Source organism: Sciurus carolinensis, chromosome 9 (genome assembly GCF_902686445.1).
Source record: "Sciurus carolinensis chromosome 9, mSciCar1.2, whole genome shotgun sequence".
Lineage (NCBI taxonomy): Eukaryota > Metazoa > Chordata > Mammalia > Rodentia > Sciuridae > Sciurus > Sciurus carolinensis.
The window spans coordinates 126891325-126963413 of record NC_062221.1 but is presented as its reverse complement, the minus strand read 5'-3'; the positions used below and the strand labels follow the sequence as shown (position 1 = coordinate 126963413).

The window sequence follows — 72089 nt, the reverse complement described above, 5'->3', positions numbered from 1 at the left end:
GAGAGAGCACAAATCCTAATTAACTAGATCTAACTACATACAAAGGTATGCATAATCCAAGCATCATGTTGTATACCATAAATATATACAATTCTTATTTCTCCATTCAAAAAAATGCAAAGCAATACAGAAGTCAATGAGGAAGCACGCATAACTTTTTTCTCATTTTTAACTCAATAACCCATTTCTTGGGCTAAGGATATGAACAGACACTTCACAGAAGAAGATCTACAAGCAATCAACAACAATATGAAAAAATGTTCACCATCTTTGGTAATAAGAGAAATGCAAATCAAAACTACCCTAAGATTCCATCTCACCCCAATTAGAATGGCGATTATCAAGAATACAAGCAACGGGTGTTGGAGAAGATGTGGGGAAAAAGGTACACTCATACATTGCTGGTGGGGATGCAAATTAGTGCAGCCACTCTGGAAAGCAGTGTGGAGATTCCTTAGAAAACTTGGAATGGAACCACCATTTGACCCAGCTATCCTACTAATCGGCCTATACCCAAAGGACTTAAAATCAGCATACTTCAGAGATACAGCCACATCAATGTTCATAGCTGCTCAATTCACAATAGCCAGACTGTGGAACCAACCTAGATGTCCTTCAATTGATGAATGGATAAAGAAACTGTGGTATATATATACAATGGAATATTACTCAGCTATAAAGAATAATAAAATTATGGCATTTGCAGGCAAATGGATGAAATTGGAGAATATCATGCTAAGTGAGATAATCCAAAAGATGAATGATCTCACTGATAAGCGGATGATGACACATAATGGAGGGTGGGAGGGGGGCAAGAATGGAGGAAGGAGGGACTGTATAGAGGGAAAAGAGAGGTGGGAGGGGTGGGGGCAAGGAAAAAATAATGGAATGAATCAAACATCATTACCCTATGTAAATGTATGATTACGCAAATGGTATGCTGTTACTCCATGTGCAAACAGAGAAACAACATGCATCCCATTTGTTTACAATAAAATAAATTTTAAAAAATAATTATAACCCATTTCTTACCTTCAATAATTTTACTCTGCAGGCCCTCCTAAAGACTTATTGATTAGTATTTTACTTGTAATTTGCTAAGAAAGACATACTATAGATTTGCTTACTCTGTATACTTATGATAGTCAACACAGTATTCCATAATCTTAAAAGTAATTAATACAGTAGCCATAATTATTTAAAAACCCTAGTGAAATATAAGGATGGATAAATAAATTACAGTACATCCACATAATGGAATATTATTAGTTTTAAAAATGAATAAGCTGTGATACATGTTATGATATAAATGAACCTGGAAAACATGCTAAATGATCTAAGCTGAGCACAAAGGGTCAAGTATTATATGATCACCTTTATGTGAGATACTTCAAGTAGTCAAATGGACAGAAACAGAAAGTACAATAGAAGTTACCAGGGCTTTGCAGGAGGAGATAATAAGAAGTTATTATTAAGTGAACAGTTTCATTTGGATGATGAAAGAGGTTTGGAAATGGATAGTAGCAATTCTTGCAAAACATTGTAATATTCTTAATAAAACTGAATTGTGCCTAATTATTTTAGTACCATAAAATATAATTAATTTAAAAAATATCTCCATTCCAATATAGGGAATTTGCAACCCTAAACCCTTTGACATCCTAAAGCCATCATGAAATACAGTTCTCTAACCATGAATATAGTCCTCTAACCAGAGCATAGATCTTGAGCAACTTTGTACATAATAATCTTTAGATTATTATTCATCACACCACTACCAGGAAGTTTGTGCCCATTTACCAGTCAGCTGACAACGTTCGTATCTTCACACACATGTTGACATTAAGTTGTGGCAATCTTGTAGACCTGTGCCTGTGAAATTTGGTTTCATTCCAGTATGCTGGTTATGGGTTGAACTCGAAGGTCTTTCCATGGGTGTCGGCAGCAGAGTGTGTTCTCCACACATTGTTTCTGCCACCCACCTCTTACTCCCAGCTCCTTGAGTCCGTGCTCAACACAAGCTCACCATGACCACCTCATCACATATGGAGGGCAGAGGGCTTGCTCCTTCCTTTATACACTCTTTCCTGACCCGGTCCATCCACATTATTATTCCTGTCTCCTCTGGTGCTCCTTCTTATCTCCTTTGTGGATTCTTCTTTCTTAGACATCAGTATTCCTTTGGAGTCTGTCCTGGGCTTTCTCTGCACATGGTCACTTTCTTAGAAAAGCTGTTCTACGTACACAGCTTCAACAGTGAAACGTCTATTAACAGCATTTTTAGAAAGCTTTGACCAAATCTTCCTCCTGAGCACATCTTGGCTATCAGTGACCACACAGACCACATGGACATCTCCACCTAGAAGATGCAGGTCCTGCTTCAACTGCTGTACAATCATCACTGATTCAGCAACTGACTCTTCAAACCTGCTTTGACCTTGTGGTTCACTCTCTCATTGAATAGCAACATCTTCCCCTCTGTTGTTCAAGAAATTTGAGAATTGTCCATGATTATTCTTCTTTTCTTTTCTTCTTTTATTTATTTATTTTTTTACCAACTCTTCTCCCCACCTCAAATCAGTCCCGTCCTACATATTTCATGAATCTGGCCACTTTTGCTTTCCCACAAGTACATCTATAGTCCAGCCCACCATGACCTTGCCTGACTACAGTCATAGCCTCTGACTGGTCTTTCCAATTCCATTCTTATCTTCACAATCCAATCTATGACCAACGCAAACTCTCTGAAACACGGTTGGTCATATAATACTTCTCAAGTTTCCCATTGTCTCTAAGATAGATTCCAGATTCTGGTATATATCTAAGAAGAGTCAGGCCCTTCTCACCCCCCTCTGAGGTCACCATATGCTATTCCTCCAACCTGAAGCTATTGTGGACCCACCCCACATACACAGCATCCAACCACGCTAAACATCTTTCATCTCAACACATAAGTCGGACCCTGTCACTCCTCAACATCTGCATATGCAATTGTCTAGGCTCAGAAAACTCTTCCTCAACCCTGCTCCACCCAACTTCCTGTGCATCTTTCAGCTTTCCATTCATTGGTTACTTGCCCTTCTCCATTTCTGAACCTCAGGGTAAATCTCAGCTTCTTTCTTTCAAAGCTGCTTAACTTCCTGCAGAAATCCTCTTGGACAAGATAGCTTCAGAAATGACCCCAAAGAGTCTGCACTTGGGTTGAGACAGAATCCTACAACTCTGACCTCCACCAGTGCCCATCTCACTTATCCTCCATTCTGTCGTGGCTGTTATTTTATCCAGTTTCCACCCAAGTGTTTTGGTAACCCCCCACTCACCCATGAGTAAGGTACCAGTCTTTGGCATCCCTCAAACTCTAGCAGACTCATTCCAAAACTTTTTTTATTGGGGTTATCATAGCCCCTCTCACTAAGATTAGTAGCACTACTACAGATTTTTCTGAAGAAATTCTCTTTAGAACAAACTCCTCTTAGTCTCTTCAGCCACCTTTGTGGGCTGGAGGTGGGTGCTCAGCTAAGGATTCTGTTTTAGTCAGCTTTTTCACTGCTGTGACCAAAAGACTTGACAAGAACAATTTTGCGAAAAAGTATTCTGGGGCTCATGCTTTCAGGGGTCTCAGTTCATAGACAGTTGGTTCCATTCCTTGGGGCCAAAAATGAGTCAGAACATCATGGTGTAAATGTGTAGCAGAGGAAGGCAGCTGGAAATATGGCACCAGGAAACAGAAAAACAGACTCCACCCACAAGGGACAAAATATATACCCCAAAGACATGTCCCCAGTGACCCACCTCATCCAGCCATACCCTACCTGCTTTCAGTTAATCCCTATCAGGGGATTAATACACCGTGTTAAGGCTGTCATAACCCAATCATTTCACCTCTAAACCTTTCTGCATTGTCTCACACATGAGTCTTTTATACCATAAAAGATGCCAAAGCCAGTTCTTTTTTTTTTATTTTTTTTATCGTAAACAAATGGGATACATGTTGTTTCTCTGTACATGGCGTAAAGGCATACCATTTGTGTAATCATAAATTTACATAGAGTAATGCTGTTTGATTCATTTTGTTATTTTTCCCTTCCCCCCCACCCCTCCCACCCCTCTTTTCCCTCTATACAGTCCTTCCTTCCTCCATTCTTGCCCCCCTCCCTAACCCTAACTCTAACCCTAACACTAACCCCTCCCACCCCCCATTATGTGTCATCATCCACTTATTAGCGATATCATTCTTCCTTCGGTTTTTTGAGATTGGCTTATCTCACTTAGCAGGATATTCTCCAGTTTCATCCATTTGCCTGCAAATGCCATAATTTTATCATTCTTTATGACTGAGTAATATTCCATTGTATATTTATATACCACAGTTTCTTTATCCATTCATCAATTGAAGGACATCTAGGTTGGTTCCAAAATCTGGCTATTGTGAATTGAGCAGCTATGAACATTGATGTGGCTGTATCTCTGTAATATGCTGATTTTAAGTCCTTTGGGTATAGGCCAAGGAGTGGGATAGCTGGGTCAAAGGGTGGTTCCATTCCAAGTTTTCTAAGGAGTCTCCATACTGCTTTCCAGAGTGGCTGCACTAATTTGCATCCCCACCAGCAATGTATGAGTGTACCTTTCTCCCCACATCCTCGCCAACACCTGTTGTTGCTTGTATTCTTGATAATCGCCATTCTAATTGGGGTGAGATGGAATCTTAGGGTGGTTTTGATTTGCATTTCTCTTATTACTAGAGATGTTGAAGATTTTTCCATATGTTTGTTGATTGCTTGTAGATCTTCTTCTGTGAAGTGTCTATTCATTTCCTTAGCCCATTTGTCGATTGGATTATTTGCATTCTTGGTGTAGAGTTTTTTGAGTTCTTTATAGATTCTGGAGATTAGTGCTCTATCTGAAGTATGATTGGCAACGATTTTCTCCCACTCTGTAGGCTCTTTCTTCGCATTTCCAAAGCCAGTTCTTGACCAGTTCCTTTTCCAATGCTGCATAGGAGATACAGGTGAATGTTGAGAAGATGAATAACAGACAGGGGATCTCTGACTAGGAGGTAATAAGAAAATGAGGCAATGATGTGAAATGTAGTTGATGGTACAGTGTCAGTTAACTCAGCCTGCTATAACAAAATACCAGAGACTGGGTGACTTAAACAACATTTATCTCTCACAGTTCTAGAGGCTAGAAAGTTCAAGATTAAGGTGCCTGGAAATGCAGTTCCTGGCAAGGTTTTCTTTCCTTACCTGTAGACAGCTTTCTCTTCTTCTCTTCTTACAAGGACAGTAATCCTACCATGAGGGCAACAGTCTCAAGACTTCATCTAAATCAAATTACCTTCCTGTATTAGTCATGGTTCTCTACAGGAATAGAATCAACAGGAAGTATGAGTATAAAAAGGGGATTTATTAGATTGACTTACATGATCAGAAGCTGGATAGTTCACAATGGCCGTCTGTAGGCTAGAGAGCTGGAAGAACCAGTAGCTGCACAGTCCAAGAGGCGGAAGCCCCAGAACAAGAAGGATCAACAGTGCTATCCTAGTCTGAGACCAAGGCCTCTGGAAATTCCCTGGGGAATCACTGACAGAGTCCACTTTGGAAGAGTGAAGAAGCAAGAGTCCAATATCCTCAGATGATCAAAGCAGCAATCAAGAACCCTTTCAAGAAAAGCTGAGCTTACATCTGCATCTGCTTCCTTGTTCTTTCAACTTTTATTCCATCCAAGCCACCATCCTGTTGGACGGTGCTGCCCATGCTTAGGGAGGGTTTCCACTTCAGTTCACTGTCTCACATTCTAATCATTCCTAGACACACCCTCATGATCACACCCAGAAGCCTCTTAATCCAATCAAGTTGACAATTCAAATTAACCATTACACTCCCCAAAGCCTCACTTCCCAAAACATATTACACTCGAGCTTAGGGATTCAACAGATGAAATTTCAGTGATAGGAACACAATGGTCAGTCCATGAAAGAGGCAAAGGTATGGTAAAAAGTTTATTTTATTTTAAAACCCAAGGGATCTGAGGCAGTACAGTTTCTACCCTGTAGATGTATAGTGTCTCTGAAGGTTTCCAGTACCTCACATTTAAGGGGGAGACAAATAATTACAATGACAATGCAAACAATATACAGCATTAAGCCAAATAGCTCCTGCTAAAATGTCTAAACTATAGGACCAGCCTAAATGCCATTCAACAGACGAATGGATAAAGAAAATGTGGTATATATCCACAATGGAATATTACTCAGCCATAAAGAGAAATGAAATTATGGTATTTGCCAGTAAATGGATGGAACTGGAATGGATGATAATGCTAAGTAAAATAAGTCAATCCCAAAAAATCAAAGGCTGAATGTTCTCTCTGATATATGGATGCTAACTCACAATAAGGGGGCAGAGGGAGAATAGAAGTACTTTGGATTAGAGGAATGAAGGGAAGTGAGGTGAAATAAGAATAGGAAAGACAGTAGAGTGAATTAAGCTTACTTTCCTATGTTCATGTATGAAAACACAACCAGTGTAGCTCCACATCATGCACAACCAGGACAGGAAGTTGTACTCCATGTAATAATATGACAAAATACATTCTACTGTCACGTGTAACTAAAAAGAACAAATAAAAAAAAAAAAAAAACACCAAGGGAAACCACTGACATGTGTTGGACAGAGAAGACATGACCTGTTCACAGGTCATAAAAAAGTCATTCTTTCCTTGCGGGGAATGGATGTAAGGGGACAGAAGGAGAGCAGGGAGACCAGTTGGAGGGCATCTTAGTGGCTCAGAAGGGAGTGCTGGCATAGGATAAGGAGACCACTCAGTCAGTTGAAAGCTATATTTGGTGGTAGAACCAAAAGGCATTGCTGACATACTGGGCATGAGAAATGAAGTAAAGCTAGAAACAAAGGATAACTCTAAGGATTTTCACCCCACAATGGCTTAAATAATGGTGAAATTTGCTGAGATGGAAATGACTAGAAGGTTAGTAAGATTCAGGTCTGGGAATTACTCAAAAATCTGTTTTGGTTATATTAAGAGTGAGATGATTATTAAAAAACAAAAAGATGAGATTAAGAAGGCAACGGTGTCTAAAGTTCAGGCGTTCTAGTGTCCTGGCTAGCTACTGCTCTGTAACAAATCGCCCCTAAAACTTAGTGACAAAAACACAAGAGGTTTTTTGTTGTTGTTCTAATTAGATATACACATGACAGTAGAATGCATTTTGACACATCATACATAAATGGAGTTTAACTTCTCATTCATCTGGTTGTACATGATGTAGAGTTACACAGGTGAAGTAATCACATATGCATATAGGGTGATAATGTGCAATTCATTCTACTTTCCTTCCTACTCCATGCCCCCTGCCTTCCCTTTACTCTCCTCTGTTTAGTACAAAATACCTCTGTTCTCCCACCCTCCCCACTCCCTGCTTATTGTGAATTAGCATCCATATATCAGAGAAAACATTTGGCCTTTTGTTCTTTGGGACTGGTTTATTACACTTAGCATAATATTCTCCAGTTCCATCCATTTACTGGCAAATGCCATCATTTCATTCTTCTTTAAGGCTGAGTGATATTCCATTGGGTATATATACCACATATTCTTTATCCATTCATTTGTTGAAGAACAACTAGGTTGGTTCCATAGTTCAGCTATTGTGAATTGAACTGCTGTAAACTCTGATGTTTTCACTATAGTATCCTTTGGGTATAAACCAAGGAGTGGGGTGACTGGGTCAAATGGTGGTTCCATTCCAAATTTTCTAAGGAATCTCCATACAGCTTTCCATAGTGGTTGCACCAATTTGCAGTCCCATCAGCAATGTAAGAGTGTACCTTTTCTCCCACATCCTGACTAACACTTATTGTTGATTGTATTCTTAATACCATTCTGACTGGAGTTAGAGGGAATCTCAGTGTAGTTTTGATTAGCATTTCTCTAATTGCTAGAGATGTTGAACTTTTTTTTCTTATATTTGTCAATCAATTGTATTTCTTCTTCTGCAAAGTATCTGTTCAGTTTCTTTGCCCATTTATTGACTGGGTTATTTGCTTTTCTGGTGTTAAATTTTTTGAGTTCTTTATACATCCTGGAGATTAATGTTCTGAGGTGCATGTGGTAAAGATTTTTTCCCATTCTGTAGGCTCTCTCTTCATGTTTTTGATTATTTCCTTTGCTGTGAAGAAGCTTTTTAGTTTGATTTCGTCCCATTTGTTGATTCTTGATTTTACTTCTTGCACTTTAGGAGTCTTGTTAAGGAAGTCAGTTCCTAAACCAACATGGTAGAGATTTGGGCCTATTTTTTCTTCTATTAGGTACAGGGTCTCTGTCCTACTGCCTAAGTCTTTGATCCACTTTGAGTTGATTTTTGTACAGGGTGAGAGAGAGGGATTATTTCATTTTGCTGCATATGGATTTCCAGTTTTCCCAGCACCATTTGTTGAAGAGGCTATCTTTTCTCCAATGTATGTTTTTGGTGCCTTTGTCTTGTATGAGATAACTGTATTTATGTAGGTTTGTCTCTGTGTCTTCTATTCTGTACCATTGGTCTACATGTCTGTTTTGGTGCTGATACCATGCTATTTTTCTTACAATGGCTCTCTAGTATTGTTTAAGGTCTGGTAGTGTGATGCCTCCTGCTTCATTTTTCTTACCAAGGATTGCTTTGGCTATTCTGGGTCTTTCTCTTTTTTTTTCCCAAAAGAATTTCATGACTGCCTTTCTTATTCCTATGAAGAATATCATTGAAACCTTAATAGGAATTGCATTAACTCTGTATAATGCTTTTGGTAGTATGGCCATTTTGACAATGTTAATTCTGCCTAAAAGCGTGGGAGATCTTTCTATCTTCTAATGCCTTTTTTTTTTTAAATTTTGTATTGTTTTTTACAGATTGCATTTTGATTCATTGTACACAAATGAGTTACATCATTTCATTTCTATGGTTGTGCACAATGTAGATTTACACCATTCATGTAATCATGCATGTACATAGGGTAATGATGTCTGTCTCATTCCACCATTTTTCATACCCCACCTCCTTCTCATTTCCCTCTATGTAATCTAAAATTCCTCCATTCTTCTCTCACCCCACAGCCCTCTACCCCCATTATATATCATCATCCACTTATCAGGGAAAACATTCGACCTTTGGTTGTTTGGGATTGGCTTATTTCACTTAGCATGATATTCTCCAATTCCATCCATTTATCTGCAAATGCCATATTATACTTCTTTAACGTCTTCTTAAATTTCTTTCTTTAGTTTTCTGTGGTTTTCATTGTAGACGTCTTTTACCTCTTTTTTTGGATTGATTCCCAAATATTTTGTTTGTTTTTTAATGTTCACAGATTCAGTGGCATAGGCCCTTGGTTCTACTTCACAAAACTGAGGCCCCACTTGGGAAGATAACAACTGCTGGGCCTGGCTTGAGTGACAGGGGTTTGGAGCTATCTGGAGGGTTCTTTATTCACATATGACACTGAGGCAGGTTGACCTGAAGGCTGGAATCAGTGGTGCCCACACACAGCCTGTGCACGTGAGCTGACTTTCTCAGAATGTGATGAAGTCAGTGCAGCCAGACTTGTTCACGATGACTCAGGATTCCAAGAGCAAGTACTCTGAAGGTGGAAGAAGGCAGAGGCAGCACCACCTTTGTGTCCAACCTCAGAAGTCGCATGGCATCACTTCCACAGTGTTGAACACCTTACTGTCAAAGCAGTCACAAACCCACCTAGACTCAAGGAGGAGTCAGTGATACCACCTCTCAGTGGGACTAAGTGTCCAAGAAACTAAATAGCCCCCATATACCCTGCCAGATGGCAGAGATCTTAAAGAATGGAAGGGTGGGTCATTGCAAAGTGAATATAAGAAACCAGTTTCATGAGAGAGAGAGATGGAGAAAAAAGTCAGACAGAGACAGAAATAGCCAGATATAGTGGTACACATCTGTAATCCCAGCTACTCAGGAGGTCAAGGCAGGAGGATTGCAAATTTGAGACCAGTCTCAAAAATTTAGCAAGACAGTGTCTCAAAGTAAAAAATAAAAAGGGATGGAGATGGGATAAAAATTAAAAGGGTACCCATGGGTTCAATCCCCAGTACCACCAAAAAATAAAATAAAATAAGAAGAGAAAGAAAGAAAGAAAGAAAAGGAAGGAAGGAAGGAAGGAAGGAAGGAAGGAAGGAAGGAAGGAAGGAAGGAAGGAAGGAAGGAAGGGAAAAGACTGTACAGGTGTACTATCAACTTCCTCAGTGTATTCTAGAGCTTGAAATAAAACTAAACTTCTAATCACACGTGTACCATATTTATTAGATGAGCCAAACCCAGAAGATACAATGCAGTCACGGCCTGGATTTTCTTCCACCCTTCTGACACTCTGGATGTCCCTTCCCTACCCTTTGGTGGTGGTAACTTGGGGAAATCTCTAAACATTACCAGTGTTGACTGTAAGAATGGTTTTATTTTCAGATATTTAACAACTTAGAACAGAATCTGTTAAAAATACACACTTTTTTTGAAGATTGGATAGTTTCAGAGGAAAATCCAGCATCCTGGATTCTTTTGAATTCTTGAAGGTCTGATAAAGCTGGACTTGTTTTGCAGCACCTGCCCCCTCTTGGATGAAGCCAGTGCACTCTGGCTCACAGCCCTGTTTTCTGAAGTGCATTAAATTCTTCTACTTGGTCTCCTGACTCTGGGCCCAGCCCCAGCCAATGGGCACATGCTCTCTTCTTCAACTGTCCTGACCCTGCCTTCTTCCTTCCTGTGAGCCCTATTTATAGTTTTCTCTTTGCTGTTAATGTCATCTTTCACTTGGAGACCTATTTGTGAGCCCCTGAAGGTCCTCCTAGGGTCATGGGTGAAGCATCTTCCCACTGACACCTGACAGATACTGTTCCACCCAGGCTGTTGCTCTTCACTGTAAAAACACCGACTTTTCTGTTCTTCATCATGAATTCAGGAACTTATATGGCTTAGGGGCTTATATGTCTTTAGCCTACCTAACCCCTGTGCATACCTTTGGCAGCAACGCTGGCTCCTGTAGGGTGGCTACAAGTACAGGGCAGACTCTATCCCCTGCCACTCTCTCCCCTCACTATGTTTCCCTGGGCAGCTCTGCCAGCCTTTCCACCATTCGATTTCTCCCTGGAGAAGTATGATCTCTCATTTTGCACACATTCACCTCCCAAAATCTTAGGAACCCACAACAACTTCACCCAGGAACCCTTTTCTGCTTGCCTCTAAGAGCAGCAGAGGGGAGCACACACGTTTCTGCAGCTCAGACACACCCAGCCAGGAGTGAGATTCCGGCCTCTTCTTCCTCCAGACAACTCATCTCTGTGGGAGGGTCTCCTGGGGGCTCCCATCACTGACTTGCAGGTATAGAAGCTTCCATTCCACAGTGCTCTCTACTCATGAATTCACTAAAACAAATCTAGCCTCTCAAGGAATCACGAGCTTTACGTAGACTGGAAACCAGAGACAGTATGGTCAAAAGAGTAATCTGGCCACTTGTAAATCCTACAGGACAGTGTGTGGTTTCTCCTGGGCTGTGATAGAGTTTTGTGGATGGGTGAATGAGCTGCCTTCCAGACAAGGTAGATCTTGCCCTATGGAATGAGTTTCTGTTTTTTCCAGTCCCTTGTGAGTGAAGACCATCAAAAGCCAACCTCAGAGGCTGAGATGGGAGAACTGAACGGCTCTGCATATTCCAGAGAGAAGAAAGCAGGTATTCTGGGGTCAATCCAGGTAGGAAGAGAGAGGAGTCTGCGGGATGGAACGCAGCTGAAACAGCAGGAGGCCAGGCAGTCTGTGAAATTTTCAAAATGAGGGGAAGCACTTCAGACAGGCCTATAGAATGGATCTGAATCCATGTGTGTTGGGGCAATGTAAATAAAATCTTCCCCAATTTTTCACTCAAGTCCAGCCTACTCACAAAATTTAATACCAGTTTATATGAGTTATTCACTTAATTTGGTAGAACTAAAGAAAGTCATTGAGTCAAATGCTTCCAACAATATGTCAAACACAGAACATGGCTACTAATAAGCTGGACAGGTCTGACCAAAGGAAGCGCCTCAGTCAGTCACCACAGACACCCACACTTGGACTCTGGAAATCCCCCACCCTGCCACTATCACAAAGCACTTTCAATGAGTATGTGTTGCTCTGATTTAGATTTCCAGAGGGTGGGAATGGAAGTTGGAGTCAGTTTTACTTTGACTTCGATGGCCAGAAGAACCAAGATGGAAGACGTGTGTACGAAAACTGTATCCAAGGGAAATGAAGCAATTTCCTTTAGCTGTACAGCCATTAGGCATCCCAGCAGGGCACCCGTCTACCCTGTCTGAACTCCAGGTCCATTCACTTTTAGTCCTCCCCACCTTCCCCTTACTGGAGGGCTTGGATTTGTGCCTGAGTCATTGCCTAAGTTTGTGCACTTCCTTTCTTCCTTAAGTGCATATTTCGTACTTATTTTAAGTGTGCTGGCAGCAGTCTGCTCACCAGACCCTAGTGAACACAAGATGACTCTAATAAAGTGCTTGGACCTGCCAACTTCCCCCACTTTATCTTAGCAGCTGTGTGCTCCACTCCTCACTCCTGTACATTTCAAACTCCATCCTTCACTCCACAGTGAGTTGCCCTCCCACATTCTTCCCATCAGTTTAGCTGAATCAGAACAGTCTGAGAAGATTCCCAACATTCGAAGAGTGGTGTAGAAGGATCCTCAGTAGATGACATTTCCCAGACCCCCAAACAGAACACTTAAATGTTGAGGTCTTCCAAAAACCAGAACAAAAGCTCAGATGAGGTCAAAACATGGTGCTTTTTTCTTTTTTTTTTTTTTTTAACTTCATTCTTCAGAAAAATTTATGATAAAATTTCTAAAAATTTATGACAAATTTTTTAAGGTCATTATTTAAATCAAAGCAAACGAAACATAAGCATGCTTATTTCACAAAGGAAGATTCTTTGAGGTCAAATCAGTCTAAAGAAAAATTCTGCAAGTTTCTTAAGTGGACCAAAGGGGCATTTCTTTAGAAAAATTAAACTGTACTAGATATTTTAATATTTAATATTACTCTGGGTATTATTAACAGGATTTCTGTACATGAGATGAATATCATATCAGGAAACAGCATATCAAAAAGGTATTAAGAGAATTATTTAGGTCTAGTCTCCTGAAAGAGGGAAATTAACGGTTTAGAAAATAGTTTTGGGGAGGATGATAAAATGTAAAAATAAGAACTAAGAAGGAAAACAATGTAACTGCAGAAAACATGGCTATCTTTAAATTAAAGAGGAATTTCAGTTTCTAAAATCTTGTCCATGATTTTTCATTTACACTTGAAGGACAATATAGGTAAGAGAGATAAGGAATGGGAAGCAAAATGTTGGCAAGAGGCAACACTTTGCTTTTAGACCTGAACCTATAATCCTTCTAGGGATGGAGTGAGAAGATAGAAGGGCAGGTTTGTGGCTTTCATTGGGGGTATCCTGCTGCTTCTCTTCTTGCAAACTTCTCAAAGCCTCAGACCCACTGCCTCCACAAGATTCCTCGTCACATTCCCCCTTATGCCCTGAAAGGACAGCACCCCTTCTTTGTCACTCCTTCCCTGAAGAGGTGCAGTGCCCTGGCTAACTGGTAAATCTGGGAAGAATAACTGATGGTTTTCTGCCCAGCACATTCTTCCTCCTAGTGTACGATTGTCTCCAAATAGCACCAGCTGCTCTCTGCTCCTCCACATCCCCCGCATTGCTGAGGGTAGGTGCAGTCAGAATAAGCAGAGCTGTGCAGCTTAGAGGAAAATCTCTCTTCCTTGAAAGCAGGGGTGGGAAAAAGTTACTTCCCTCCAAAAGCAGAAAGCAAGCTGATAAGGTCAACTTACCTAATGAGTTTGCCCCTAGGCTGTTACTCTAAACTATTCCTCATTAGCATCTGAGGTTTTTATTTTGGTTTTCCATCGATTTCCTTTCTCTAGTTGTTCATCTATGGAATATTGAATATTCATCTAGAAATATGAATGAAATTTTCAGAAACCCAGTATTTGGGGGCATTGTGTAGAGACTTAAATCAGAATAGAGCTTGAGAGGTAGCACATCCAAGGGAGTGGGAATCTTATCAGTCATGGTGTATCATGGACACTTGTAAGGGGCCAGTGGGTCTTTACGGTAAGTGAAGCTGGTCTGGATCCAAGAGCCCATAAAGTGACTCAGTATTAATGATGGACACACAAGATTACTTTGTGCAGTATTTGTACCACCCGCTTTCAACACGAGTCAATCCCCAGCCATCAGAGCAGTTATTCCAGGTAAAGTTACATTTCCAGAACAGAGTTATAGAAGACCCTCTGTGGCTGAGGGAAGGAAAATAGGTGGAGAATATCCTTGTATGGGCTTCCCTGAGGCCTGTCAATTTTTGGAATCTACTACCTACAATCTTTAAGGCCAATTGACAGATATTCCCCCTCCCCCACCCTGACAGAGCAAGAGGCCTTTAAAAGTGGGTACAATGTGGCATAAATTATGGACAGCAGTCAATGGGTGTCCTAACATCAGCAGCTCCTTGGCTCTCCAAGAGATAGTCAACCCAGAGGCAGTGGACCTAGACAGGGGAAGAACTCAGGTACCACTACTGCAGTTTTAGGGGATAGTGGGGGGAGGGGTGTATTAAATAAAATGTGTTGCTTTTCGACTATTTCAGGGCAGCTGGGTTCCCGTGTACTACAGAGTGCTCAGAGGGGTCAAGCTTTCAACCAGTCCTGCCAGTGAGCCCCAAGTTCCACTGAGCATTCAGACTTTAAGAGGGAAGGGTGGAGGCCCCAGCATTGGATCTATGGGGCTCATCCATAGTGGACTTTGGATCACTTAAATCCACACAGGGAAGCCATCCCCAAGAGGCAACTCTCTCAGGCCTACAAAACCCATCAGGTCTGACAGTGCCTACGGATGGGAAGGTGGGCTGGAAGCCCCTGAGGGAATCAGTCCTCAGTCAGGCTGCCAGAAGTGTCTTATTGGTAGAAGAAATGTCAATTAAGGCATCATGCAATAATAGTGTCTTTCCCCCTAGAAACGACCAATGCCTAAGACCAAAATTGAGTTCTGTGAGTTGTCCCAATGCAGACTAAGCACAGGTTGTGAGTTCCGGGACAAGAGAATCTCTCGGAAATGAGATTTTCAGTTGTTTTCTTCCAGATACCACTGAGTTTCTGTCCTTTGATTTAGGAATGGAAAATAAAAGAGGGAGCTAAATTTCAGTTTTTGATAATCTATTAAATTGAATCCATTTCAGAGCTTCCTGGCAGATGTAAAACCTGAAAATTGACTTATTTCAAAACAAGTGTGTTGTGAGGCTCAGGCTGTGATAACTTTCTGATAACTCTTCCTACTTTGAAAGGTGAGCACATCAGACTCCACCTTGAACCTCATCCTCCAAGAACCCTGTAGGAGCCACGAGTCAAAGACAACTGCACTGCCAGCCTCCAGAACAGCCTCAACCTCACCCAGAACCTCCTGGCTGAGACTGACCAAATGAGAAATTTGGTACATTTTTACATATATGGTTTATGAAGTATTCAAACTTTGAACTCATGTGGGCAAGATAATTTGATTTAGTTATTTAATTCCTATAAACTCTAGTATCTTTGGATCCCAACTTTCAAAGGGATCTAATTTTTTAGCTTTTCTCTCCCCTGCCCCTAAAATTGAACAAAAGGGAACGTGACATTGTAGGGCACTCCTATAATCCCAGTGGCTCAGGAGGCTGAGGCAGGATTGCAGGTTCAAAGTCAGCCTCAGCAACTTAGCAAGGCTATAAGCAACCTAGTGAGATTCTGTCTCATATAAAAACTAAAAGGGCGGGGATGTAGCTCAAGTGGTTAAGCACCCCTGGGTTCAATCCCTGGTACCCCTCCCCCAAAAAAGTTGAATAAAAGGAGGGGATTCCCATTCAAATTTGGTATATCACTATTATCAGACAACCTTTCGTGCATTTTCTTATGGGAATCTTCCTGGTTGGGACTTAACCTCAATGAATAACCTCTGATTTGAGACAAATGGAGAGTAAGGCAGGAGGGAATTATGGATGGCAAATATAAGGAAGGAGTTAATTCTCAGTCATTGGTACAAAGTAGTCTTTGAAATAACTAACTAGTATTTTGTTGAATTTATTTCAGAGCCTTCTGAGACACTAAGTATCTACCATCCACTAACAGCCCCAGGAAGTGGTAGCCAAGGCTGGTCTTGGGAAGCATCCTCGAAGGGTGAATGAAGGTCCACCTCCTGAACTGTGACTTCCCTCCTGCAGGTCATCAGCCACGGCCCTAGTGAGCAGTGAGACAATGGTTAAGTCCCATGCTTCTAGAAAACTGGAGAATGTGAGGAGCAGCACACTTCCTCATGCCAGGTCTTCAGAAAAAGCACTGAAAACTCTGGGCCTCGTTAGAGAGTGAATCTAACATGATTGACTCAGCGGGTTGTATTTAAAAATCAATTGGCAGGGGCTGGGGTTGTGGCTTAGGGTAGAGCACTCACCTAGCATGTGTGAGACACTGGGTTCAATCCTCAGCACCACATATAAATAAATAAAATACAGACATTGTGTCCACCTACAACCTAAAAAAATTGAAAAAAAAAATTAAAAATTAAAAAAAAAATCAATGGGGGCAGGGGGTAAGGGAAGAATGGACGAACAATGGATTGTGTAGAGGGAAATGGGGCAGAGGGGAAGGAAAGATGGAGGAACGAGATAAACGTCATTACCCTATGTACATGTATGATTACACAAATGGTGTGACTCTACATCTACAACCAAAGAAATGAAAAGTTGTACCCCATCTGTGTACAATGAATAAAAAATAAAATAAAATAAAAATAAAAATCAATGACTGGTACAGATAAAACCCTTTTTTAAAACCCTTTATTCAAAGACTGAAACTCAGTTAATCAGATGCAAGACTCAAATCTGGACTTTCTAAAACACCTGAGTGCTGGGATAATCTTTTTCAGGTGTGATAGTCAACTAATAAAAATTTCTCTCCTATCAATGCCATAGTCTTACTGACTTCTGATTGCTGATCAAAAGACTCAAATTAGTAAATAACATGAAAGGTAAGAAAATGGAATGGAATGTACAACTCTTTTCAATTAAGTGATTTTAGAGAATTTTATTTTACTGTTAATTTTTCATTAACATAGTTTTACTACATTTAGATAAGCACATTAAGAAGAAAATGTAAATTAAATACTATGAAAGTGTACTTTTAATGACACATGGTTTTAATAGGACATGGATATGTAAGTTTAGTGGTTTTATTGCATTGTTAGAAAATTATAATATGAAAGATACAAAAAAATCAACAATGTTATTATTTCTGTTTATTTTACAATCAGTATGCCATCTTTTACCATATGGCTTTAAATTTTCATTCTACCCAACAGGTTTCAAAGAATAGTTTTATTACATGCCTTAATAAAACATTTAAAATATTTACAAGTTCAAAATAGATGTTTCATAACTGATAAAAGTTCACCTGAGAATTCATTATAACATTGCCATTTGTTTTTCCAAGTTGTTAACGTGGCTGAATGTCCACATGCAATCTATATTGTCTACTGCATCAAATACTTTTAATTCCTTATTTAAAATTGATTAAGCATTAAGCTAAACTGCTATAAAACATACAGATGGAGAACCAAAGTTATATCCACAATTGTTTTGAATATAATAATTTAACCAATTATTTGCTATAGCTATTCAAATAAGAAAAATTTTAAGGTAATATGATTTTACTGAGCTTTTAAAAGATCATCAAGCACTGAGAAGGCCAGTTCATAAAATAAGGAACAATGATCATGTAAATATGCAATATACAAAATGAAAACGACATTTTCAAAATTTTGCATGAAGGAAAAGGCATACACTGTATACACATAATCCTATCATTTGTCTTCGGCAGCCTCAAAAAAAAATTTCCTTGAAACAAATTTTCTTAGAAAAAACTTCTTTAGAAGTTAACATCAGAGTAGGCATAAATGTATAATGCTATGCAATATATAGAAAACTTCCCCACCTTACGGCCAAAAGACAAAGATAAAATCTTTTCTGTCCATCTATAATACAACTTGAAAATCATGGAGGTATGAGGTAGTGTAGTTACTTGTATTACATGCTGGCTATTAAAAGTTAGGCTAAATTTAAGAAACACTACACTTGGCCAATTATCAGATACCATTAAAACAAATCCTTAATGCTAAACTTCATAGCTGTAGAGAAATTTAAACCAAGTGCCTTAAAATCTATATATTTAAACTGTGACGACAACTAGATTTTATCATAAAACAGTAACTTTTCAAAGCAAATATCTACAGTTGCAATTAAAGCAAATGGTTATTCGACATTTGCACAAACCGAAGGACAGACCGCTGAGTGTACAATGAGGTAGGAAATCAAGGATTCCATTGGCTTGGATAAGATTTTACACTTTGTAAACCAGAAAAGTTTTTATATTATTTTATATGCTAAGTTGAAATTTAAAATTACAAATACCGAAGAAATATCTACATGCAGAGGTATACACACAGGTACGCGCGCACACACACACACACACACACGCACACACAATTCTTTCATAGGACGGGATGCATTATCATAGAAAGATCATTCTCCCTAACAAGTCGCGTGTACTTTTGAAAGCTTCCAGAACACAATCCCAACTAGTTTTCTCTTCCAAGTCAATATCAATAACAGAGATAACATAAAAACACTGAATATACACTAAAGATACCCTATCCCCCATGAACACGAATAATGTTGAACAAATTGCTCTGAAATACTGAGACTGGTCCCCCTATTCTTTCAAGGTCTAACACCCTACTTGCTTCTGCTTCATGCACACACAGTGGGTGGTCATCTCCCCTTTAAAGCTACCCAAGCCCTTCACTGGACTGAGGGTGCAGGCTCGAGAAGTGTCATTTTCAAGTCAACTGACAGGATGAAATAAAGTACTTTCCATTTCAAATAAACTACTTTTCACCCTTGGAAACTGGCTTCTGCAAAATATTTGTACAAATGTGGATACAGGTTGCGTATTCATTATCTGAAATGACTGGGACTAGAGTGTGACAGATTTCAGACACTGTTTTTTAAACTTTTAGAATATTTGAAGAGATGTATATATATATACACATATATATATGTATGTATGTATATGTACATATATATAGATATAATGAGATATCTTGGGGACAGGATTTAAGTCTAAAGACAAAATTTTATTTGTTTCATATACATCATGGCCTATTGTTATTTTTTAAAATAATATTCTTTGTGTGCTCATGTTTTGAGTGCTACCAATTACATGAGATCAGGTGTGGAATTTTTCTACAGCATCAAGTCAACACTCAAACAGTTTTAGATTTTGGAGCATTTTGGATTCTCAATTAAGGATGCTAAACCTGTATATTTTCTTTTTTAATTATTGAGGTCTATACCTTGCATCTGACTCTCAAATCTGCAATTCCAGAATGGTTAAGCAGCACTGTAATATGTTATGGGATAGGTACTTAGATTACAAACACATCTTATAATAGGATCAGACAGACACAAAGATCGATTTTTAAAATGCCTGAGAATAATGATCTGTGTGCCTTTATAACACATCAAAATAGGGAAAGAAAGTAGAAATAAACCTGGTTCCCAAATGCAAACCCATAAACAAACAAGATCAAGTTTCATCCTTTTTCACAAACCTGCGGAGTTGTAGACACACTGTTAACTACAATAATGCTTTTTAGAAGTACACCATAGGACTTTAAAAATAGGATGAAAAATGAATTGCACTCCGGGTAAATGCAGGCAATCCCCAACCGACTGCAATGCCTGCTTTCCCGGCATCTGTGACTTAGGGCAGAAGAGTGAACGGTCTTGTATTTTGGCACGCTCCCCTGGATCCTGGGGGTCCGAGTTCTGGCTGCCAGTGCACTCACTCAGGCCATGACACCCTGAGTCCTGGCTCTCCTGCCAAGGGGTAACAACATCAGGAAACAGAAATTTCACAATGGGCTCAGATGGTGAAGATACTTTAGAGGGGAAAAGAGGGAAAATGACACTTATCTACTACTGCAGTGCAGCCAGAAATTCTATAGTCAATAACATGGAGGAGCAGAAGCCCCCACCTGATGTCAACTCCTGCCTGCTTCTCGATCCTCCTTAGAAGTCCCTTGGTTCTGGCAGGGGGCGTGGAGGAAAGTTCTGGGATTCGGCAAGAGGACTTACTTTTCACACCTGCAGCTCTACACAAACATTCCCCACACCGACACCCTCCTGCTACGTGGACTGGAACTCTGATTAGCATTGCTTGGGGAGGTATTTTCTTTAAACCAGTACATTGCAAAAAGGTCAGTTATTAAAGCTCTGCAGGCTGCTTCTTCAGCAGGAGCTGTCTGGAGATGTTTTAAGCTGTTAGACTGTTGGACATGCTGTAGTTTTCGTTCTCATAGTCGTTTTGAATACTGGGAAGTTATTTTATTCTTTAAAATGCAAGCTTTAAAGGCTTACTGCATTTTCACATGTGGTTTTTTTCAGTATCTGGAAAACAAATCACTTCTGTGTCTTATGGAAATCAAGGAGAAATCAGGGTTGACTGGAGAGAAATTTCCTGAACAGAAAGCTAGCAGGGGAGAACACAGTAAGTAAGGGATGGCCTTATTAGGCTTTCAAGACAATGCCAAACGTCAGTAGAAAATCTGCTGGGCTGGAAGAAGGGAATCCAAGTTTACTCATCAGTAGTGCATTTATCAGTCATCTGCTGACAGAAGTCAGAGATCCCGCCACTCTGCCTCTGCTCCACCAGCCCGGCTGGCTCAGAGGCTGTGGTGGAAGTGGACTCCTGTCCCCGGACATAGCTGGCCTCGCTGCTTCCTCTCCCATCGGGAGGCAGCGCAGTTAGAGGCCCACCAGATAGACTGAAAACTGATGGTAACGAGAGTTCCCCATCAGGAGTACTTTTTCCTTTTTCAGAAATTAAAAACGAAAGTGGGCAATCAGATGCTGAGTACTTGGCGAGGATCTGTATTTGCTCTTGACTCAGAGCTGCTTCTTTACAGACTTTCTGGCAAAGCCCAGTCAGGTTCTGCTTTGTCTCACCCAGAGTGGACAAAATGTGATCTCTCTCCTTCAGCAAGCTCTCCTTCTCATTTTGCTGTGAAGGGAAAAGAGAAAACCATGAATGAGGTTTATTAGCTCAAGCAAAAACTCTACCACAATGAACATGCGAGTTATTAAATAAGATGACAGGGAATTTTCCTTTTCAAAACATGTTAAACGCCAACAGTACTGAATCTCTTGAGTCAGACCTATCTTAGAATTCAGAATTTTTCAAATTTTAGAAAGACAGTGTGGGCATACACATAATTCCTTCAGCTGATTTGGGGCAGTGCTCCACTATCAAACCGCTTTATATTTTTAAACAAAACAGTGAAATACCAAACAATGCACAAAGTAGGGGAAAAACTCCATGTTATCAATGTAGGTGAATTTTGGGTCAAGAGTTTGTAACACACTTGCAGTTTTCAAAGCTGTTTGCATTTGAACATTGCACATCTGCAGATAAACAGACTACAATAAAGAACAAAACAGCCCAAGTACAGCCTACAGTGCTTAACTAAGGAGACACCAAGATTGAAGTGATGACTGCCTTTTTGAGCAGCTGATTTATGTCAGATATTATAAAAGATGTTTTTAAACATGCAATCTCAGTAAATAATCCATATAATGACTTTTGATTTAAAACCCATTTAATAAATAGGACTAACAGTTTTGCATGTCCACAGCATGAAAAGAAAAGTAGGGGGTAAATTCTAAAGTGTTAAGAACTTGGAAAGAGTAATTCTGTGCTTATTAATTGTTATTATAATTTTTAAACAATCTTACCCCTATAAAAATCTACTGTAGGACTTTTCCAAAAGTTCTGTTTCCCGCCCTTCTGTCCATGTCACTTACCACTGCTGATAGCATGTCTTTTTCTATCCTCATCCCACCTGGTCCTTACTATTCTACCATTTTATTGCTGCTAATCTGTTGTAAGCTAGGAGACCTAATAATCAAGCTGTTTATAAGGTTAGAGTAAATAAATGTTGATAGAAGGTGAAAGGTTTCCCTTGTGATAAATTTACGACAACTTTCTTGAAAAAACCAGGACATGTTCAGCTTCTTTTTGCTTGCTGACAAGTTCTGGAGAGTTGGCACTGCCAATTAACATGAAAGATGGGTTATTTCATAGTGCTAATCTATAACTGTCATCCTTAGAGACTCTTCTGGCTCAAAAAATAACCAAAATAGTATTAAGAACTTTTGCTTTATACAAAAGTACTGCTAAGATTTTTAGGGGCTGGGGATGTAGCTCAGTGGTAGAACGCTTGCCTAGCGTGTGCACTGGCCCTGGGGGTTCAATCTCCAATACCACAAAAAAAGATGATAATGATAATGAGAGTTTTATATCTAAAAAATCCTACAAAATTATTTGAGAATCCAATTTTTGGTAGTTTTAAAAAAATATTTTAAGGCCATCTAATAATTTTAAGATAGGCAATGAATACAAACAACTAAATTTTTATATTGCAAAGTATTTCAGATTCATATAAAATAGCTTTAATTCAAAAACAAAAATAGAGGTCAAGAAAGAGTCGGGTGTGTCTCTGTGTATATATGTAATCAAGATCAGGGTTCAGCTAGTTAACTTTTTCTTATGCAGCATTTGTCAGTTATAAAATCAATCTGTCAGATAATCTGCAGGTGCTGAGAAGGCAAGAACAGTCCCTACTACCACATGTCCTGAGAAGGAAACATTTGATGCAATTTGTACCCTTGTTTTTTATGGCCTCTCAGAAGCTAATTCAAATGAGGATAGAAGCAAAGTTCATACAAGAAAGTGAGAAATACCTTTCTCTAGTCATAGCCAAGGATGAACCTATTTTAAACGGCAATAGACAAAATTTCAACTGCTAAACATAGTTGAGCAAAATGAGTATCTGAGCTCTTCCCTGTAACTAAGAATTACTTATTAACCTGCACATGCTATGAGGATTATGAATACCTTATAATTTCTGCATTTTCTTATAAATATCCATATGATCTTTAAATATTTTTACCCCTCCTACACCACTAAATAAGGGATGACATCATTTGTTAAGTACACGCCATACAGGACAGCTTGCTTCTTCACACCAACCTAACAAACAGGTACAATACTGGAACTCTACCACGGTTACTCCCATAAATTAAATGTTCCCCTCTGTTCCACTGTACTTCAAAATTCAAGCTAACTCTGACACAGTTCTTTCTAGGCAATTAGCTGATGTCTCCATTTCACTTTAACTTTAAAACAAATTTACTATGATAGTCGTATTAATAACTGAGTTAAATGAATAAACATAATCCAGTTTAATCACATAATGACATCATTACAAAAGACACCTCCCCAACGTACTATCAGCGTCTAGTATTTATTTCTACAATATATTTAAATTTTCTTATAAAGCAATTACAGAAATCCTAAGTTTGTGATACTGTACTTTTAATCACAGATCTACCAAAAACAATGAATAAAACTAGTATTTTGGCACCAATACTACTTTATGCCAAAAAAACGTAACTTTTGGCACCAATACTACTTTATGCCAAAAAAACAACATTATTATCTAGGTCCCTCTTTTAACAGCTATGTATGATTTCATTCAACTATAGGAAGGGTTTTTTTTTTTTTTAATTCTAAATATAACTCACCCAATAAAGAAATGAAGCATAAGAATTTGGCACCAGAAGAGCCAGACAACAATGACAATTCTGACAGCTAGAAAACAGTCACTTATGGTTCCTTATGATATAAAACTCCTGAAAAAATAATTCAGAGAAACGGTCCTTGAAAACATGAACAGAAATGCTCAATTCTACTCATAAGAGAGAGAAAATAAAACTACCATGAGATACCAATTCTTTCCATATGTTGGGGTGGGGGAGGGGGACAACCAAAAGCTAACAAACTCTTGGCCAAGGCCGTGAGCTGGCAGATGCACACTGCTGGAGCAAAGCAAAATGGGACCACTGAAGAGGGGAATTTGCTAATGTCCAACAGTGTTACATGTGCATCTGCCCTCAGTCCAACAGTCCACTTCTAGAAATCTGTCCTAAATGTACCATTTCTCTAAACATGAAAAAAGGGCCCATGAAGTAATTCACTCAGCACCCCAAATGTCTGCCATGAGGAGACTAGTCTGAACACGTGTCCTGCAGCCGTGAGGGAGTGTAACAAAGCTGTACAAGACAGACAACCTCTCTGAACTAAAAACATGTTCCCTAGAAACACGTTTGAAGTGCAAAGATACAATAGTGTGTCATAAAATGTGCAGAAAGGATAATAAGAATACACATGAAATATTAACATGCTTCTAGAAAAAGAAATATGGAGGGATATCCAGAAACAGATGAAAATATTCACTTGTAGGAAGGAGGTATACAGGAAAACAGAGAATAGGTAGAGGAGGAGATCAGGACTCTGCAGTATGCCTTTTTTAAAAGTTTTAACTTTGAACCATATAAATATACATATTCAAAATTAAGTTTAACAGTATAGAGATTCCTAAGAAAACTTTGAATGGAATCACCATTTGATCCAGCTATCCCACGCCTTGGTTTATACCCAAAGGTACTTAAAATCAGCATACTACAATGATGCAGCCACATCAATGTTTATAGCAGCTCAATTCACAATACCTAAACTAAGGAACCAACCTAGATGCCCTTCAACAGATGAATGGATAAAGAAAATGTGGTACATATACACAATAGAATACTGCTCAGCCATAAAGAGAAATTAAATTATGGCATTTGCCAGTAAGTGGATGGAATTGGAGAATATCATGCTAAGTGAAATAAGCCAATCCCAAAAAAACAAAGGCTGACTCTTTCCCTGATAAGTAGATGCTGATCCATAGTGGGGGGTGGTGTAAGGAAAAATGAAGGAACTTTGGATTATGCAGTGGGAAGTGAGGGGATGGGGTGGGGCGGCAGGGATGGGAAGAATGGTAGAATGAGACAGACATTATCACCCTATATACATGTATAAAAAATTATTTTTAAATATTTTTTTAAAAATATAAAAAACTATCGCTACTGTTCTCATAAAAAGCAAAAAAAAAAACCCAAATTGAGCTTAAATAAAAATACAAAAAGTCCTACTAATATAAACAAATTAATGATATATCAAATTGATAACAGACAAAATTCAGATAACTTTAAACCTTCATGTTTTATAATATATTTAAGAAAAAGGGAAATAAATCTCATATTTTACTCAAATCATTGTTAACAACAATATTGACTAAGATTTTGTGACTTTTATATGTATCTTTATATTAATATAATTGGAACCAAGATTTTCTCTGCAAACAATGAGACAAACAAAATACAAATACACGAAAGAAGTAGACGAAAGTTTTATACTCTAAATCTGGATTGTACCTAGCTATATGAACTCACAACTTTAATGCATGTTCTACTTTCTTTTTTCTTTTTTTGAGGAGTGGGTACCTGGGATTGAACTCAGGGGCACTCAACCACTGAGCCACATCCTTACCCCTTTTTTGTATTTCACTGAGACAGGGTGTCACTTAGTAGCTTAGCACTCTGCTTTAGCTGAGGTGGCTTTGAACTCAAGATCCTCCTATCTCAGCCTCCTTCAGCCGCTGGGATTACAGGCGTGCATCCCAGTGCCTGGCTGTTTGTTTCACTTTCTGACTGAAGCTTGTATACAGACATATGTCAAACGATATACACTCGTAATTTTACACACTCACAGGTACACATATTTCCCAGCCTTGTCCACTTAAAAAGGGCCATAAGGAGCAACACTCACGTCAGCAGCCAGTATGCTTTCCAAAGTCCAATACCTAACTCAAAAATAAAAGCTAGGGTGTTTTGGAGAAATGAATGATTCCAAATCTTGGGACAGGAGAGAGAAAAGGTAAGCCTATAACAATGTGCTAGACAGCATAGAAGCTCTAATGGGGTCATGTCAGAAGGACAACAGATGGCCTGAAGGGACCCTCCGCAGCAAGAAAGAACATAAAAATGCAACACCAGAAAGACTTATGATTACTATTAATGCTAACGGTTAGAAAAAATTAATCCACGAGTTCATGATGGAAGTACAGAGCATCAGGAAAGGGAAGAGGTCAAGAAACTTTAATTTAAAAAGGAATGTCAACCAATAAATGTAAATGAAGTTAAAGAATCAGAAAAAATCACTACTTCATAATCCCCACTGTAAAGACCATCAACGCACACTGAAAACCAAATGAGGCAGGAGCACCAGGGAAGGTGATACTCACCAAGTGCCCATGTGTCATTTCATCCACCACTGGGAAATTACAAGGGCAAAAATGGAACTTAGATATGAAGAAACTAGGAATTCCCACCTGCCTGGGTTGGACACCCAGACGAAGTGCCTCCCAGGCGACACACGTGTTCCATCTCCATAACTCAAAGCACTTCCAGTATGCATAAAATAAAAGAATGGAAGAATGAGCTAAAGCTATGGATATGAGAAATCCTACCTAGGTCTTCAAAAAAGTACCTATGAAAGACATCTTGGAGCTGGGCACCGTGGCACACGCCTATAATCCCAGTGACTCAGGAGGCTGAGGCCATAAGCAACTTAGCGAGACCTTATCTCAAAACAAAAAATAAGAGGGGATGGGGATGTAGCTCAATGGTAAAGGGTCCCTGGGTTCAACCCCCAGTACCAAAGAGAAAGAGAGACAGAGGGGCAAATAGTCCAGGACTGAGCAGCCAAATGGATAGTATGGGTTGTTTACTGTACCATTCATTAACTTCTCTGTAAGCTTAAAATTTTTAGATGGGGTGCCAGGGATGAGGAATAGAGATGAAGCTTAAGAAAGAATGAACACATAAATCTGGCTCCTATGAGACTGTAAGTGAGGGCTGCACAGTGTTCCACTACTCACCCTCGAGTTCTTGGTACTCAGCAGAACATTTAACATGTAGATAACGTACAAAAATACAGGATCACTAGAATTTAAAATACCACTAATATTTATTGAGCCCTGAACATGTGCTGAGCAGTACAAAAAGCTTTCCATCCTCAATCTCATTTGATCCTTGTATGAACCCTGGGATAGACAGATATTCTTATCATCTTATTACCACTGGGGGAATGTGGGTCCTAGATATGAAACCATTTCCCAGGCAGGGCAAGTTTTCTACCTGTTTGGAATCGAAAGCCTCAGTGCTCTAGTACAAAGGTCAATGCACATTACCTACACCTTGGAGACTGCTATGAAACACGTGTACCTGGGCCCTGGCACAGGTGTGGGATGGGGCAAAGGAATGTGTGTCTTTAAGGGGAGCCCCCAACGGACTCTGATGCCCTGGTACACAGATGGCATTCAAGAAGTGCCACACATAAATACTATAGCACGTACACCCAGAAAAATGAGAAGTTATACTGTTTATGTATCATGTCAAAATGCATTCTACTGTTGTATATAATAACTATTTAGAATTAAAAAAAAAAAAAAAAGAAGTGCCACTCAGAGGCCCCAGAGAGTGACAGGGCATGTTCCAGAAGGGCCTTCAGAGGTGTGTTTTAGTAGAACAGCCAATAAAATACGACTGGTATAAACAGAACAGGTTTATTTTTGGTTGAATGCCATCTCCAACACGTGTGAACCACACTAAAGACAGATGAGGGTGCTTCAGTCCCAGTCCATCACAACAAAGGTGAAGAAACAAAATGGTATCTGGACACCACAACCCTGAGCATTTGTGATTATTCTGATTTATGATCATTTATAAGTTGGCACCAATCAACAATATCTGATGCTAAGAGAAATACATTTTGGTAATTAATATTTCCTTTTCTTTAAAAAGGCAAGAAGATTCTCTTCACCTCAGGATTACCCTTGATTGATACCAAAACGGTTATAGAAACATATATATTCTAACTTCTGAATTAATCTTCCAGAAAAGAATAAACTTAAATCTTGTGAAGAATCCTACATAGACAAGGGCTTCATAAGTCAAACACATTAACAGAAGTCAAATGATTCAATTCTGTTCAAAGACCTTATGTTTATCAGTTAAAAAAGTTGTGCTATTGGTTTGTATATTATGCATATTCAACCCTTACAGTGAAACAACGCTGAATTAATGTCGAACCCCCAACAGCCTATAAAATTAAAAGTAAATATTCAAGTCAACATTAATTTACCTACCAAGTAAGTATATGTCTTTTCTTCAAAGATTCATTAGAAAGTGACAGAACATCCTGTTGAGAAACAAACTTACTTTTTGAATGGAAACCGACATCTCCCTTTGACTTTCCCAGCAAAATTTTTCAGACTAGGAAAGTGTCCTTTATGCCTGATGCACTTCGCATACATCTCTCAATGATTATTCTCTTATAACCAAAATACTTTTTTTCATGTGCTAATCTATCTAGTCTATTATCCTATTACTCTCAGGACCAACTAAAAACTTGTAAGGGTTCTTCCTAAGAAAAAAAATCACCAATAGCTAAAGACCATACCTACCATGTGGGGCTGCCTGAATATTATCATGACAAAGTAATAAATATTGTGAATTAATTTATGTTTAATCCAATCAATCACTGGATATATGCAAATGAATGTTTAATTTTGAAACAAGCAATTGCCCTTAAATAAATTTGCTAAAAATCTATCCAGACTATGAATACTGGGAACACTGATTAGTCCACATGCCATACTACCAAAAAAAAAAAAGTAGTATCTCAATGCTCAAGAACATTAAATATATACATATATATAAATAAATATACCTGTTCACATTCCTCCATCTTCCAAACTCTCCAGGCTACTAAGGACAAAACTGTGGCTCTAATTCCTCCTGGTTCTCCTCTCTTTACAAACGACAATATCCATAACGTAACCCTTAACAGGGTCCAAGTGAACTTCTTATGGTAGGAAGAGCCACGTGCTGCCTAATGGGGATGTGTGCTAAGAAACAAGCGGCTGGCCAGCATGTCATTGCACAGACGCATCATGGAGCATCATGGAGCACACCTAACAAACCCAGGAGGCACAGGCCATGCCACACCCAAGCTCTAAGGCACTGCCTGTTGCTCAGGAGGCAAGGAACCCACGCGGCATGTCACTGTACTACTGTTGACAACTGTAACATACTGTAGGTATGTGTGTATCTACATGTACCCAAACATAGAAAAGGTACAGTAAAAATATGGTATAAAAGTTTTTAAAATGGTACACCCATACAGGGCCATTACCATGACTGCAGCTTGCAGGACTAGACGCTGCTGTGGGTGGGCAGGTAAGCGGTGGTGAGTGTGAAGGCCCAGGAGAAGGTGGTCACTACAGAATTAGGGCATGCTAAGTTGACAAAATATTGCTTTCTTTCTTTCAAAGCAAATTAACCTTGGCTCACTATAAGTTTTTTACTTTATACACTATATATATATTATATATATGTTTTTTACTTTTTGATTCTTTTGTAATAACATTTAGCTTAAGAAAGAAACACACTGGGCAGCTATATGAAAGTATCTTCTTTCTTAATGCCCTTTTTCTAGAAACTCTTTTCTATTAATTTTTTTAAACAACTTTTAAATGTTTTTGTTCAAAACTAAGACACACATGAGCCCAGGGCTGCATGTGGTTCAGAACTGTCCGTATTACAGTCTTCTGCCTCCACATTCTATCCCACTGGTAGGTCTACAGGGGCAACAGCCCGTAGAGAGGTGTGTCCTCCATGACAGCTACGCCTTCCTCTGGACACCTCCTGAAGGACCCGTCTGAGGCGCCTATGGAGCGGGTCCCGCTCTTCACAAACATGTTCATGGTGCTTAGCTTCATTTCTGTTTTTCTTCATGGATTTATTTGCTTGTAGGCAGATAACGCACCATGAGCATTTCCCACTACTAACGAAAACCTTCCTGTGGCCATGTTTTCAAGCTTTTAAAGGAGCTTGTTGAGGTCTGCAAAGCTTCTGCTAAACTCTTCATTGTGGTTTCCCTGGGGGGGTCTCTTCTCCTGTTGTGTTATTTTCCCTCTCATCCTCTTCAACTATGCATTCGCTACACAATAGGAACTTGTTTTTGTCTGAGAAAGACATCTAGCAGGACAGAAATGCAATGGAGTTTGCTGGTAAGAATCACTAGAACCGAGTAGTGTGAAGGACTGAGTAAGAGAGTTCAGGAAAGCTGAAACACACAGCAAGTCACTCCATACACAAATGCCAGCATGACTCCGGGGTCCTCTGGAAACAGCCAGAGAGCGCACCACGCTGCAGGTGCCGTGCATTTGTCGGGCTGCCTGCTCTGCAGTCCAGAGAGGAGGGCTCTTCGCTATTCCGCTGCTTTGTCCCTGCTCGCCAGTCACAGAGGAGGACACCTGTACCTAATTAAGCCAATTAGCTGCTCCAATTCCTCCTTGAGAATTCAGAACTGATTAAAGTGTAGCCTCTGTCTGAACTGGTCCCCGGAGGTGAGCAAAGTCATTCAGGAGGGGTGCAGCAGCCCCTCTTCCCACACACTGAGGTGCACAGACCACTCTGAGGGAGGACGGAGAAGCAGTTGCCAAGATTTTGAATTTTATCAAAACTGAGGAGAGAACCATTACTTTTGAGAATAACCCGTCCTTATTTTATTGACCAAATGCAGGAACTCTTGTTAGGATGAGAACTAGTGTATGGGTAAGGTCCAAACCAGTTTAACATTTAGGTAAAGACATTAGGAAGGAAGCGAATTATTGAAAACTGAATACTGATGAATAAGGAATGTGTAAAAAGTTCTTCACGTATATAACTCATCTAACCTTCATAAATGAGCACCTTCTTTATCAAGTAGGAAGTAACATCGTCCCATTTACAGATAAGAAACTAAGTGCCTAACCAAAGGCACTACGTGAGAGCTCCATGCTGTTAACCACTGTACCTCCTGTCGATCTCTGCAGCAGCAGGCAGAGTGGGTAGAAAGCCCAAAGGAAGCAAGACCTCTTTACCTTAGATAGCTGGGGTCTATTTAAAAAAAGAAATCAACCCAAAGTCTCCCTTCCAAAGTCTGCCTCCAATCAAAAAATAAAAATGAGATCTTTGAGAGGAAACAGAGTAGTTCTAAAGACTAACTGCTATCCTTGCACATACCTGCTTAATATCTAAGTATAAAATAAAGTTACTGAAGAAACAAAACTCAGTCTGTCTTGTTTTGTCTTTACTTTTGTTTATTTTTAAGAGAGTAAGAAAACTGGAAAAGTTCTGACATCTACAAATTAAAACTAGTTGAAGGGAAAGAGAACTACAAGAAGCAGAACTAAGAACTCTAGCAGTAAAATCTTATGTCAATTTCAAATAGCTCCCCATAAGCCAACAATATAAAAAGCATCTCTATAATTCAGTACAGAACAACAACTATAAAATTGCTATGCTTCATCTAAAGACAGGTGTTTAATTCAAAGTTAGACAAAAGGAAAAAATACTCATGTTTAAGGGTATGACTGACACTCCCAATGTACTAAGTTTTACGGAATGTGTAACACTTCTTTGGTCCTAGCGTTAATTATTCAGCAATATCACATTGGGTTTGTTAAAATATCTTTCACGCCCACGTTGGTAAAACAGCTGGTCTCCCCTGTGTCTCTGTACACACTGCATCACTTTGCCTAATTAAATTAAATGCATAATACATACATAATAAAATTCTATTTTTCAACTCTTCTTGAAGGCATATAAAGGTATTTTTCCTAAACTGTACCATTTAATTGCCATTCATAGCTTCATGCTTGAAGACTTGTTACAATCACAACATTAAATGTTCACCAATAATTAACAAAGAACACAAAACTGAGTATTCGAGGAATGTTCCCACTGCGTTTGGGCTGTTTCCCTGCAGCTCTGCCCACACTTTCTTCCTCTGCTGGCCTGCACTGTCACAGCTGTCCACTCACATGTTGCTCCCTTCTACCAACCACTAGGGAAAACAGAACCAGGAGCAAAATTAATGTTTCCCAGTTGATCTGTGTCTTAATGCTGGAATAGAAAATCAGATTAAACAAACAAGCACTCTTCTCACTTAGAATCTCATCAGATTTAATATTTTCTATTCATATTACCATAACATATCAGAATTTTACCCCTGAATGAGAGAGACTGGTTGGTCTGCTTGTGATTGGTATCAACCAAAACAAGTAATTCAGGTCTACTGTTCATTTAAACCACCCAACTGGAACAAGAGCTTTAACAGATGCTAAATATATCACAGAGAGATAAAAGTACTATAAAATTACTTTAATCTTTACTTAACCATTAAGAATTAGGAAGATAATAAAATTGTTCTTACCTTAAAAATCTTTGTTTTAAAGAAGTACTCAGAAGTAGTTTCCAACTTACAGAGCATATGATAGCAAGCTAAAAATGTGGAATACTTATATAACTAAAACAGTCAATGAAAACCCTCCTGCATATTTTCATTTCCTAATCTTTCTGAAATGCCATATAATCTTTCTTAAAATGGTAACTGGTACATTTTAAATTTCATATAAATTGAGCATTAAGTCTTACCTAGGAATTTAAACAGCAATTTCCTCTATAAAAAAGAGTTGGAATTTAAATAATAATGACAAACTCATATACTTACCAGTTTCTCAATTTCTGATTCAAGATTCTGTATACAGTCAAGTTTTCTCTTGCGACAGCGCTGTGCAGCAATTCTGTTTTTACTTCTTCTCCGAATGTCATGGATACAATCCAGCTGCTCTGGGGTCAGTTTGTGCATTTTCAACAAGGATTGAAAATCATTTCGAGAGAGTGAAATTATTCGTTGTGCATTAAAGGGCAGTTTTACCTAGAATGTGAAATAAATATTAGTGACTTGCTGTATTTTGTAATTAAATTGTATCTGAGAAGGTGAAAATATATATATTTTTTTCTAGAGAGCTTAAGATATAAAAAAAAAAGTCTCTGTTCCCAATTCTATACAATCCATTATAATAAAAACTAAAGTTTTAATTGGTATTTTTAGCCTATTTGAGAGAGGGTTCAGAAGACAAAAGTTAATATTTTTTCAGCAAATCAGACATATTAACACAAATACTACCATATTTAAAATGGAAAAATAGAATTTATTTACTACAGATTTCTTAAAACCCTTTTCTAACATTTTCAATAAGTTTCTCAACTCAAAAATAAAGTCTATTCTCTGAATACTTATGCACTTATTTAATATTGGTGTAATTATGCTAACAATCTTGATAAAGTACTTCGAAAATGTTTGTCTATCAAGAAAATGGTACCTTTGTACAACACATTTTAAGAGCTACACATTTTACTTGCCAACGAGGAAAAGGTTAGGAAAAAAACCTTATGAATATTTTAAAGTCATTTTCAACCTACTTACATTTGTAGACAGAAAATAACTTTTTCTTTTAAATAACAAAATTGTGGGAATCTAGTTAGATCATCAAAAATACAAATGGAACATTAGTAAGCTAGGCTGGCAACCTACTTAGGTTGTCTCTCAAACCTACAGATATTAGTTATACAAAAAGTTAAAATTCTTAAGACCCAGGCCCAGAGGTGCATGCCTGTAACCCTACCTACTCAAGAACCTGAGGCAGGAGGATCACCAAGTTCAAAGTCAGCCTGAGTCACTTAGCAAGCCCCTATATCAAAATAAAAAAAAAAGGGCTGGGGATGTTGCTCAGAGATAGAGAACTCCTAGTAGAACAATGCGCGCGCACACACACACACACACACACACAGTTTTGAAAGATACAATTTGTAACATTCTAAAATTCTAAATGCTGTATTTATAAATGTCCAAATCTACAGATATAACCCATGCACACATAATACTTCTTAAACCACCAAATCCACTTCCTTCGAACATCAATGAAGTAACTGTCTCTTTCAAACTTATATAATATATACTACAAAACCAAAGAAAATGCTAAATGAAGGGATGTAGAGAAATCCAAACACTTCCACACTGCTGGTAGGAAAATGGTTTCTCAAAATTTGAAATGCAACTACCCCACGATCTAACAAGCTTACTCCCAAATATCTATTCAAAGGAACTAAAATCAGAGTCTTAAAGGGATATTTGCAATTCCATATTCACTGCAGCATTATTCATGAAAATTAAGATGTTAGAAACAATTTGAGACCATTCATGCACAGATGAATGTATAAAGATAATGTGGTATGAATACACACACATATAGGAATACTATTCAGTCATACATAAAGGAAATTCTGCCATTTGCTATAGTATGGATGAACCTGGAGGACATATGCTAGATAAAATAAGCCAAACGAAGAAAGCAGGTCCCACGTGATCCCATTTATAAGAGGTGTCAAAGTAGTCAAACTCATAGAAATAGCAGCATGGTGGATGTTATGGCTGAGAGGGGAAATGGGTAAATTGCGGTTCCATAGATAAAGTCTCAGTTACACAATGTGTAAGTTCTAGAACTGCCACACAACACTGAGCACATCACAAACTCAATAAAACAAAAGGCAAGAGAAAAAAACGTAGTAAGACTAAATATAATTTGTAAAGTAAGTCCAGATTACAACTTTACGGAGAAAATTCAACTTTTGAAACTAAACAAAATCCAATTTTTAAATATTTTTAAAAGAAAAGGTCCTTATTATATTAATACTTTATAAAAAGCAACTATTAAGTACAACTCTCTATACACAGAATACACATATCAGGCCAGCTACATGTAACTCATGCTAAATAATTACAACTTTCATTAAACCAATAGCTGAAAGGACTAAAGGGAAAATAAGAAAGAAACAAAAAGTGATGGCCATGAAAAAATAGATCTAAGAAAACTTCACATAAGAAGCTACATTCTTATAACTTAATCACTGCCAAACCATTGTTCAGTGACCAGTCCCATCTAGAAGTCCTCGTGGCAATATACAATGCATTTTCTAGGAGTTATCATGTCATGATCACAAAATCATTTTTCTCTTTCCTCTTGAGACCTAACATTATACAGCCAGTGTGAGAAATCACTTCATGATAAGTAAACCTGCTAGAAATACATGCACACAGAAGTCCTTCAAACTTTATCTTGTTCCTCTGGTGTTTACTGTGGTCTCATCATTATCTGTATATATCTCCCCCTCCCTCCCTGAGCCCACACCAGCCCAGAGTAAATCAAAGGTCGCTAAACAGTGAATGAAGAACATATTCCTACTTACCTCACATTCCTGTTCTCTGGCTGAACAGGATTCACTGTCGCCTTCTGTGTCAGTCTCGGAATCGTCACCCAAGCTGATCACGCAAGCATAAGGACACGGTTCCTGCTGGGGTTCTGAAACATAATCATCGTTTCCAATTTCCAAACTGCTTGAACAGCCTTCAGTACTCAGAGTACTTATAAAAGGGCAGTTGACAGAACTCAGTGTTGTAAAAGTCCTCTGACCTGGTTCTGGGCTCTCACTGATTCTGATACCTAACCAGGGACACTCAGACCGCTTCTGGGAGTAGATCTGCTCTGAGCCATCTTTGGCCACAGCAGGTACCTGCATCTGGCAAGGAGAGTCGGTGCTGCAGATGTCACTCCAAAAGCCTTTTGCTAGGTGCTCTGCCACCTCTCGCTCCACACTACTCCGATCACTAGATGCAATGCTACCATCCTCCCTGGGGCCCGAGTCAGATTTCAAATGTACATCTTGACTTTCACCAAGTGTTTTCTCTTCTTGAACACCTGTACCTGACAAAGGTTTCTCTGTTTTCACTGCTGTGGTTTGCATGCCAGCAAAATTCAAGTCACTGTATTGGTCATATGTGTGTAAAAGAGACAGAGAATACAGCCCATGAGGATCTGCAGAAGAACTGTGGAGGAAAGGAGTCGTTTCTGTTTTTTCTGCTGGGCACTGAGGAGCAGGATCCTTTTTCTTGGTTTCTTCGTGTTCCATTGCTAACTTCCTCTCTTCACATTTTAAAATCACCTGCAAATCCGCAGAGTCCTGGACTCCCCCTAGATATTCATTTTCACATGTCTCATTTGGCTGAACAGAAGCAGCATGAATGTCTTTGACACTGGATTCCACAGTGCGGACTCTGTCCGTTCCAAACGCTTTCTGGAATTTTCTGTATTTGGGGCATAAAGATGGCAGAGCCAGAGCAGAACCCTTCTCCAAGCACATGGATTCATACGTCTGACTGGCACTGTCTTGCAGGGGAGGTGAAGTTTTTACATTTCCTTGATACCTCTGGAGTTTACACTGAGGAGTCTCAACATTTTTATTTTCCAGAAACTCCTCTACTTCATCAATTTCTAGATCCTTCTGGTCCAAAAGTGAACATTTAAGGTCTGTTTTCTGACACTGGGATGAAAAGCATTTTTTCCTTGGGCATTCTTGCTGGTCTGCAGTGGGGTCCAAAAACTTAAATTTGAGAAACTGAAAACAGGACTCCTCAATATTGTGTACACTTAAAAATTCCACACACTTGCACACTTCATCCACATTGTCTTTGCTTAAAATTAGCTTAGCAGTGTAGGCAAACTGAATTAAAGGTTCAAATCCTTTAACTGTCACCTGTTAATATACAAAATAAAAACAAACATCATTTGAAAGCTACCTAGTAGATAAAAACAAGAAGTAGAAGGGGAAGAGAGAGACATATAACTCATTTGTGAGAATTTTAAAACAGAAATTTTCATTTGGGAAAAAAAAAACAAAACAAAACAAAACAAAAAAAACACTCTTCTAGAAAATGTAGAACTAAGGGACTAAGGGAGGGTGAAAAGCAGGAAAAGCAAGCTTCCCACCCTCTACTCACTGGGACCATGACCTGCACTTACAGATTCCACTCTTAACGGCACATCTATTAGGATTTATTCACATGAGGAAAAGACATAAGACCACAATTCTCTCATGTCAGCAGAATTAAAACAAATCATCTATGAAATACAGCAAGACAGACACCATCTGCAGCTCACATGGGGAACTGCCATGTGTCTGTCACCAGCCCAGTTCCACAAAGTCAACCAATTCCAACCACTGTAAACTACAAAAGTGGATGTTTTCAGGATGAAAACACAATATATGTAAAGCACTTATGAAGAAGTCTTGACCCACAGCAATTAATGGTAACTACTCTCTTTATCTCGTGCCCCAAATTCCTACTATTAAAATTTTAAAAGATTCTGATATTAACAAGTGATTCAAGTGAAGTTCCAAAAATCACACATCAATACTGTTTCAACAGAGATTCATGGACTCTAGGTAACAGAGTCTTTAAGCAGACACTTGTACAATTACACTGAACCTGCAAGGTAAGGGGCACGGGGGCCCTACTTACACAGAGGAAGCTTTGTCCTGGGTTAAAAACAAAATTAATTTACAAACACTGAATTTCCACAATAGGGATCAAAATATTATTAAAATTTGTGACCTTTTTAAGAACATGCTCATCTCTGAATATTTAACTTTAAAAAGGCTAAAATAAAGAGACACTACCAAATCTTAGTGAGAATGCAGAGAAACTGGATCACTCACACATTGCTGGTGAGAATGTAAAATGGTACTGACGCTCTGAAAAACAATTTGGTAGTTTCTTATATACCTAAACATGCAACAGTCATATGACAAGTAGTTGCACTTCTGGTCTTTTATCATTAAGAAATGAAAACTTATGTTCTCAAAAAACCTGTACAAAAATGTTCAAAGCAACTGTATTTGTAATAGCCAAAAACTGGAATCAGCCTGATCTCCTTCAATAGCAGAAAAACTAAAAGAAAAAAAGTTTCATACTGTATGATTCCACTTATGTAACTTTTTTTAGATGACAAAACTTTAAAAGAGGAGGAGAGATTACTGGTTGTCAGGGACGAGGGATGGAAGCATGTTCAGAAGTGAGAGCAAGGGTAGGAAGGAAATGGGTGTGGTTCCAGAAAAGCAGCTCAGACGCTCAGGGTTGGGACTTATTGTCTTCACTGAGCTGGTGCATACACAAACATTCTCAGGGGAAAAATTGGATAGAATTTAATACACACATAGCGAAATTAGCGCAAGTGATCTGCAGCAATCTGAATACCATGAGAGAGTGTAACAATATCAATGCCCTAGTTGTACCATTATACTATAATTTCTCAAAATGTCACCACTGGGGACATCGAGGAAAAGTGTAAAAAGGAACTCCACATTCTTTCTTTCACCTCTGCCTGAATTTACAACTATCCCTCCCCAAAATTTTCTGTTAACATTTTTAAAATAAGTTAAAATAATTTGAAGTCTCTAGGAGAAAAATTTATAATGATATTTTCAATCTGTCACTATGATGAAACATTGGAAATGTTTGAAAACTCATAATTTACCTTTAAACTAGAATAACATACACATATGCATGAATATATCTTTTCTCACAAACCCATGAATTAAACTTTGCTCTACTTGGTAAGTCGCATTAAATAACTGGAAAATACAAACCCTAACATGTCTCCATTCTGATTTGTATTGTTCCCTCTTAAAAATCAACTTGTCTACAGTTGACTTCTGTCTTCTCAGTATTGCACCCTTCACTCAAACCTCTACCACTCTAGTGATCAATAACCTACCAGTTGACAAACTAGCCACAGCCCATGGACGTATGCACAGTCAGCAGTAAATTATGCTGCAGACTCAGTTTACAGTTTATCCCACACATTCAACAGGAAACTTGCCACCCAGATCTGTCATATGCAGGAAATTCTACGCACTTTCTCCATACTCCTTACCCAACCCAGTGGCAGTTACCAACTAAACAGCAGCCCATATGAGTAAGAGGCAGCGTAATCAGCACTTGCTGCCCCAGAGAAAGGTCTCTTGGAGCCAGGACACTGACAAAGACTCCAGTATCTCTGACCTAAGCTCCACCACAGGCCAGGGAAAACGTATGTAAAAACAGGGCTGCCCACCAGACAAAACACAGCCAATCCCCGGAAAGAGGAGAGAGCAGAGGAAGAACACTTCTGGAGTGCCTGCTCTCTGTGGCAGATGTTTTGGGAAAAGGGACGTTTTACAGAACCCTAAACCCATCATGGAAAAGGTCCATAAGGAGAGGAAGTCGCACAGCCTGGCACTTCTGAGCCACAACCTGTTCAATGTCAGTAACGTTGGAAGTGCCCTGAGTTAGTCACTTTGCCAAAATAACAGCAGGTCAATTTCTCCACTGCTCAATACATATTAACATCCAAAATGAAACATTTTATAATGTACGTGTAATAATAACGTCTATGAAAAAAGGCAAAGAAACCTGGGACTGCTCCTCAGCCACCTGACCAGGAGCTTACACTCTATCAGTAGTTTTACAAACCACAATGTATTTAGGAAAACTACATTAAAATCACTAGAAACACGGCCCCTCACCTCTTCTGGTAGAGTAATGTTAAGCTCTGCGTCAGCCTGGCCTACGATTCTGGCGTGGAAGTAACTGCTGCATGCCGCCAGCACTGACCGGTGGGCACGGAACCGCTGGCCCTCCACGAGGACAGTGACGTCGCACAGCACGTCCTTCTTCCGCTGGTCGTTGAGGCTGAGCAAGACGTTGGTGCTGTGCACCGAAGACTCGTAGGCAAACACCGGGTTCTCACGCAGAGACATCCTGCACAGCCAGTGGAGTCGGGTATGCAGAGGAGAGCATGCTTCTTACCGTCCTGCACCTGCAAGCACACGCCAGAGTTTACCTGAGTGGGATCCTGTTTAAAGCTTTCCAAGGAATGACCAAGGGTCTTGACAAGGAGAATACATATTCTTCTCTCAAACAAAAATGCAACAGAAGCCTCCAGAGGAACTAACTGGAAGGTTCACTGAATATACCTCCAATTAGGTTCTTGGTAATTTTTCTAATTTAAGGGAAAAGGTTCTTGGAGAAGGTGGCGGAGAACATTTTCAACCAAGGATTCCTTGGCTCCCCAAAAGTGAGGCAGTTCACACAGGGAAAACTTTTACTGTGGGCAATGAGATGGGGTTAGGAAATTTCGGGGTGGCATCCCAGCCCTGTTGCTTTAAGGCAGTTGGTGGGTGTGGCAGGGGGAGGGTCACACTTTAGGAACACTTAGGTAGAACAGGTACCGGTTGTTCCCATTCTCATGTCCCACCCCCTACTCCTGACAGAAGGCAGGAGAGCTTAGTGCTTTATATCAAGGGACACCTTGGTACACAACGTGGAAATGCCCCCAACACCAGAAGAAAATGGCTCAGGCTGCATCTTGGTAAACAGTCTTTATACAGCAAGTCTTACTTTATATTATAAAAGGCAACAAGCAAAACTACTTCATCACTAAGGAGATGCTGCATCACAGGTGGAAAATCAGTTTTCTCAAAATGTTAAAATATTAACAGGAAATTATCAAAAAAAATTTTTTTAAAAACAAATCCTGACACATAATAGCCTCCAAATAGTTTCTGATCACATACATGAAACTGGCAAAAAAAAAAAAAAAAAAAGGGTACTCCAACACACATATTTTTATCCACGTATTTCAGACATGTATGACTATTCTGACATCTATACTCTAAGACATACAAACGTGAAAGTAAGAGATCAAAAGGGATATCTAGTCTGTTCTGGTCCCCATGCCTGCGGCGAGCACCCCAGGTGCGTGGACCCCACCGAACAATCACACAGATGAAGGCCCACAAGCTTCCTGTGGTATCCTATCTGCACCACTCCTTTCTCGTCTAATGCTTTACTCACTGAAAACACAAGCCCCTCTAATGAGAAGTGAGTTAGGAAATGTGATTGTTTTCAGATTTGCTAGACCGAAAACAAAAATGAAAGGAGATCCAGGGACTGCTGAAGTTCAGACAGACCTGATCATGAGTGGATTCCATCTCAAAAACTGCTTGTTTTAGTTACAAATGCATGAAATACATCCATAAATTCTCTTCTACTTAGTGTTTATTTAAAGTCCTCAATACAGCTGAAATGTTAGGCTCCTGTAGTAGTACTCCATGAAAATAAAAGCTCTCCTTTTGTGATTAGAATTCTCCCAAGGTTAAGGACCACAGCCTATCATTTACTGATTCGGCAACAACACATGAAATCACTGGTAACGTCATAATTAAACAGAACCGACTTTTGGGTTCTGCCCTTGGTAAAAAAAAAAAGTTCCTTTTACTAATTGTTCTTCATATTTCAGTAATCAACACAAGAAATAGTGTCAGGAATAGTAAGAAATGATGTTTCCTCTCATGGGTGGTACAAGGACCACTGCCCTCCTCCTTCCCCTCTCCAGCCCAGTTGGACTCAGCTGACCACTACGCTACGGTCCCTGCACCCAAGTTCCCAGCTTTTTTATTCTCTTCTGCCATCTGGTTTGTAAATTTTAAAGGTATCCTAATCTTATGTTTATAGGTGTCACACACGGCACAGCAAGGGAAAACTTTAAAATCATACAGACCGAGGTCACTATAAATGAAGGGTGTTCAACCTCAGCACTGTTCACTTATTTTGCATGTCCCAGTCTCCTTTCCCCACAACAGCTTTCCAACTTGCCATCCTGTTCCTCCATCAGTCTCTTTCAGTACACCACTGGAACTGGAATCCAAACTCAGAATAAATACCTCTCCCACCACCTCCACCTAGCTCCTCCTCCTGTTGGGAGACAATCCGTGAATGTCTTCTCCTAACCCCTGACCACATTTGCTTCCCTGATATCTAACACCACACACCCTTTCCCAGACATACCCAACTTCTTCCTCTATACAGGCTGGCTTCTTCCCAGTTCCTTGTTTTTGTTTTCATAGAAATGTTTGTCTCTCCAGTTAGTCCTACCAACGACTACTAGCAGATATTTATTATGCTCTAATTCTGTACCAAGTCCTGAGCTAAATCACTAATGTTGATCTCGCTGACTCCTCGTAACTACCCCACATAACACTCTTTTACCACAATTTTACAGATGAAGAGGAGTATCTTGGTCAATATCAGGAGACCAGTAAGAAAGAGAAAGGGAATTGATACCAAGAATTTTTAACTACTTCACTCTTCTATTTTCCGATAGTATTTGCTAAATGCACAGTATGCAGACACCGCAGTGGTCCAAAGAGAAGAGTCCAAACCTTGAAAACCAGAACCTAAAGGTTCTCTGGATCCCAAGGTGACTCCAGCAAAAACAATTCCCATGCCTTCACTCTTGAGGAGCTGCTGGCAGCCCCTGTGCACCTGTGACCCCTAATTTCTCATCCTGCCACCAGCTTGTTCAACGGCTTACTTCAAATTCCAGCAGAATCATGCCTAGCTCCACACCCATGCTCAGATTCTGGTAACAGACCACCCCATGGGTTCACAGCCCACTTACAGATTGGCTGCCCTTGGGCAGGATGCCAACCCCAAGTCCTAGGCCCCCTCTAAGAAGGGGACATCTTCCTTTAAGTGAACCAAGTGCAGAACACACCATGACAGATGCTGCTCACACCAGAAACCTGGGGCTCACTCCTGACACCTCCCTCGGCCAGACTCGCAATCTAAATGCTCACCAAGTCCTGCTGCCTCTGCCTTTTGACACTGAGGTCCACTTCTCCCCCTCTAATCTAAGCCATGGTCACCTCCTGCTGGACAGTGCTGTTTAACTTCTGGCAATGGTCCATAAGCTCATGCGCATACAGTTATGTAAAACATAAGACGAAATTTCACATGTCTAAATTTTATCCTTGCCATACACAAAGTACTCTGTTATTTTCTCCTCTATGAAAAAAAAAAAAAAAAATCCCAGTATGATCTACTCAATTTGAAGACCTACTAATGGACAATCACCCCACACACTGAAACACAGGCCCAGTGGCTAATAGCTTAGGGCTTGGAATTTTATGAGGTCAAATCTCAATTCTGCCACTTACTAGCTAAACGTCCTTGGCTAAGTTGCTCAACCTTGCCGTGTCCTCGCTGGGATGTGGTGAAGCTTCCACGCGGTGATGAGGAAATGGTTCAGCACAATGCCTGGCCCACAGCACGCAAATACTAAGTACGAGCTGCCATTTATGATGATGATATTAACAAAAACTTCACATCCTCTGAATCGCTCCCATTCATTTTCTCCATATCATAGTGATTTTGCCCCTCCCACAAACCCCTATAACATCTTCCTAATTAATTAAAAGCACCTCAAATCCTTAATAAGTGCTTAAGACCTCTGAGGTCAGTATTTCATCTATTAACCTAGCCTCCCCTCAAGCTGTTGTCACCTTCTCTGTTCTCACTCTTCCTGCCCCACTGTCTCCAAGCTCCCACCCATCTCGGGGCCCTCACAAATGCTCTGTCTGCCTGTGAGGTGAACCTCACCTGACTGACTCCTGACCTTTTAAGTCTCAGCCTACATGTCAAAACCTTGTTTGATTTGGTCTCTGACAGAATCCAAGTATATAACAGAGTACCTGGTCCAATACCACTACTCGCTTCTGAATGAGTTACTTGGCATCTTTAATACAAATCCCAAACTCATATCGTCTAGATCACCTTCCAAACACAGTCCAGTAAGCTATTCCAATACAAATGGAAATGTCACTGAGCCAAGCACACAGAAAGTTCTTAGATGGCTTTTCCAGAACCACAAAAGGCGAAGAGAGCCTGGCTCATTCCTCGGGGAGCTACAAACATACTTGCAAGACAACTAGCCAAAGAGCAAAGGTTGCAACTATACACACAGCCAATACAAATGACCCGCCTGAGTGAAGACAGTACAGAAAGACGTTCTAAAAACTAAATCTTCCTAATTTTGAAAGATAAGTGGTGAGTAATCCATTTTTACACAATAATTTATGTACTACCACTTCTCGCACCTGAAAAGTAAAATATAACACTCCAAGTCTTTTCACATCTAAAATTCTACTGATTATTATTAATAACAAATTTAGAGTCCTAAAGTTACTCCTGAATTTTTGTATACTCTTGGAAATATATACCACTATTATTAAGTCAAAATGAAGTTGACTGACCTTAGCAAAATGCTGATTCACTGGCTAATGCTGACAAAGGGTGAAGAGGCAATTTAAAGCTTCCTGAACCTCAACTTGCAACAACTTCTGCTCTCCACTCACATGGCCAAGTTAAATTTTAATACAGTTATCATTTGGTGTTTCTGCTTTCAAAATGGTACAGAAATAAAAGAAGATGCTGAGACTTTATCATATCTTAATAATGTCACAGAAAATAAAATCCTATGGTAATCATGTGATCATGGATCCAGGTCAACAACACTTATACACCAGGAGTTTAGAAGATAACTTTGTAATGAGAATGAAGTTCCAGGATTATAAAGGAGCTAGGATTTTATTCACCTCAAGAATCAAAGGATCATGCTGCATTTCAATTCTCAACAGGGAAGGGAATGATAAAAAACCTAACACCAAGCAGAAGGATGCCTCTGGGTGGAAGAGGAGAGATCTGCACGAACCACCTACACAGGCATGGGGCTTCAGAGAGGTGTCTGTGTAAGTCTTCACACAGAAACACCTTTCTCATCCACTTAAATCTAACCAGAATATTCAATTAACGAGGAAAAATATTTCTATAATAGTTGTGCTATTCAAGTGTCTAGGTGTGTGTGTCTGGTCACAAGTGTGACCAGCTGACACTGAAAAAAAGCACACAAGGGCATTTGTTGGGCTTTTCTATACCAGCCATGCGCTGGATCTCTGCAGCCCAGTCGACTTCTCAAACCTGCCTTCCCTTGGCTGCTTCTGCCTCCTGTCACCTTCGTCATCTGTCAAATACTTCTGCCTCACTCAATTTCAGGGCCGTCTTGGATGGCTCAGAACTCAGGCATTTCCTCTGACCACGACATCTTTGCACAACATCTCTCCTGGCTCTCACCTAAGCTTCAAAATTCTCCAAGTCACTTTCAGTTACAATATGTCCACTATTCCCCATACTTGAGTGTTCTTCTGAAAAGAGGTGAATCTTACCTCCGGTTTTTCTAGGGGATGGCAAAAACCCATGTACACACTACGATTCCCACACAGGCAAAGTTGGGGCATTTTCCCATTTACTTTCCTAATATTAAAAATTGCACAGTTAGGTCATGGACCTTTTATTTACTAGATCTAACTCCATATCTAAATTTTGAAATGAAGGTTAAATTTAGGGGTAGGAATCTGTACTGTTAGAGAAGTCTGATGAAATCATTTTTACAACGTCAGGAAAAAAAAACAAACAGGTTTTTTACTTCCCAAATTAACAAATCCAACTTAAATAATTCTGGCTTATAAGTTTAGAGAAACTTGAAAGAGAATTCAGAAAAAAGAAGTGAAAAACAGAAAACCCAAGCTGCAAAAACAAAACAAGACTAAAGGATCCAATGTACCTTCTTACTACAAAGAACTTAGGAAATAATGAAGTCTTGTATTTGCTTACACACTTGGCAACCACTTAATTTTTTAAAGGACAGGTATATCTCTATGTATGAAAACAAGAACTAGCAATCAGAACCGGTCCACATCAATGAAGCATATTTACTGAACTAGGTATTTTCTATCATGCATTTGCAGCCACTCTTGTTATCAACTTTGAGGTATAATTTATATAGAATTCAATAAGTTTTGACAATTGTACATGCACACAAACCACTACCATCACTATTAAAATACAGAGATTTCCAACCCTCCTCAAAATTCCATATGTCCCTTTAAGATCTCTCCTTCCCTATGTCCCTGACTCCAGGTAACCACTACAGACCAATGTGTGTTTCTTATTTTTATATAAATGGAATCACATTATATACTCTTGTTTGGGATGTCTTTCACTCAACTGAGTGATTTCAATATTCATTCATGTTGTTTGTATCAGATGTCTGTTCCTTTTTATTGCTGAATAATACTCCATTATATCGTATGCTACAATCTGTTCACTTAACAGCTAAAGAACTGCTGTAATAAAATTGGACAACTGCCCTGTTCTCAGTATGGGTTTATTTCAATAAAGCTTCAATGAACATCTAGTATGGAAACACACTTCATTTTCCTTGGGTAAATAAATACCTAGGAGTAGAAGAGCTGAGTCATATATGGTAGGTGTATATTTAACTTCGGAGAAATTGCTGACTAGTTTTCCAAAGTGATTATGTCACTTTACATTGCTACCAGCCATGCATGACAATTCTAGTTGCTCTACATTCTCATTAACCCTAAGCAATGTCATCTTTTTAATCTTAGCTTTCCTAATAAATGTACAGTGGTATTTCACTGAGGTTCTGATTTGCACTTTCTGATGACTCATGGTATTGAGCACCTTTATATGGGCTTATTGGATATTTTTATATCTTCTTTTGGGAAATGTCTACTTAATTCTTCTAGGCTTTTTAATTCTCGAGTTAGAAAAACTAGTAGAATTTTGATTAAGGTTGCAACTGCAACTATGTATCTGGGCAGATTCAACAGTTAAACTGAGTCCTCTGGTATATGAATATAGTATCTCTCTCCATTTACTTAGGTCTTCATTTCTCTCAGCATTATTATGATATTTTAGCAAATATTCATGCATCTTATATTAAATTTATTCCTGGATATTTAATGGAGATTTTGGTAGCAATGTAAATAGATTTGCATTTATAAACTTCACTTTATAGGTTTTGCTGCTACTATATAAACAAAAACATTAATTTTAAAATATTAACACGTACTCTGCGATCTTAATTCACTCAGTTCTGACAGCTGCATTGTAGACTCCTTAGAACTGTCTACTTACATAATAATCATGTCATCAGCAAATAGAGAGTTTTACTTCTTTCCCATCTATATGCCTCATTTTGTTTTCTTATTGCAATGACTGCATACTGAGAGTGGTAAGAGTAGATATCCTTGCCTTATGTTCTTAAGGCAAGTGTTTGAAATTTCACCATTAATGTGATGTGACTATTGGTTTTCTAAGATGAACAACTAATGGGTAGAGAGGGAAGTTCAACATTTACTATCCCAGCTAACTTAAGGCTCCCACAAGAAGTTCAGAAGAGAGAAAAAAAAAAAAAATCAAAGAATGAAATTTCCAAAAATACCCCCAAAGAGTGAGTTCCAAAACACTCAGCCTTCTCCAAGGTATGCCTATTATCAGGTGGTCCTCGGACTCACACCTCAGATACCACAGGACCCCATAATCAGGGGCTGAACACGAGAAGGCTGGAGGGCTGATATCAGGGAGCACAGGCAAGGCCTTAAAGATTGTCAGAACCTTGCCAAGTAACAGCTAGTTGCTCTGGGGACCACTGGAGGTGGACAGCATGAAAGAGCGCTTCATCACTTTGTGACACGCCTGCCAGCTAAACAAGTTACTTTCCATCTGTATCTGTGACAATTTTTGTTTTCTTTTCTCCTGGCAAACCAGGAACAAGAATAGTAATTTTTTCTTGGGAGGATCCAATGAAATGCTATGACATTCTTAGTAGAGTACCTGATGTACAACAGGTGGTCAATAATAATTCGCCATTATTTGAATCTGATGTGCAACAGGGTGACACTGAAATTGGAGGCAGCAGTATATAAACACAGTGCTCAGCTCCACACCCAACACTGACACAGGTATAAGGACAAACACTGTTAATCGGTTTTCACAGAAAAATAATGGAAAGCTTACGTATGGTTATAGGACAAATTGTAAATATTATCAACCCTGACAAAATAAAACTGACAAGGTAGAATATGGAACTAGAGAAAGGAATAGTAGTATGCATTACTTATGATGTGCAGAGACAAAAGACAATGTCTTCTATTAATAACATCAAAACAAAACAAAATGACATTTAGAGTTGGAGATGTGACCAAGAATAAAAAGAAAAGTAATAATACATGATCATAAATACAGATAGGAGTAAATAAAATCACCGTCCATAGTAACAGGCAATCAACAGATGAAGTCCTAGGTTGATCAACAAACCAAGACATAAACATCTGAGAAAAACACAGGTAACCACCAAGAAATTTAAATAGCAGAAATGAGCAAACACTGCATATATGAGAACAAGGGGTGGGGCAGGTGCAGCAGATGAGGCTGCTCACTGTATTTAAAAAAAAAAAAAAAAAAAAAACAAGAACATACTATATTGAGTAAAAACACACATTTAAAATGCGTTCAAATACTAAACAAAACAGTAGTAAGATTTGGTTAGATCTAAATGTTTGCTAACTTGGTTATGAGTCCTAACTCAATTTTTTAATGATTCTTCATATAAAAAAAGACATCTGAAAGAGAAAAATCAACCTTGAACAAAAACATTAGATTTTTTACAAAAGCAGGAAATGGGGAGGTTACAAAGCATACATTAAGACTTCTCCTCTTTGGGGAATAACTGTTATACACACACTGCTTAATATTTAATATTGACAGATACCAATTCAAATAGGTGCTTTAAAAAACAATATATAAAGATATCTCCCAGAGAAATGATCTGAAATGCCAAATGCTACAGCACTGCTGTCTGCCTTACAGCACCTGATGAAATCTACTGAAGTCCCATCAAGAAAGCCACACACATAATAAAATTTTGCATTTTATTAGTAGAACAGAAAAATTAAATCAAGGCCTGATTTTTCAAGAAAACCAATAAAACTGACAAATTTCAACAAAGTCTCATCAAGAAAAAAAAAGAGTGAAAACTCAACAATCCCACCATCAAACAGAACAAACTCTAATGATTCCTTTCTTAAAATTAACACCCCCCCCCCAACACCCATCTGCCTAGGATTCTCTGCTTCTCTTTACAGAATCCCCCAAAGGAGCAATTTACATCTACTGTCCCTACTTTCCTTTCTTCTCAATTTCCTGTGAGTCCATTAAACTGAGACCTTCCCTCCACTCCACAGAACCCACTTCATGAAGCTCCATGGCCTCTGCATCACCTAATAGCAAATTCTCACAGAGTATGTCAGCGGTACGCAACACTTTGATCATTTCCTCCCTGAAACCTTTTCTTCACTTGGCTTCCCGATAATGGCAAAGTTCTGATTTCCCACCTACCTCACTGGCAGCTGCTATCAACTTTTTGGGGGGGATTTTCCCTTGCAAGCCTCTAGAAGCTACAGAAAACTGTGCTTAGTCCTCAGTCCTCCTCTAGGTCTGCACTCCATGGGTGAACTCATGCAGACCCATAGGTGTGACATGATCAGGATGATCATGCTGGACATTCCTGTCTATGTGTGGTTTAATCCTGACTTCTCTCTTCAACTTCATAACTATTTACCCAAATGTATACTAAAGTTATTATAGGTATGTCTAAATGCCATCTCAAATTCAACATGCCCAGGAATATGAGCTGCCACCCCAACACATTCGCCTTGTTAGGATATCAAAATATTGGTCAATGGTTACATTAGATAATCTTTCTTTCTGTTTGTTTCTACACTCAAATTCTCAACCATAATTTCATGTTACTTTACAAATGTTAAAATAAACAATAACTACAAACACAAATTATGTGCCTTGGTTAAAAATGCAGTACACATTTATTAAAACAGTTTCTTGAAGTCTCCCAAAGAATGCCAATTATTTTTCCGCCTTTATAATGGATACTTCCTCCAGTCACCAAAAAACACTGGTTTGAAACCAAGTGTAAAACTGAAGCGACTCTAAAACCCAGCAGCCTCAACTGATATCATCACAGTAATCACCAAAGAACGAATTAAACTCTATAGGAACCTAAAATACAAATCTGGCTTGACTTGAAAAAAAAAAAAAAAAAAAAAAATACTGTTCCAGGAAGACTGGGGAAAGGACTCCTGAAGTCAGGTGCAGCCCTGTGAGGAGGACACATTTGCATCTGTGAAACGAGGAGGTAGGTGGCTTAAGTAGGCAGTTCCTGCCCTCTTTACCTCACAAAGCCCTTGGAAAGTAGGAACTAAACAAACACACAGAATTATGAAAGGAAAAGAGAAACATCAAGTTTTAGGTTACCACCACCAGTACTGGAATAAAATCAGAGGTCTACTGCTATCACCAAGTGCCGGGGCTTCTATCAGCTACCCAACTTTATGGCCTCAGGTTCTCCAGCAGAAAAACACCCCCAACCCTCTATGGACTGATTGATGAGTACACTTAACAGTACAGTGCTTGGCACAATACCACTAGTACTCCATCATTATTCTTGCTATTATTATGCACATGACGGAGAAAACTGTACATATTCTACAAACCCAAGAATTATCCAAAATGCAAGAAAATTCAAAATGAGGTTTCTTGACCCTTTAATAATAAAAAATTCAGAACACCTTATTAGGTGTTCAACAAGGTAAAAAGAAAACATTAAAATTATAAAAGCTTGCCTAAGATAATCACTAATTTCACAGAGCTAAAAAATTTCTAATTAAGAGCACATTCATCTAGGATGGCCTGCTTCTGTTACAGATAAGGAACAGATAAGGAAAAGAGGCCCTGAGAGGGTAACTTAAAAGGATGAAAAGATCCAAATGTTACACTTCAATTCCTGGTACACGACTCCAGCAGCCTGTGGGGGAGGGGTAGGTAAAAGTGAGGAGGGACAGAAGAACACGGAGTAGGGAAATGCCTTAAATTGGCTTTTATAGAAAAGCAACTTTTCCAATATTAATCAATATTTAGCAAATTAAGTTCTAATTAACACTTGTTGGATTACATAGCCAACCTCCTATCATTTAAGGAACTCTGAACTATGCTGAACTTCATTCAAAGTCTGTAACTATACTACACCTGGAAAACTCAAGAAGGAAAGAAGTTAGGAGTTATTTACCAAAAGTTGTTCTCAATATGTAGTATTAAGTGTCTGTGTTCTACGATCAAAACTGAATTAAAGAATCTTCATGTGTCATTTCATTTACAATCTGTAAGAATTATAACTATAATACAAAATACTTACTTCCAACTGCCTAGAGGAGGTGAGAGCCCTAGTTCAAGGTCAGAATGACCTCCGCAGGTCTAAGAGTGCACACACAATACAAAACACTCATTTCATATACACCAACTCATAATGAATTTGACTCCAAAAACAGGGAAGATTAAGAATAAAAAGAATTTTAAGCAACAATTTTAATTAAACAGAGCAACAGTTAGAGCAGAGCAGTGAGTGAGTCACATGAATCACAAATATGGAACTCTGAGTTTCAAGTCCCTAGCACAGAAGTGTTACAAGAACACCACATAAACTTGGGGAGACATTATTTTTGAGTATCTGAAAAGAATGCAGAGTGAGTTCAGCAGAGGACAATTTTCCTTCCAGGAGGGGAATACAGTGAGGGAGAGAGACCTATTTGTATCTTTGACTCAAGGATTTGGGTTCTGAAGAGCCCTGGCCCATTTGGCCAAAGAAGCTTTTGGCTGAGCAAGGTTACCTCAGTGAGAGCTGCAGATGTCACAGGTGTGACCCCTCCCTGATTAAGAGGCAGCAGTCCTCTGGGCACAGACACAATCTGCAGCTACGAGGTTTCATCATCAGCCTGCTTTCCCTCGGAGTATTAGGGAACAGCAGAGAACTTTAGAACTATTTAGAGTACGAAAAGAAATATATTCCTTCAATGTACATGTCACTGGTAAAGAGACATCTCCGAGGGAAAGAAGAAAAAGAATAAAAAGTAAAAACAAAAAATAGTGTCTCTCCTCCCAGGAAACTTTAGTTTTATTTACTTGAGACGTGTGACTGTGGCAGACATCTTGCAATTCTAAGAGGAACTAGCCAAGGACAAAACAAGCACACTGCCTTCATCTTCAAACTTTTTACACTGAGGGGTTGGGGGAATTAACCCAAAGGCACTTTACCACTGAGCTACATTCCCAATCCTTTTTAATTTTCAGAGAGTCTCGCTAAGTTGTTGAGGCTGCCTTGAATTTGAGATCCTCCTGCCTCAGCCTCCCGAGTGACTGGGATTACAGGCATGTGCCACTGTGCTTGGCTACTGACTGAATTTTTTTTTACTTTTTTTTTTTTTTTTTTTTTTTTTTTTTTTTTTGAGGAGGGGACTGTGGATTGAACCCAGAAGTGCTTAACCAGTGAACCACATCGCCAGCCCTTATTTACATTTTATTTAGAGACAGCGTCTCACTGAGTTGCTTAAGGCTTCGCTAAGTTGCTGAGTGAGGCTAGCTTTGAACTCAAAATCCTCCTGCTTCAGCCTCCCAAGCCGCTGGGATCACAGGCATGTGCCACTGTGTCCGGCTGACTGAATTTTTAATCACACACACACATGTGCATGCACATGCACACCTTTCCTGACCCAACCTCCCCCTACTAAGATCTGTTTTTCTGTACTCTTCTTCACATCTAAACTTCTCAAGAGTTATCAAGGCAAGCCATTTTCTCCACTGAACTATGCATTCATCTTTATATTCCTAAGGCTTTCCCAAAACTTAGGCTTCTCGAAGTCTATGGTTCCACAGTGCATTTTACATGTTGCTTTACAGCAAATAACACAAGCTGAAACACTGACTTGCTTGTCCATTACACTCACTCAGGAAAGTTCTGTGCTGCTAATATCTTGAAAAGTTTCTATAATAAACCTAATACCCAATAAGCAGGAATGTCATAAAAGTTGAAATGAATTAATAACCCACTCTACTATCTACACAGGTCAAAAGTTGACTGCGAGTTTGTGTGAGTCTGTAGAGCAGAGCAGCAAACACAGAAAGGCAGGAGAACAAAGTTCTGTGAAACTTGAAGAGAGCCATTCCTCACTCCTCAGGCATTAGAGAGCTGGGGTCTGGAACACACCAACTGGGCAATGGCGAGAGGCGTGCCCGAGGCAAAACACATTTTGTAAAAGTCCAAAGAAGTACACTGAGAGCTTGATCTGCGCTTGCAACAGTTCTGTGCCACAGAGAGACAATAAGTAGGGAAAGGTGTCAGAAGCCACGCACTCAACTTCAACTGGCATTTCCTCTGATCTCTCTAAAGGACAGCTGGAACTCGAGGCGTGTCAGCAAAGGACCCCAAGTGAGCAAAATGCTTTTCTACTTCAAACGTCTTCTGCTAATGTGAAAAAAAAATTATTAAAAGAGCCATTCAGTTTTTTTCCTTACTTCTTCTCATTTTAACTCCTACCTAGGAGAAAACACTGAGCCATGCCAGGAACACTCCTCAGAAAAACACAGTAAATAAAAAAACATCAGCTACTTTAGAAATGAAGAAGACTGGGTCAAAATTTGTTAACAGCTTTACATTTTTAAAATAATATCTGCATATAAAATATATGCTAATAAAATTACTGATCTTACCAAAAACCACTGGCTCTGAAATTACAACCTAATAAACTGATCAAAATGTTAATAAATCATTTATAGCTACATATTTCAGAACCAACTCTTGAGATGCGTAATTACACTGTTGACTTCCAAAGATGCTGGTACTCTGGAGAGGAGAAATAAAGCATTAAGTATACAAAGATATCAGTAAGCAATGAGTATGGGTGGGTCTCCCTCTTTCTCCAACAGAATCCTGTAGACTTCACCTCCTCAAGCCAAATGCACCTCCCCACAGATTCCTAGGGACAGATAAGTCAATAAAAATAAGAGATTAATGAAAAAAAGGTAATGGGGAGAGGCAATTCCTTTAATCTACTATTTAAACTCTAGTCTAGGAGGTAAGCTAGCCCCATCGCATGAAGCACTTCTTAGTGTACCTCCAGTTTAAGGAGGGATGAGGAAGAGGAGTGCCGCTGTCCACTACTATGACTGATCCCATCTAATAAAGCTGACAAGGGTAAAAACCACTTCAACAAATAAACCCTGGGAATAATCACTACAAACATCCTTTTGAACAAGTTTCCTAAGGCATTAAGAAAAAAGATTAAATTTATTTTTAAAAGAATGTGATTTGCACACAGGTTCAGCAGTATGATGGTAACATTTTCTCAACTGTACCAATGCTGAGAAAGGAATCTGCAGCCAGCCAGCTCCATGGTATGCCCGCTATGCTCATGCAGCAGTCATTAGCATCCAGGATCCTGGCAACCACTGTTTCTTTGTTCCCTGTGTTTGTATTAGCATGATTTTTATTACCCTATTAATATTTTCCAAACTCACTCTGATTCTAAACTAAGGATCTGTTCTGGAGGAGTAATGACATTAAAAGAAAAGAATTAATGTATATGATGGTTAACAACTCATGAGCTTTGCTCATTCATTCTAAGTCAATTACAGGTAAAAGCAAATCACAAGGTAACTATTCTTTTTATCTCAGGAGATGAACCAGCTGCTTCCTTAGTCATCTCACAAATGATGAAAACAAAACAGAAATCTAAAGAGTTTCAACTCAGTACACACTTAAGAAATATGACACAATGTTCTCTCCTTTGATCTGCTAAAAACTCCTAAGTTCCAAAATTCACAGAACTAGTATTAATCCAATTAGACCATCCAGTGCAGCGACCAACTGATAGCTCAGCAAACCAACACAGGAAGGCACATTCAGTGTGGCGCAGGAGAGAAAATAGATCCTCACCAGCAGGAAACTTACACTCTATTGAAACAATAGTTTTACACTCTATTGAAATAAAAAGTTTGACACAACCTTTCTGAATTATTAACAGGTGTAACAAGCTCCATGACAAACATATCCACCATATTCAACTGTATTCATATCATGGATAATTTCTCCACATTAACATGGGGATATCATCTTTTAAAAAAAGTACTCAAAAAAAAAAAAAAAGGTACTCAGAAGTAGTAACTGGCAGATAAATGTACATTCTAAATATTCCAAATAAACTGGACAGAGCTCAGGAATAAGAACTGAGGAATGAGTTCAGCTCTAGAATTAATAAGCAGGGAGGGAGAGACCAGGTGACTTATACCTGACAGGCCAGGATGTCCTCGACTATAATGTGGAGGAAAAAACACAGCAGAGTGTGGCAAGTGTTTTTATGTCTTCAAAAGTCAATTTCAATTAACTGGTACTGACAGCAATCTGCTCTAGAGCACTCTGCTGAGACTGTTAGATTTCCTTTAAGTAAAAAGCTGTGTGTTGGGTTACCTGCTCTCAGAAACTGGATGTGTGTGAGAAAAGTAGTGCTATGAACTCATCCTCAGAGTTCACTGAACTGTTTTTCCAGTGACCTCCTGCACGCCTCAGATACACTTGTGTTCAGGGGCTGCTTATTCAGCTCTCAGAAGCTACAAGATGTGGCTATGGAACCAAGCACTTCCCTGACTCTGGACAATAGAAAGTAACACCTAACATTCGTTGATGTTTAATATAAACTAGCACTGTTGCAACCACTTAATCCATATTACAACATTTAATCCTCACAACAATCTAGATTGTACTGTCAACTCTATCAAGGAGACAAGGCACTAGTCACCAGGTGGAACTGGCTTCAAAGGGGATGACACAGCCAGAACTCAACCTTCAGCTGTCTGTGGCTCTGTGGCTCCCCCTCTCCTACTTTCAACAACTTGTATTGTTTCTCTGTCACCTGTACATTGACCCAAGTACAACTTCAGTTCTACTAATGCTATGCACTGAGTAAGCCAGACTGCCAGGCTTCACGGTGATGTAAGTTAATATTTTATCTGTAGTCCTGAAATGTTTACTCTCTCCAAGGGGCCTGGATTTTGGAAAGTAGCCCTCATATTACCCATACCCTGGACATCAGTAGATTACTTTACTTGGCTTATTTTTTAAAAAAATCAAAATAATCTCATAAATCATCCACTCCACAACATTTTCTAGAACCCTCAGGCAACGTGGGTTTTAGGGTTTAAATAATTTTCCCATTAAGAGCATCAGTCAGAAAATTGAAGGGAGGAGGTAATTCCTAAAACATAAGTCTTTGAAGAGATTAGCACAGTGAAGAGAATCCCTAGTAATCTTAAAGGGGTTTGCACTGTTTCTCTGGACATCACATCTCACAGTACAGGGGTATAGAAGGTAAACAGCATATGAGCTTTAACTGAAAGGTAAATAATCACTACCAGCACTCCTAGAAGGTTAACTTTTCTAAATAAATGCCATTTCCCAAAGATTACCTGAAAACTAGCCAGCAATCCTCATCAAGGAGGTGTGAGCTTAGTCAAAAAAAAAAAAAAAAAACCTATGAGCTTGACCAAACAAAAACAAAAACAACCAAAAAAAAACAGGCTTTCAAGGACAATAGAACAAAGCAATTTTTAAAATATTATATACATATTATACTCCAATGTATAAATTATCTTCAAGTGTTCCCATTGTAACTTCTTCTTACATATCACTACACTTCAGATTACAAACATTAAGCAAACCAACCACTATTCTGAACTAAATTCAAAAGAATGGTAACAAATGGAATTATATTTTTTTTAAATCTCTATACCTAATTTCGGTATAATAAGAAATTTAAATGCAAGCTTCTAATCTTTAAAGTACAATATAAAAAGAATAGAACTAAACATGTAATATAATTAAATAGACCATTAAGAAAAATTTTAAATACTATAGCTCTTAAGAAGACATTAAAAGTTAAAAAAAAAAAAAATTCCAGGTATTAAAAGAATTAAACTCTTATATTCCCCAACAGAAAAAGGATGTGGGACACAAACTTCCTTTTACAATATGCATGCACTACTGTTACTCTATCTTTCAGCTTAATGTCTTTCTTATTTATGTAAGTCTTAAAAAGTAAAGTTTTAACATTTTCTTCTCAGATGAATCATCTGGTACCCCACCTCAGAAACCCTAATACCTAAAAAAAGTCATGATTGCTAATCTCTGGTTTCAAACTTACAGCAATGAAAGGATCAATTTTCCTATTACAAAATATTTTAAATGAACTACCACCAAAAAGGATTAATCACTCCTCTAGTCAAAGATAAGGGCCATATTGCTCCCCACTACCACAAACTTTTTATTCCTAAACTCTGCATTGAGGGCTCCTATGTGTACACCCCTCCCCCTCATTTTTTAAGCAAAATGCAATGACACAAGATACAGACACAGGTATCAAAAGAATGAAACAGATACATTTGTTGCTTTTTAACAGACAGCTCTTTCTAGATTTGTACCATAAGACCTGCCAATCCACCCATATTCTTCTCACCTATTCTCTGATGGTATCAAACTACTCCTGTATGCATGAAAATCCAAGGGCCATGAAAAATGAAATGGAATACCCTTCTAAGATACTATAAATAAATTTTTATAAGGAACAAATTAAGTTCACTTTCTGAAACACATAGAACACTCAACAACAAAACCACAAAAAGGAAACAATTAAGTACAGTACAAATGGTAATTTTTTTGTTACAACACGGTTGATTGGGTTACTCCTAGCTGCAAATTTTACTGCCCCACATTCTCCCACAGTAGGTCACAAGGCTACACCTCAATGCTACTCAGCCACTTCCTAAGAGGGCTCAACACTTCACCCACTGATTACCTGTATCAAAACAGACAACTGTGGCCCAGTCCCCTTCGGCCTTCTGAAGCAAGCCCTCTAGTGTGCTCCCTGGCCTTTTATAGTGGAGGCATGTGATGCGAGTATCGCACCAGCTGTTCCTAATTACCTCTCAGGCTGGGGCGAATGACTCAGCAACCCAACTTTTTTAAAGAGTCACCCTACCTTGTTAACCAATCAATATACTGAACAATGGTAAACCACTTGACAGATTCATAAGTTAAACACTAATACATGAGTTGTCACTACACCAAGTCTACTCTACTCCAAACCGACTCACCAGGGGCCTCTTTCTTTCCTACACTTCTTTATGATGTCCAAAGACAGAAATGGCAAGTGCCTTCAAGCCCAGCCCAGCCCTTGCACCACTACCCCAACACCAGGAAGAAGCAGGCCCACACCTCTTCCCATTTCTCGGCTTGACCATGTGAAGCGCTCAAGTGCTCTGCCCGTGTCTGGGATTTCCACCCTTTATCTTTCCGAAATGCCTTAAATGCAAACTCTCTGAGATGCGAGAAGTGTCCAAAGACATAAACAAAGGCCCAGTAGTGGCCCCTTCCAGGTAACAGTTCCGACACTGAAACAATTCTCTAGAAAGATCAGCACCCTACAAAACAGCCTTTGTTCTTCCAAGCATGACGCTGGAGCTTGTTTTTCCCACACACGTTCTTTCACAATTACTACGACGCTCTACCTTGAATCAGCCCAAGTGGAACGCAGAAGGCTCCCTGCATAAAAGCGTTCCGCAACATTCTACTCAATGGCACGGAACTGCCGCTAAGAATGAAAAAGCAATGGCACTCGCGCTACGCTACGCGAGCACAAAGCTGGTGTCTCCAGAATTTACACCCACTCTCACCATATTGTGAGAGTCTTTAATTTACAACGTGTGGGCAAAACTCCAACAAAGGGAGCTCGGGGATCTCGGGGAGCTCGGGTCCCCCAAATCAATTTTGGCTAAACCCAGCTCTGCCAGGCGCTGTTTGGGCTCGGGCCACCAACTCGGCCTTCCTTACGTGGTTGCACGCGCGACACACACGCAGGCTACGGGAGCAGCAGTTCGCTGGACGCCGCGGCCGGGGCGAGGACAATACCCGGCCGGGGCCGCGAGGGCGGCGCGGATGTGTCGCCGGCGGGCGGGGCGCGGGTCGCACCGGGGACGGCACTCGGCGGCCCCGCGCCCCGCCCCGCCGGCCCGGGTAAAGTCCGCGCGGCAGGCAAACAGCAGCGCTGGCCGCGCCGCAGCCCGGACGCCTCCGGCCGCCCCTTCCGCGGACGCGGCCGCTCCAGGGGTCCGCGGGCCCGGCTGCGCACCACCCCCGCCCACCAAGCACCTCCCGCGGACCCCCGGCCGCCTCCATGACCTGCCCCCGGGCCACTCCTCGGCCGGCGGCCCTGTCCCCGCGCGCTGACCCACCCGGGGGAGGACCGGCAGGCGAGGCGGCCCAGCCACTCACCAGAGCCGAAGCGCGGCGCGGCCCGACTGACGGCGGCGAGCGCGCGGCGGGCGGCGCGGGCAGCGGTCAGGTGACTCACTCCCTCGGCGCGGCCGCCGGCCCTTCCCTCCCCTGCGCACCCTCCGCTCCGCCGCCGCGGCCGCCAGCGCCCCGCGGCGCCGACGCCCCGCCCACCCAGGGCCCGCCTCGGAGGCCACGCCCCGCACCCGCGAGGCGGGGGCCGCGGCCGGGCCGCGCGCGTCCTGGGGAGCCGGTGCTCGGTGGAACTGGCAAGCCACTCAAAGACCACCTCCTCTCACTCTGCTGAGTGCTGACGCCGCTGGTATTGACAGTCCGCCGGAATAGGGCCAAGCCAGCCCGCCGCGAGTCCAGGGTGTCCACCGACGGCTGGAGGCAGAAGGGGCGCCGGACCCAGCCCCTCGCCAGAGTCCCACCGGGGTTGCTTCTAATGACTCCTCCACCGAGCCTCGGGGCTGCTTTCCCCTGGGGTAGTCAGGAACCCAGGCTCCAAAGTTGTTTGAGCGTGCCTAAAAGAAAAGAGGCATCAAGTGCATTTGTTGGCAGCTAGACAGGAAATTTTAAGGACAAGCTTTTCAGGGTGGAGGCTCTTGCCACTTTAAATGACTGCTAACATCCCTTCAAGTTGTTTGTTTCAGATAAGACCCTCAAAGAAAAACACCAGGAGTGTGAACTTTGCACAATATAATCTCATTATTATGTCTGTGTTTTCCTTTGCTTCTATGTCCAGAAGACACCGCATTGGGAGTTACACACAGGGCTCTCCATACTTGCATAAGTAATCTTTCTTCACCCTTCTCTCCTGGTTGTGCTTATGGACTTTGCACTTACCAAGCGCCGGGCCCATTGTGTTGGGTGACACATCAGAATTTTGTGGAAAGCATCTTCTGGCAGCCCTACTTTTGCTGACAATGAAAACAAAGGCATCCTGTAACAGGTATTCCCTTAATGCTGTGGCTGCCAGGAAACTTGGAACCAGGTTCAATGTCCAGTGGTGTCACCTGGCTCATCTCAAACCCTGGTTACACTTTCATCCTCTGGTGCTTTTTCTGATGTTTATGCAATTTGTCAGTTTTTAAATTATGTTCCCAAGTCATTTAACATCTCTGGAGTTCAAAGCCTTGTCTGTCTTTGAAGTGAGGTGCACATGTGGCAATCTTATCCACCTTGAAAGGGCTGACTATGCTAGCCAACCTTCTGGAAAAAGTGGCACCGCCCTTGAGGCCTGTAGCCACAGAAGGATTGTATGAAGGGATTTTGTTGTTGATAATTGAGTTCAAGTGGAGAGAGAGATGGAGAAAAATTGGTGGCAACCCCAGAGATTATGTACTCCCTGTACACAAGAAGACAGCCCTGGAGCTCTCTGGGCAAAAAAAAAAAGGCCTCCAAGATAATAAATTCAGATATTATCTCTAACAGGACTGCCTCTGTGCAGTGCAGAAGTTGTGGGACTTAGGGACATTTGACTTATATCCAAAATACATAAGAAGGTGATATAAGTGAAACTGGATGGCGGTGCAAGGTGTGAAGAGATTCTATCACCTAGAATCTGGGGAGGCTTTCTGGAGGAAGTAACACTTGCAATGGGACTTAATTGAGAATCAGAAAGGTGCCCAGCTGTCCAGGGAAGTTACAGAAGTAGAAGACAGGTGGCGTTTCAGCCTGATTGAACTCATGATGGAGGTAAGGATTTAATAAGTAAGGAAAGGACACTTGGGAATAGATCATGAAGGAAGGATGAGGGTTCTTACAGACACCTAAGAGGCCTCAACGCTTCCACCCTGAGCCAATAGAATTATATTTTTCTTCTTCCCAAAGCTAGGCAGATTTTTTTCAGGGGAAGAACATACCCTCCTCCTGAGGAGAAACTCTTCTTTTCCCTAGATAATGGTGCTGGTATTTTCTATCCTGAAAATAATGACATACACTCTAATGAGTTTAATAATTTGAAAAGTTCTTACAAAAGTACACCAAGATATTAAGACTGTCAGGGCAGTTAGAAATGACTCTCAAATTTCAGTGAGTAAGAATATCTGGAGACTCATTAAATGGTAGATGTCTGTCCCTGCCTCCTTAAGCTTCAAATTTCAAAGGTCTGAGTAGAACCCAGGAGTCTTCATTTTTAATGCTGATGCAAATGATCTTCAGAACAATTGAAAAGCACTAAGTTAGAATTTAGGGTATGTAATACAGAAGAGACTGAATGAAAAATGAATTGAAAATGAAAATAAAACCAAGTCAACGGAAGGGTCTCATGCACTGGCCTAACGTTTGGATCTTCCCCTAGTCTGAGGGAGTGAGTAGGAATCTTTTTCACCTGATTGTTTTTAAATGCTAATTCTAATGTTGAGAAAGGAGAGGAGTGGGACAGATCACAGGTTGAGAGAGTGAGCACATAATGATGCAGTAATTACTCAGTAAATTATGTGGCACTTTTTGTTTCCGTATTCCTTGCTTTGGACAAAAAGACTTAGAATATCTTTTTCTTTTTTTGATAGCTAAATATCAGCCAGGTTCGATGGTGCACACCTGTAATCCCAGCAACTCAGGAAGCTGAGGCAGGAGAATCATAAGTTCAAATCCAGCCTCAACAACTTTTAGTGAGACCCTGTCTCAAAAGAAAAAAATAAAAAGGGTTGGGGAATGTTGCTCAGTGGCTAAGCCCCTTCTGGGTTCAATCCCTGGTACCTAAAAAATAAAAATAAAATAAAACCTGAATATCGGTGCAAATATTCACAAGTCACCATGACTTCTGACCTCTGCCTTCTAGATTCCTGAGCTAGCATAACATTAACTGCCATGCCAACAAAATCTTGAATAGTCCTACTGCATTCAAGATCAAGAAAAGTTATTTAATTGATCAGCTATTAAGACTATCAACCTCATTACCTTTTACATTGACACATACATTTATTAAAATATCTTGCTGGGCTCAGTGGTGCACACCTGTAATCCCAGCAGCTTAGAAGGTTGAGACAGGAGGATCACGAATTCAAAGCCAGCTTCAGCAAAAGTGAGGCGCTAAGCAACTCAATGAGACACTGTCTCTAAATAAAACACAAAATAGGGCTGGGGGTGTGGTTCAGTGGTCAAGTGCTCCTAAGGTCAATCCCCAGTATCAAAAAAAAAAAAAAAACAAACCTTACTAAAACAAAATTTTAAGTATCTTTAGTCATAATGAGATATGGTACCTCTACCCAAATTTCATTGAAAGAAAAAAATTTTAAGGTCTTGAGGAGAAAAAAATCATGATTGCTTTGGTGTTCATAATGGTTTGGAACTTAACCTAGCAGTACAGCATAGATACTGTGCTCCTGTTTCACAGTGATTTGCAATCAGTGCTTCTTTGTCAGTGCTTCTTTGTCATTAAGTTTTGAATTTAGTACCTTTTTTTTTTTTTTTTTCAGTGCTAGGGATAAACCCAGGGCCTCACACATGCTAGGCAAGTTCTCTATCACTGAGTCACATTCCCAGCCCTTTTAGTGCTTTATTCTTTAGAAGGATTTAGCCATTTGCACTTCTCATTGACTTGAAAAGTGATGACAGATTTTTCTTCTGTGAACAGTGTTTGTCAACATACCATACTGATCACAAGATGTTATATATGTGCATTGTTATATTTCTTTCAAATATATTGTTCTCTTTTCAAAATTTTCCCAATCATACATATTCTTTTTCTAGACATTATACTGATTTTATTACCAAAATAAATTCTTATCATTAGCTCTGAATACAATTTAAGTAACTTCAAGCCATAAGCCAAGGAAAGATTTTCAATCAAAGCTAGATATAGGGGCTGGGGAGATAGCTCAGTTGGTAGAGTGCTTGCCTCTCAAGCACAAGGCCCCGAGTTCGATCCCCAGCACCGCAAAAAAAAAAAAAAAGCTAGATATAGTCACCATCATTTTCTCCTTCAGTGACAGATTGCCTTGCCTGACTCTCAAAAATGAGGGAACTAAATCATATCGATGGTGACATATGATAGGAATAAGAACAATATGGCAAAATATTTAGACAATAGGACTAATACATAACCTAGAAAATCCTTGATGTGTAGACTGGATCACTTGACCTTGCTCACTTCTCCTTCCCAAACTCTACACATCCACCTTTATTCCCCACCACCCTTAGTTTCTATCTTTCTTTCCTCGGATGTAACATACCTATCTTCTCCTACCCCACCCTACCTGTCCATTCTCTCTAGAGTCTCTCCAGAACCTCATTCACCACATCTCCATTGCCTTGCTACTTTTGTCCTTAAGTATTGATTGACTAATTTATTCAACAACGTTGGAGGAGTCAAAAGCCTAGGCTGTGAACTGGAGTTGGGGAAGCGGGGAGTATCAAGATCAAACAAACATGACTCCTTCCAAATTGGAAAATGGCCATTTGACACTTCCCTCAGCAGTGATGAAGGATTGAAGTCATAGCAGCTCTGCTCCCTCCTCATTTGGAGGTTTTTTTTTTTTTTTTTTTTTTTTTATGGAAAATGAGCATATTTTATTCAAAGTTAATGAAGACTCTCTGGAGAACCGTGTTTACCTGGTAACTGAAATGAAGGGGACAGTGAAGGGATTGTAGCCTCTGATTTGAGATGCCCACAAAGTCTATGGTCAGAAAAAAGGAACAGGGAAAGAGAGTATTGGAGCAGAAGAATTCAGCAGGACAGCAGCCAAATAGGTAAATGAGGTACCACTGAGATACCAGATTTAATGTCAACCAAAGTGGCTCAAATACAGAATACTTCTCATGCTTCTGAAAACCAGTAGGATTCTGTAGTGGACTAAAGGTGGCGGTGTAATTTTAGTCACTCTTCCCATGAGAATGGATTTATTTTCCATCATCTCAAATCTGGCCCTGTGACCCTGTAGCTAAGAAATCACTGCAAGCAGGGATGCAGGAGACATCACTGGATCTGGTCTTTTGGGAGAGGGACAACTTCTACTTCCTCTATCTTTAAATGATCTTCCTCAGGAAAGAACGCTTCCTCTCAGGACCAGGCCACTCTGCTGTAAGAAGCCCAGCATGGGACACGTGTCCCATCTCCAACTTGCCCCAGCAGTCAGCATCAAATGTCAATCACGTGATCAACTTCCTTGGAGTCTCTGGTCTAGTCAGGTTTGGTCAGAAAAAGCTTTCAGCTGATCCCAGGCAATTCAGAGCTATGAGATAAAATGATCATTGTTTCAAGTCACTAAATTTTGAAATAACTTTTTATAAAGCAATAAACCAATAAAATAGAGACTAAAGAAAGTATTTGATGCTGGAAGCAAGCATGAAAGTAGAATAAAATTCATAAGAACCACAACCCCAATGATAAGGTCTTAGAAGAAAATTCAAGTAAATAAAACTGAAAATATGTAGAACAGGTTTAATTTTAAACCTGTGTCAAGTTCCTTGACGAGATGACACTCAAGATTTTCTTCAATTACAAATTAATTGTGCTCCCAATTTTCTTCCACTCTGTTGCAAGTATTTATAAAATGAAGTAAAAAAAAAAAATTGCTATTCTCTCGTAAGCTAATTCTGGAAATTGTTGTACATATGGTAGTAAGTACTTGGGACTAGAAAGTGAGACCCTCAGGACCCTAGATGTAGCCTGACTGTTCTGCACCCAACTTGGAAAGTGAGAGAGGAGACTTGGAGCTAGAAATAGGACAGAAAATGACACAAAGCTTGATATAACCAATGCCTCAAGCCTGCAGAAAATTTTCTAAATGTTTGGTGCCAGTACTTTCATGTGGCTCCAGGGATGTTTGTACTTGGTAATGAATCAGAAACAGCACAGAAAGAGCCTTTGGCTTGTACAAAGGACTGGAAAGCCCATCTTCATAGTTCTGTTACATGTTTCTGTTGATGTTTACATCAAGGATTGGAACGTGAAGATCTTGGTCTTTTATTTTTAAAATTCAAACAAGTATTAAAGTCAATTATGCATTTGTTTAAATAAAAGTATTCTCAAATAGAAATTGAATTTTTAGAAAAATGAAACTAGCATGCCCAGTAGAGGTTCATTCTTTAAACTCATAGTCTTCCTTAATGCCTGGCATATGCCACTTCTTTCATCTAGAGCATCTGTTCTCAATAGGGACTCATTTGGCACCCCCAACATGAGATATTGGTTCTGATAAGGGTGGGGTAATAGCATCTAGTGGGTAGAGGCCAGAGAGGCTGAAAAACATTCTGCAATGCATAGGACAGTCCTTATGGATATGTGTCCCTTAGTCCCCATTCATAACAATGGACTATCTGGCCCAACAATCCCAAGGATGAAGAACCCTAACCTAGTGATACACATGCCTTAGTATGAGAAGTGTGTGTATGAATTAAAAGGAGTAAAGGAAGAGAGGAACTAAGTAAAAAGACAATGGAAGGAGATGACTGACCTCTGAGACTTCAAAGCTGTAAAGTAAGACCTATTGCATCAGAGAAGAGATACATATATTACCATGAAGAGAGAACTGTTGACCGGTTGGGGGTGCTGAGTTTTCACCATTGGCCACTCCAGATCCCCGCTCCAGCTTTCTCCATTCTGTTGTGTCCCCAGAGGCAGCCCTGTTAGGGTGTTACCTACAGGTTCCTCCAGTCCTTCACTTGCAGCTCCCCTTGGATAATGGCAAGTGTCAGCAGCAGCTCAGCTGCCTCCCCACCAGGCCATGGGTTGACTGTAGTCTTATTCCTCCACCAAAGTCATCAACTCCTGCCAGCCTACCCTCACCTACAGCTATAGCCAAAGCAATAGAACTTTAGGGATGGTGGTACCTCCCACAGGGGTCAGCCCTCAGGTGCATCACTCCTCCTTGATTCATTCCTTGTCCCCATCCTTGTAAGCAGTCAGTTCCCTGACTGATTCACCAGATCAAGACTTGGGGTAACCAGAGTGAATATACTAACACATCCATGGAAACAATATGACCATGATAAAGAAGTTAATCAAATCCTTGAAGCCAAGTAAAGGGAGAGCCAGAGATACCAATGGGGGCAGTACATCACTGGCACAGTCTAGGGGTGAGGGCACATGGCCAAGGACGCAGTACTTTACTCCAGGGCACCGATACCTACTGTGCAGTGCAGCCTACTGTGTTTTGGTTCAACCAGACTCCAGCTATCCAGCTCATTCCACTTGCTTTCTTCTTCCATGTCTAATGATAATTTGACTTTGCAGGTACACTTGCTTACAGGGAGAAAATGGGTGGTTAGTAAACATCAATATTTACCATGCTTTCTGGCAGTGTCTCGTTGTAAGTTAATTATCTTTCCAGTGTTCTTCCTGCCTGTGCAGCTGTAAGTGAGTGTGCATTTGAAAACTGAGTCACATATCTGCATCCAGGTTTCTGCATCGTCAAGGTCAGAGTCATTGTGAGTTTGACAAGGTAAAGTCTGACATGACCTGGTCAAGTCCATCCCTACTTTACAGAAACACCCTTCATACATACCACTGGTGGTTTCAGGACTGATCTTTAAACCAGGGATGCTTTATCCCTGTACACATACTTTTCTCCAAATTTCTTTGTGGTAGACCCTGCTAGGTGCCTACCACTATCTCTTTACCCTCCCTCTTTCCTAACATAGCCCTGATTAAATATGAAATAACACCTTCCCAGATTCCCTTCACCATGTGACTTAGTTCTGATCAACCAGATAAAAGTAAATGAGAACTCAATGGAATTTCCAAGAAGCTCTTACTTTCCTGACAACAAAAGACCAAATCATCTGGCACGCACTTTCCCCCCTGCCTTCCCTCCCTTGGATGGCTAAAGGAGTCTTTTCTTTCATTCATAAGAATGAAAACCACACATTAAGGATTTCTTCGAGCAACTGATCAGTCCTGGTGGTTGGTTTCTTCTTATCATACCACAGAAAGAACACTATTCAGCCAAACTTCCAGAGTGGAGTTTCTATTACACCAAACCACTCACAGTGTGGATTGAAATCTATTTTAATCTCAACTAAGTCTCAAATCCCCCATGTCATTCTGATATATCTTAGGTTAAGAGAGAGTCAGTGGGTTGCTATGAAAATACTCAAAGTAATAGCCAGAATCTATGTTGAAATCCTAATCTTCAATGTGATGGTGTTATGATTTGGATCAAAAAATGTACTCCAAGAAGCTCATATGATAGGCAATGAAGCAATGTTCAGAGTTTTAAAAAAAATTAAATTATGAGAGCTATAACTTCTTCAGTGGATTAATTCATTTGATGGATTAATAATTTGAATGGGCTACTGGTTGGTAACTACAGGCAGGTGTGGTGTGGCTGAAGAAAAGCAGATAACTAGGTACATACCCTTGGGGATTATATCGTATCCCTATCATCTCTCTCCCCCACCTATGGCTACCATGAGCTAACACCTTTCCTCTACCGTACCCTTCTGCCATAATGTTCTGCCTTACCTCAAGCCCAGAGCAATGGAGTTGACTGACCGTGAACTAAGACCTCTGAACCTCTGACCCCAAAACAAACTTTCCTCCTTTAAGTTTTTCTTATTGGATATTTTGATCCCAGCTATGAAAAAGTTGATTAACACAGTATTAGAAGGTAGGATCTTTGGGCTATAATTAGATCACAAGGATAGAGTCCTCATGAATAGAAATAGTACCCTTATAAAAGGAACCCCAGAGAGTTCCATCATTCCTTCCACCCTGGGAGGACACAGCCAAAAGACAGCCATCTGCAACACAGAAGAGGGGCCCCACCAGAACCAAACATGTTAGACTCTGACCTTGAACTTCTAGCATCCAGAACTGTGAGAAATGTTTTGTAAGCCTCCCAGTCAGTGGTTCTGTTATAGAAGTATAAATTGACTAGGACACTCAGCCTATACGTGTGACCCTGGAAGCTGGCAAATGAGTGGCAATGAATAGCATTTTAATAGTGTTGAGAGTAACAGAAGTGCAAAAACTGGATCTTACTATGGAATTGTGAAACTGCTATTATTGACTCTAGGACTGCTGCTTCCCCTTGGATGTAAGTAGGTCACAAAGAAGACAGAGATGCAGATATGCTTGTAAAATTCTGATAAAGTTCAGGAAATGGTTCTTTTGAAATATGGGATGGCCCCCAAAGCAGGGGGAAAAGGAAGTTAAAATCTTCAAAACAATTGCATGGATTTAAGCTAAGTTCTGTAAAAACATTGGGAGCATATGAGAAGTAATGTGAAATTATTCTGATATTTCAAACCCTTTCTTTTTTATTATGCATTTTATTACAGAATAACCAATATAAGATCTTCAGAATTAACAGACTATATGAATTGAAAAAGGCAGATCCACTTACCGAGGACCAAATAAAGAAACAGAGGGTGTGCTAAATCCAGATCTATGAAATGAATCTATGGGAAGAATGAGATGTTGAATTCTGGTCAATAAAAAGAAATATCTTCTCGAACTAATAATTTGAAAAATTTTCCTAAGTAAAAGGAGACTTTAGAATTCATAGTAATCTTGAGTTCTAAAGACGTAGATTTAAATTGACTAGAACACTAAAAAGTTGTTCATTGGCTAAATAAGATCTCCAGCAGAATACCACTGGGAATGTCTTTTATATCCCTTAGGACAAATAGAGACAGAAGACAGGGGGCATATCTCTAATGAACTGCATGTGCCCCTTGGCTGTCCAAAAATAAACTCTAATATAATTTGATTCTTTATCCTTAGTAATGAGAAGTGAAGCATAAAGCCTTTGCAAATGCCACATGATGCAACCCAGGAAAGAAAAAAATCAAGCATAGATATTCCTATCATTTTGTAAGAGACCAAACTCCATGTTTCTTTTTTTTCTTCTCTTTTTCCTTTTCTTTTCTTTCTTTTTTTCTTTGTATGTGTGTGTTTATATGTGCATATGGTACTGGGGATTCAACCCTGGGGTCCTCTATTACTGAGCTGCACCCCAAGCCCTTTTTATCTTTTGAGACAGGATATTGGCTAAGTTGCCAAGACTGGCCTCCAACTTGCAATCCTCCAACCTCAGCCTCCTGAATTGCTTTGATTACAGGTCTGTGCCACCAGGTCCAGCTCAAAAACTACGTTTGCATTAGCAGGTACAACCAGATCACCTTGCCTTTATTACTTCCCTACTTGTTACCTGAAATCCCTTGAAGATTGATTGCTTGGGGGTGAAAGTTCTGCATGTTAAAACGTTCTCCATTAAAATACAAATTATTTCAGAAGTTAAATACATGAAGCCACTTTCAAAGACAACCACTCACTCTAGTAAGAAGAAATATATAAAAATATTCATGGTAGATAGGGTTTAAAGGCATTTTGATAGGAATGTTGAAAACATGGAGAATAGGAAGCCACTGCACCATGAGAATCTTTGAGAAGATTTGTGGGGCTGGGGAGGGCAGTAGAAGGGTACCAGATTCTGAATTGAAGGATGGCAAAGACTAACTCAGAATTAGTACCAAGATCACCTCACTTTTGGGAAAAAGTGTTACCTATGTAATAAATTTTTTATGCAAAATCCATCTTTAAGTATGATATGGGAAGTAAGAATCTGAGACATTATCAGTTCATTGTGATTAGTAGAAAAATAAGGGTATGTTATGAAAGTGCGAAAAATCAGAGATTCAGATGCATCATCATTGGCATTATAAATGTATTTTTGTGTATTTCATACTAGCTAATTTATAAAGAATTTTTATAGATTCTTTTTCAGCTGATACACCACCCCCTAAAGCAGAAAAAACAAAAACAAAAACAAACAAACAAACAAACAAAAAAACAGGAATTATCCTAAATGAGAAAATCAGGTTTTTAGGCCAACAGCTGACAAAGATTTCCATGCAGCTCTTGGGGTCTTTCCTACACCTGAAAACCTCCCAGAAGATCCCAAAAGTAAACCCAGGTAAATAAACTCCACTCCGTGGATTTCAAGATTATCCTTATACATTGATTTATATGCATATTTTCAAGCTTTATATTACAGTGTGCAGTTTTAGTCTCTATTAAGTATGATTTGTGGTCATTTTGTAAAAGACTATCAATTCTTTAATACCAGGGATATAGTGATAGAATTTATATATAAGGATCAAAGATGGCAAAATCCTGGCCTCTGTGGAGTTGGATTGGGAGGGAGTTTGAAGCAGACCAAGGGTGACCTAGAGCAGACACTGAGAGGAGGCTGTTAGACCTCCTACCATCTGTATCACCAAGTTCACAGAGTAAGTGTTCACTAGTGTTGAGTACTAGTCCAACTCAGGTGACTCAGAATCCCTGAAGAGAGGGTGGACTTGTGATGGGCTGACAGATCTGGCTCCATGAGAACGTCATAGGCCAAACTCTAAGGGAAATGACTAAACAGACTCCATTTTGCTCTGAGACTCCATGTTATGTAGGAAATAAGCTTCTCCCATGGGAACACTCCATCTCTGTACCCATCATCAGTTACTTGGTGTGACATGTTTAATAATATACAATGGCAACTCCTATGTAGTAAAGAATTGCTCTCTTTTGATTCCTATTGCTCCTAAACAATGTACCATGTGAATGATGATTGTGTGGATGTTAGTAACCATTCTCTAGTTTGTACCTAGGTAAGGGTCATTTTGACCCACATCCCCCTCTGTTGATGATTTTATGATGTTAGTTTGTAATTTCAAATCATAGCAACAGACACTTATGATTAATGTGATTTTTGGTGTAAGAACCCCTACAACCCTGTGGTCGGGGCTGTTCTCCCAATAGCCAGTTTTTGGGGCATTGTGTGAGACATTCAGCCAGCCGGTTTAATAAAGACTCTCAAATTTGGACTTCTCAGTGGTGATCAGTCTGTTCTTAAGTTGCACCCCATAACAGACACAAATCAATGTCGGCTGCTGTTGAGGTATTTTTATCCTCATCCAGATTCATTTCGGGATAATGTTGACAAGACTGGGCTTCAGAGGGAGATTGTTCAAACACCAGCCCCACTACTTACCCTGCTCATCTTGTTTCATTGGCCATCAAGAGAGGTTATTCTGGGACTTAGTATCAGAGTTGTTGCAAATATTAAATGGGCTGATATAAAGAGAGCATTTAGAACAGCCCAGGATTATATAAGTATCAGCACTATGATTACAGAAGCAAAGAATAGTTTAGACAGACTAAAAGCAAAGGCGGATTAGGGAGCAGGTCCTGCACACTCCTAATTTGCTGATTCTGAGAAGGAACCAGAGAGCATGAAGGAGTAATGAGATGACGACGCAGAGGATTTTGAAGTTTGGGAGTTGTGGAATTAGGAACACTAATCATTTGTTCATGGGAAATTATCCAAGAGATACAGCTCTAATTTAAACCTCAGTTATAAGCTACTTTGATGATGGGTTTCAGAAAAGAGAATATATGTGTGATTTGAACAAGCACTGTCTGAAATAAAGAGACTGCATTGGAATAAACTCCAAGGGTTTGAGTGTGTAGTGGTAATAACGATGATCAGCCCAGGCCCTTTGAGGCCGGGGGACAAAAAGACAGTCAGTGTAGGTAACACATGATTGGGTCAGAAAGATGGGGATTCAGGAGGAAATGAAATGCTAACACCTCCAGAGACCTTCCCCCTGCTGCAACCTGTGGTCAAGGTGAACTGCCTCCAGGGAAATTGTTCCTCCCTACAAGGGGCCGTTCACGGATGCTTCCTGGGCTCCTCCTTCCTGTCTGGACCCCTGGTCATGAGTCACATATGCAGGATGGCACAGGGTTGGGGGTGGTGAGAACAAAGGAATCCTAAAATATTTAAAACTTTGCCTAATACCAAAATTGATATCATCATTATAGGTGACAATCCGTATAAAAGGGGCAGGAGAATTAAGTGAAGTACTCCATGCAAAGGCCCATGATGCCTTGCTGGACCAGGTCAAAACAGCTCAAGGAATGTTCCTATCAGTCAGCAGTTGAGTCTTAGCTCAGATCCAGTTCTGATGGATGCCAGTTCCTGTGTTCTTGGCCACTCATGCTGAACAGTCATCAATGCAAATTCAGTATTTCCATCAGATAGTATTGGGAGTAGCTTAAAAGACATTAAAAAAGAATTTTTTTTTTTTTAAACAAGGAGGGCTGGAACTAAATCTTCCTTCAAGAAAGATTATCAGTCACACAGATAGAATTCAGTGATAAGAGATACTAGAAACATCAGGTTTACTTCCTTTGGTTCCCCAGGGAAGAAAGTCACACAGGTGTGGCCTGTTTCCTGCTTATTCATAAATAGAAATATGAAAGATTTATGAGACTAAATGC

At 39.8% G+C, this 72089-nt stretch overlaps 1 protein-coding gene across 3 annotated transcripts; it reads right to left on the bottom strand.

Annotated features, from left to right (window-relative positions):
- Positions 1-17164: 17164 nt before the first annotated feature.
- Positions 17165-58991, bottom strand: Bach1 (BTB domain and CNC homolog 1). Of its 3 annotated transcripts, none has more exons than XM_047564386.1 (5): positions 58859-58991; positions 39453-39745; positions 35298-36641; positions 32719-32925; positions 17165-21216 (listed from the first exon to the last, which is right to left on the bottom strand). In XM_047564386.1, the coding sequence occupies exons 2-5, from the start codon at positions 39684-39686 to the stop codon at positions 20791-20793; spliced, it is 2211 nt and encodes a 736-aa protein (XP_047420342.1). In that variant the 5' UTR covers positions 39687-39745; positions 58859-58991; the 3' UTR covers positions 17165-20790. The 3 variants fall into 3 exon arrangements, with proteins under 3 accessions (XP_047420342.1, XP_047420343.1, XP_047420344.1); XM_047564387.1 differs by lacking the exon at positions 58859-58991 and adding an exon at positions 42927-43026; XM_047564388.1 differs by lacking the exon at positions 17165-21216 and adding an exon at positions 31342-32052.
- Positions 58992-72089: the final 13098 nt, after the last annotated feature.

Excerpts from the sequence above, each read along its gene's own strand:
- Bach1 (XM_047564386.1), bottom strand. The coding sequence starts at position 39,686 with ATGTCTCTGCGTGAGAACCCGGTGTTTGCCTACGAGTCTTCGGTGCAC. Across the intron at positions 36,642-39,452 it reads ACATTACTCTACCAGAAGAG|GTGACAGTTAAAGGATTTGA; the intron begins GTGAGGGGCCGT and ends GTATATTAACAG. Across the intron at positions 32,926-35,297 it reads CCAGAGAACAGGAATGTGAG|GTAAAACTGCCCTTTAATGC; the intron begins GTAAGTAGGAAT and ends TTCACATTCTAG.